The 72,089-nt window shown below is 43.2% G+C and overlaps 1 protein-coding gene across 3 annotated transcripts; it reads left to right on the top strand.

Moving 5' to 3' along the window:
• Positions 1-37,650: 37,650 nt before the first annotated feature.
• On the top strand, positions 37,651-58,773 carry LOC147641517 (uncharacterized). 3 transcript variants are annotated; one of them, XM_086785025.1, is made up of 7 exons: positions 37,651-38,080; positions 38,357-38,437; positions 38,521-38,586; positions 38,782-38,844; positions 38,941-39,007; positions 39,105-39,217; positions 58,423-58,773. In XM_086785025.1, the coding sequence occupies exons 1-7, from the start codon at positions 37,664-37,666 to the stop codon at positions 58,537-58,539; spliced, it is 924 nt and encodes a 307-aa protein (XP_086641151.1). In that variant the 5' UTR covers positions 37,651-37,663; the 3' UTR covers positions 58,540-58,773. The 3 variants fall into 3 exon arrangements, with proteins under 3 accessions (XP_086641151.1, XP_086641202.1, XP_086641091.1); XM_086785076.1 differs by lacking the exon at positions 58,423-58,773 and adding an exon at positions 58,099-58,420; XM_086784965.1 differs by lacking the exon at positions 58,423-58,773 and adding an exon at positions 58,068-58,420 and having other exon boundaries at positions 37,652-38,080.
• Positions 58,774-72,089: the final 13,316 nt, after the last annotated feature.

The following is a 72,089-nucleotide window of genomic DNA, read 5'->3' as shown; positions in this document are numbered from 1 at the left end:
GTGTGGGAGGAGAGAGTGTGCGTTTAGATTAGTGTATGTGCAGTGTGTACATGTGTGTGTGTGTGTGTGTGTGAGAGAGAGAGAGAGAGAGAGAGAGAGTATATGCATGCATATGCGTACATCTGCATCTATGTGTAGAATGTGCTTGAGAGAGAGAGTGAGATGGGGCAGACCTGGAGAGAGAGAGAGAGAGAGAGAGAGAGAGATGCAATGAGGGAGGGTGAAAAGAGAGAGAAAGACAGTGAGAGATAGAGAATAAAAAGTGTCTTTTAATAAAATATAAATTAAATAGAAAACATATATGTATATATGTGTATACATGTGTGTGTGTGTGTGTGTGTGTGTGTGTTTTTATTTACATTTATATATACATACATACATATGTGTATATATGTGTATACATGTGTGTGTGTGTGTGTTTTTATTTACATTTATATATACATACATACATATGTATATATATATATATATATGTTTGTGTGTGTGTGTGTGTTTAGATGTGTGTATGATATATCTATCTATATATTTAAAAGTGACCACAACTTATCTCACCCATCTCCGCACATTAAAATTTAATCAAAATTAATTAAATCATGTCGATGTTTGTATTTATATTTTTAAATACATGATTCTTTTTGTCCTTGATGCCCTTAACGTTCCACGTGCACCCTGTAAAATCTAGAGAATATCTCATGATAAAGCAATTTTCGGAACCATCTCAACTTCCTCATCATTCCTCAAACCACTCTGATCAATTTGAAATCCTTTCCTAGTTTCTCCCGTTAATAGATCAAAACTTTGCTCTGATGACGAGGGACGGCTATCTCTATCATTCAGTGGACTGAACGGATTTGAATAATAAATAGGACTCAGATTCCCACTAGACCCAAACCTTTTACTCTCAGTTCCACGCTTAGGTTGGGCCTTCCTGGCCTCAACCTTAGCATGCCTAACATTAGGTTTTCCTTTTACTTTAACCCATCCCCCTTCCACCATATCTTTCCTAGCCTCTTTCACTACTTCTTTTCCTTTCTCCTCTTTCTTCTGGTTTTCCCAAAAAAATTTATCTTTATCGATTCCTCCCACATTATCCATTTGAGAAGGTTTATTTATACATACCTTCATTTTACTCTTTACTTTATGCAATAATGGGCCTCTTTCACAAAGCTCTAAAATCACATGTTAGATATTTGCATGTGCCCCAATGTGTCCTCAAAGAAAGGGCTCCATCACATGCTTTTTACATGTGCACATTTTGTTTGTAGTTTTTTGTGTGTGTGTGTGTGTGTGTTATGGGGGAGGGTCATGAGAGTAATGTAGAGAGGTGTGCAAAACTAGAGATATGGATCATGGAAAGGTCGTAGCATGCTCAGTAAAAACTTTGTTTTTCAACCAATCAAAATAAGGGCATTTCCTCAATTCAGTTCCCAAAATGTAGACTAGTGTGCCAGTTTTATAACTTGTGCGTTTTATAAGTAAAATAAGGACAATGAAAATTCTTAGGCGTTTTTTCATAAATCTAGCGGATTAATAGTTTCAAATATGCGGTGCACAGACGTTCTTAAAAGCTTGCGGTAGGAAGCGTCACAACTGACGTGGTATGCTCCCTCCAGCCCACGCGCCGAACTCGAAGCTCTAAAGAGCGAGGGCTCAGAAGGTGGGTGGCACTGGGTGCACGCATACTGTATTTAGAAAAAATACAAGAGAAACCGAGTGCTGTTCTGAGGCTTTGCGTCACAGAGAATGGTGGCCAAATCAGCCAATGCGAGCGAGCCATCTTTGCCTGCTGCTGGAGGCAGTAAGCGCTTTAAAGGGGTGCGCATGAGGTCGTGGGGGAAGTGGGTGTCCGAGATCCGCCTGCCCAACACGCGGGCTAGACTATGGCTGGGCTCCTACGCGACGGTCGAGCAGGCGGCGCGAGCCTTCGATGTTGCGGTTACCTGCCTGCGCGGCGGCTCCGCCTCGCTCAATTTCCCGGAATCGCCGCCCTCCTACGCCCCTCCCGGCCTTCTCCACCACCAGATCCAGGAGCTCGCCGCTGCCGCGGCCGCCGCCGCCACGCTAGCAACTCCCCCTGCACCTTCACCTGCTGCCTGTCACTCTTCCACCAAAGAAAAGAGCGATACAGGCAGCCAACTGGACTCAGCACTCGCATCCCCCCCCAGGTCTACGTTCACGGAGGAAGCAGACGCTTTTACGCTTGAAATCAACGCCAGCAGCCAATGCTCGTCGCCAGTCTCCACCCCTCACTCCTCAGCCTTTGATAATTTACTATCCGAGGATCTCCCCTTGTCGTTCGCCCTGCAGAGCTACCTTCTCGAATTCATCAATTCTGAGTGGGACAAGGTCTTGGCCGATGAGCTCGGCTACCCGCATTGGGAGCACATGACGCTGTGTAACGCCGTCACGCCTCTCGTCGATGACGAATATCCCGCACTCGCCGAACCTTGCCTTTGGAACCTTTGATCTTGCTCAACTGCTTTCATTTCATATTATGTGCAGTCAACAAGTGATCGAGTGGAGTAATGGTGGTCGAAAAAAGTATTTTTCTAAAAAGTGGAAAACTTTTATCTAAAAATTGTGAAATTATTTATGCAAGAAAATCTTGAAATCTGAAGGTTTTTGTTCTATAACTTCTCAAAATCTGGAAGTATTTGTACCTTTAAGTTTAAAATTTAAAAATATTTTTTCAAAATATGCAGGTGTAAACTACACTAAACTCAAGTTTTTTTTGAACATTTCTTAAGAGGTGTTGTTTGTGTGAATAGAATTTTGAAAATTGAAATGGTATTTGTTTGCTTGGAAAAAAGAGGGGTTTTTTCCAACAATCAAAATAAAGGTAATGCTCAAAAAGCTCTTACTATTATTAGAAAAATGCCATATTTGCTTATAAGCTATCTCTATATCTCGCGCGAGTCCCCCCTATCCGGTCGTACTTGTTGATCTCGCCCAAGCTATCGAACATCTATTGTCACCCCCAGTTGTCGTCGTATTTGTCCTGAGGTGTGGAGGGTCCCTCATGCGAAAGACTGATCCTATTATCCAGGTGCCCCACCCTATTACCTTTCCTTTTTTAAATTTAGAGAGAGAAATAAAGAAATGCTAGAGAGAGAGAGCGAGAGCGAGAGAGAGAGAAATGCTAGAGAGAGAGAGCGAGAGAGAAAGAGAGAGAGAGAGAGAGAGAGAGAGCGAGAGAGAGCTCAACTAGTGCTACTGGCAGACATTGATGACCCGCTTGGGTGACAACTTCCGCACTTATGCCACTCGCATGGTTGGTGAGATTATGGTCGATATGTTGTCAGTAAATGACAGGCTGTGTGACAGCCACTTTGGAGTACTAGATGTTGAGATATTGAGCTTCTGTAGGAGGAAGACGAACAAACTATCTACTACAAGAGATGTTCAATTGGTTTTATCGCACAACCTTTGGAAGGGTATTGGTGGTTAGGGAGCGGGCCCAACAAACTAAGCTTGCGCAAGAGGCACGCAAGGCTGCAAAAAGTCATGCTCGGCTTGAATGGTTGTAGACCAATGCTCCCCATAGGCATGGTGCTTGGCGTGCGCACGAATGAGGAGACAAGGGAGGCATTGGGTTGTACATGCACCAGCATAAATCTAGATGTAATAAGGCTAAGAAAATAAGTTTAGTTAGGTTTTTTTTTGCCCTTAAAAAAAACTATTAATAGTTCCTTCTCTCACTTCATTTTCATTTCACTTTTTTAGAGAGCTTGAGCTCAAGATCTACATAGACACCCACGTAAGGACAACAGCACATCACCACGTTAGCATAGTCATACATGGATATTGCACGCACCAAGAGAACACCGCACGTGTTACCATGCCTTCACAAAACACAGTAGTGCAAGGCACCCAATGACCACATACTTGCAACACCACGGAAGAGAGTGACCCCTTGGATTCTAAGACACACCTAATGGGATCACCAGAGTCCAACCCTCCTCCCACAGCAACACCAACGCACACACATGCAGGCCCTTCTAGTGGGAGCAAGCGTGTGAACAAGACCCCACAATGCAGCCACCCCAGAGATCAAGACAGAGAGGCCGATGATGAGAGCAGTTCGACTGGGTTGGTAAAAACATTCCTACATTGCGCAGCACCATAGGTGGCAAGACCCTACTACCAGGACAGGATCCCCTACCTACCCGGGAGGAACTTGATACACAGGTATCACAGCAAACAGGAGGAGGAGGATTTAGACTATGAAAGAGACCAAGAGGAGGTTCCTGTAAGTCTGCGCAAGCGTAGAAAGGTCAAGCTCTGCAAGCCAAGGAAGTCCCAAACTCGCCAACGCACTAACACAACACAGAGAGCTCCAAGGAGAAGGATGCGCCAAGGGCATGGGGCTCTACAAGAAATCAAGTTTTATCAGAGGAACACTGAGTTGCTGATAAGAAGAGCCCCTTTCGCTCGCACAGTGAAGGAGATTCTCCAACGATATAGAACAGAGTTCCGTGTGCAGGGGATTGCCCTTGAAAAGCATTGCAAGAAGCCTCCGAGGCTTACCTTGTTGGGCTTTTTGAAGACACCAACCTCCTTGTAATATAGCAAAGAGGATTACCATATCTGCCAAGGACATGCAACTAGCTCGGCGCATTCGAATCAGACACGATCTAGAGATCTTAGATGTTAACCTTTTTTTTGAAGCAACTCTTTTGTTTCAAACCCCCCTTTGTAACAAGCCTATCTGGCTTTCATTTGTAACCTTCTGTGATGATAATTAAAATTTTAAGTTTCTCTTACAATGTCTCAATGTCATCATGTTTGTTTAACATGGAGTGTCTATCATGTGCCAGTTTGTCACCCAAGGTATCAGAAATGCTCCTGGAGGACTGAGGAAGCTATGCCAGAACAGTGCGAATTTGGCCTCTGCAATGGCGATGTAGGCTCAAAATTCGCACTGTTCTGGCACTTCTCCCCTAGCCACTCAGGATCATTTCTGATGCATTTATAATGAAGTTGAGCATACTAATTGTGAGAAATAGTAGTTTATAAGATAAAAACACCTTTAATCATGTGTAAAAATATAGTGTTTATCATCGTGAGAAACATTAGTTTATAAAAATACCTTTAATCATGTGTAAAAATATAGTGTTTATCATCTAATGCATTAGAATTGCTCCTGGAGGACTGGGGAAGCTATGCCAGAACAGTGCGAATTTAAGCTCTGCAGCGACGATGCAGGCTCAAAATTCGCACTATTCTGGCACTGCTCTCCTAGCCACTCAGGATCATTTCTGATGCATTTATAATGAAATTGAGTACACTAATTGTAAGAAACAATAGTTTATAAGATAAAAATAGCTTTAATCATGTGTAAAATTACATTGTTTGTCATCCAATGCATCATAATTGCTCCTGGAGGACTGGGAAAGCTATGCCAGAATAGTGCGAATTTAGGCTCTATAGCACCGGTGTAGGCTCAAAATTCGCACTATTTTGGCACTGCTCCCCCAGCCACTCAAGATCATTTCTGATGCATTTATAATGAAGTTGAGTACATTAATTATGAAAATAGTAATTTACAAAATAAAAATACCTTTAATCATGTGTAAAAATACATTATTTGTCATCCAATGCATCAGAATTGCTCCTGGAGGGCTGGGGAAGCTATGCCAGAACAGTGCGAATTTGGGCTCTACAACAGCGGTGCCGGCTCAAAATTCGCATTGTTCTGGCACTGCTCCCCCAGCCACTCAGAATCATTTCTGATGCATTTATAATCAAGTTGAGTACATTGATTATGAGAAACAGTAATTTACAAGATAAAAATACCTTTAATCATGTGTAAAAATACATTATTTGTCATCCAATGCATCAGAATCGCTCCTAAAGGGCTAGGGAAGCTGTGCCAAAACAGTGCGAACTTAGGCTCTATAGCAGCAGTGCAGGCTCAAAATTCGCACTGTTCTTGCACTGCTCCCCCAGGCTCCCAGGGTCATTTCTGATGCATTCACAAAAACATTGATGGTACAAACTAGAAAAAACAATGATATACTTGATGAAAATAAGTTTACAAAAATTGTATTGTATTTATAATAAGAAGTGATACATCATCTTTACAAAAGCTTTCTTACAATATTGTTAACCTATGACAGACATTGAGACGTACTATGTTTTACGTCATTAATTTAAATATTTTGAGTCATAGGCTGGGCTTGTCGGCACCATATGTTAAGGATAAAGGGATTGGGTGATCGCCGATGAGAGGCGCACCTTGAATATCAACAGGGTAAGGGTTAGGATCGGCCGGCCATGTATGGACACCCATGTGTGAACGGCCAAGTCACCTATAAAAGTCAAATGTAACCCTAAAACTCTCATTCTCATGTGTTGAATACAAGAGTGCTCTTGCCTTATCCTCTTGGTTTCCTTCTCCTGCGTGTGTGCGAGAGAGAGAGAGAGAGAGAGAGAGAGAGAGAGAGGGAGCGATCGAGCACTGTGTAGCGGCACGGCGGCGGCGAGGCGGTAGAGCGGCGGCAGCGGCTCCTCCTTCACAACTGCGATGCGGGAATCCTTCACGGCGGTGCTTTGAGCAGTGAGTGACACACCTTTGCATTCTGTTTGAGCTTGCTTTCCTGGTTGTATGCTTGCAGCCATCCGTGGCTCACATACGGTGCTCGGCAAGTCCCCAGCTACGACCTGTGCGACAAAAGCGCACATTTTTGGCGTCGCTGTCGGGGAGATGCCCTGCACCAAGCTCCAGTTTGCAGCTCGGGCTGTTGCGTGGAGTGAAATTTACATTGTAGGAAAGGCGACTGTGTGTTTGTTGTTGAGGTGTTTCCGTGTTTTGCAATCTATTTCTTCAATTTGTCTTCTGCAATTCTATTTCTTTTGTTATTTTTTTCGCTCCGGTGCATTCTGTTCTCTGGTTTTCAGCGTGTGGGGGGATTTCTGAATCCCCAGGCCTGCGCTGTGTGCGAACTGCGCCGCGGCCAAGGCTGAACCCTAGAAAGAAACCCTAGAAAACTTATCCCAAAAAAAAGAAAAAATTAATTTTAAAAAAATAAAATAAATAAATGAATAAATAAATTTTATTTTTAAAGAAAAAAACCAAACGTGTGGAGAGGAAAGATTTTTTATTTGGAGAAAAAATTTTTGAAAAGAAAAACCCCCAATTGGCCCTGACCCCGGCCTCGGTCTTTTGATATGTATATATAGGAGAGTGAGCCTCCCCGTAGCTTTCTTTCAAGTGAGAGCTTATGGGAAGTTGAGCCCTATATGTAGCCCACTCCCCAAGGAGTGAAGTGAGCATGTGGGATAAAGCCTTCACCCTTTCCTCCACAAGCAAATAGGCCTTCACCCTTTCCCCACAAGGAAACAAAAAACGGGGTGTGAAACACCTAAGAAACCACTTGTGTGGACTTCAAGGGTAGTTACCAACGCCCGTAGGGTACCCACGTCACATGCATCTACGCTCTGGTCGGGTGCTAGAGTCTGAGCCACTAGAAAGCGTTTCAGATACGCAGGCTCACACCATCCCTCCACGTTAGCATCTTGGCCTTCCGCTGGAACCCAAGGAAGTAAAACCCAAGATCCACGAATAGCAGCTAGTGACTCGTCCTCTGACTCAGAAGCCATGGAAGGACACCCTACCAAGAACCCTGAGGAGACAAGCCAAAACATGCCAGTTTGGGCCCCACAACCCGGATCTAGCATGTTTAGTCGTCTAATAGAGACCTTTAGTAGAGCTACACGCTCTGAACATGCGACAAGCGAAGTAAATGAAGAAGGAGGGGTAGTGGATTTGCCATTCACATCTCATGTAGACCCTACCCTCCCAAAGAGTGTACCCACTTCATTTAATGAGGGCCCTATTGAGCTACCATCTTCCGATGCTCTTCCTAAAGTAGCGGTCCCTAGAAGCCAATCCATAAGAAGTGACATTGCGTCCACTTCAAGAGAACCGTTTGGCACACCAAGTCTAGATGGGATATTTCTCAATGAAAATTGGGAATATGATCTACACACAGAGACTCTAACTGACCTATACACGGGTTACACATACCATGTAGGTTGGTTAGAAGTCCTATGATCTACATCTAGTGCCACTAATCTAGAGGAGCAACAACAAATGATATGTGAGGTTATTCATAGAATTATCCAAATTGAGAGGCAAAATAGGGGAGTGAACTTAGTTTCCACTGGCCCTATGAGATTTTTGGATACGAGGAAGGCCAAACAACCAACCCTATCACAATTGGAGACTCCCTCGGTGAGTCCCATGGACCCTTCGTATGTTGTTTCGCCTGGAGTCTCAATGCAGGTTGAGCCCACGAAGTAGTAACTTTAGCTTTCCAACCTTGGCTCAACTTTCCATTAAGGAATCCACAATGCCTACCCCAATGATGAGAATAACGGAAAGTGCACCTGTTACTGCTGTAGTTATAGTACGACGCCGCTACCTAGTGGAACAGTACATACAACAGTGCGTGCCAATGCCTATCGACCATATGTACCTATCGCTACTCATGCTCATGTAGCTCCTACGCCTCTTAGTATGCCAATGGCGTATGCTCCACGACCGCCTTATCACAACAACCCTTATCCAAGAGGAGCTAGGCCTAGTCACATATCATATCCTACGTCAGCTGCCTACATACCCAGACCAACGCCAACTCCTATCAACCAGGCTATCCCAAAAGGGCCTCCACCAGCTATACTTGCTCACCTAGGTGATCTCGCTGCGTTTGCTCAAACGATCGGACGATCTATTGCGGAAAACATGCGGGGCATGCCTGAGAGAGAATCTAGAAGCAAGGCAGTACAAGTGGCTAAGCTCACTCAAAACTTCAGTGGTAACGAGGATGTGAGGAAGCACATTGAAGTCTTTGAACACGTGTGTGATTCCTTGGAAGAGGACAATGAGCTGCATAAGTGTAAAGCCTTAGGCTTAACCTTGAGTGGGAAGACCGGAGATTGGTATCGAACCTTAAGGGTTGAAGAGCGCACTCACTACCCCACTCTCAAGAGATTGTTCTTGAAAGAATACATACGTGAGGGTGTGCTTTGGGGAGTATATCTCAACTCCAAAAAGCTGAACGCGAGGAAGGGGAGTCAGTGAGAGACTTTATAAGTCGATTGAAGCATCTAAATTCTCGCTGCACTCCCGATGAGCGCTTCAATAATAACCAACTACTCGATAGATTCATCCGAGAATTACGCCACGAGGACATATACAATGGCCTTGTCATTAGAGGTCTTACAACGTGGGAAGCAGTCACTGCCAACGCAATCCAGTTGGAAGACAACTTGATGATTGTAGGTAAAAAGGTGTCTTCGGAGACAAAATCCGTTAGTTTGCAAGTATCTGGGCACGAGCTAATGACGGTAAAACCTATTGCCAAGGAGCCCAAGATATCCGAAATGTCTGGACCGACCTTACTAAGGCTCTCCAAGAATACTTTAGGGGTAATCGAGCTCCTCAAAATAGCCATATATACCCAAGAAGAGAGCAACAATGGTGTTCAGTTTGCTTAGGACCACATAGCACGAGTGAATGTCCCACATTCAGAGTCAAATTCAATGGGAATTGCAATGCATGTGGTAAGTATGGCCATCAATCTAAAGATTGCCTAGTACTTAAGCGAATGTTGGCAAATCAGGCACCATTAGCCTGGTCAAACACACCTCAAGTACCCGCGCTGATGCCTGCACAACCTGTCGAGCAACCGTCATAGCATATAGTTCCAAGGAACCCGAATGTAGTCCAGTCTGTGCCGTTACCACTGCCAGTGCTAGGACCACAACCTCCACATCCAAGGATTACCCCAATAAACCAGATGGGTTGTGAGTCACATAGTGCGTGTGGGGATTATGAAGAGGAGATAGACCCCACTGCTCCATACGGGATTGATACGTTTGAAATGACTCCCGAGTACTACATGGAGGATCATTTCGGGCAAGTCAAGCCTGTATATCAAGCGCTGCTCTCGCCACAAGAGAGCAAAACCTTAATACCTTGGCGAGGAGACCACCTCTTCAATGCTACGAGTGTGGTGGACCGCATCGTGTAGCGGAGTGCCCTAATAGGCTACAGAAGATCGCTACTCAGATGCAACCCAATCAAGGGAGCACATCGGGAATGCCGGTACTTACGTGTAATCGTTGTGGCATAGATCATTTGATTGCTTAATGTCCACATAATCCTAGTGCACCCAAGATTACGCCATTGAATTTGGTTGAGGTCACCAACCAGGCACGAGGAACCAAACCTGTTGTACCCGCAAATGTAGTTACATGATCAATGCTTCAAAATCAAAACTACATTCTCGAAGAGAGGGATACTGCATCAACTGCTCGAGCAAAGAAAAAGAAAATGCGGCGGAAGAGATCGCTTAATGCCACGAGCTCCAAGCCTAGTTCAAAGACTAACATAGGGACAAGAGACGACCCCGTGTATATGAATGATCCTGAAGATGAGTCCGATTCAATAGAAACCATGGGGACCAAAGCCACTACCTTAAGGGAGGATCCCACTCGGGAGCTCAACGAAGGAGAATCAAGCGAACACATAAATCAAGGGAAACGGAAGGAAACTTCCTCGGCCCCACAACCAAGTTAGTTAATGCCCTCTCGGCCACCCAAACTGACTGAGACTCCCCAAGACAAGCCACGTGGGCCAAAAACCCTCAAGAAAAAGATTGGAACTTACCCAAACCTAGTTGAGGAGATTGAACAAGTGCAACACTTAAGGGGTTTGGTGGAAGAAACACAAAGAGAATTGGAGCCAAACCCGAGAAAAATCAAAATTCCAGACACAGTGTTTCCTACGCAAGTTCAGCCTCACAGGAACCATAAACCGTTAGCTATACCTAGTATCGTTCGAGAAGAAAGTGAGGATAGGACATCAAGAAGTGGGCAAACACCCTTTTTGCTTGAAAGAATGTTTAGTGAGAGGGAATGCCTGACCCCATCGAAGAGGAAGTGATTCCATCTTCACCAGTCCCTAGTCAAGGGGCGATATCTCGAAAAGTACCGTTGAATGTGTCTAAGCTAATGGATTTCATGTCCTCTGAAATCAGAACCACGATCATATCCAAATTATACGGAGATCCCGAGCTATTCTTAGCTCTTCGGGCATTTCTCAATGGAGAACTAAAGGTGGGGCTACCACAATTTGCAAATATGGATAGACCCGACACGCTTCAAGATGAAGGGGAACATTGGGATCTACAACCCAACCTAGATGAAGACTCGTTGAAATACCTGTGAACAAGTTGGGACAGTACTTTGAAGGTGACGAATCTAATGCTACCCTCCCCATTACTTTGAAGGTGACGAATCTAATGCTACCCTCCCCATTACTACCAAGGGATTAACTCTAAAGGGAATCCTTGATGGTGGTGCTGGAGTGAGCATTGTGACTAAAAACTGTTGGGAATCTATGGGGAGACCTCACCTCGAAGTCACAAACATAGTGGTTAAGATGGCAACAAACGGAACCATAGCTAAGCCTATTGGAATGTTAAGGGACCTTAAGATCAAGGTTCTGGGATACAAGGTAAGACATACCTTCATTGTAATGGATTTCTCCAAGCATCCTATGTCATATCAAATGATCTTAGGATGTCCTTTCATGAGGGAAGCACAAATGGTGTATGACTGGTCGAAAAACCATGTCTACCTACAATTCCAGGACTCTGTCATTCAAGTTGATCTTGAGAATGGTCGCGCGCATCCTTTAGGAAGCAAAGTTATCATCGATAATTGATCGATACTACTATTCACTCCGCCCCATTAAGGTATTGCTATACATGCAAAAAAGAGACTGATGATGGAAAATATTCTCCTTATATGGATGTCCTACCGGGTATGACTGAGTCGGATAACGTGGATTGGGTACACCTAGCGGCAACCATAAACACATGGGGAAATAGAGGCACAAGTTGGGTAACACCTGAGGGGCAAGATATGCCACCGTTAGTGCCAATAAACATGATAGGTGTTATGCACTTGACTCCTAATGGCAAGAAAGTGGCAAACTCAACTGATAGTAGCGAAGACTCTGACCAATGTAACTCTGAGTATGAATCTCAAGAACAAACTGACTCTGAGACTGATGGGGGGGATGAATCAAATATTCACCCAAATGTGGAAGCAAGGTGCTCAAGGCCTAGGACAGTGACCTCCTACAGTTCATCCGAGAGTGAGGGGGACACAAGTGAAGATCGACCAAGTGAGTTCGAATCTGATAGAAACAAAAATCAAAAACTTGGTAAGAAGAAAACGAGACATAAGCGCCAACGCTATCGAGCTAATGTGCGAACCACAATAAACAAGGAGAGATCCACTGCAGAATGGCTTAGTTATGTAGGAGCTATTGACGCTCATCGGAAGTTAGCGGATAATTGGGGACAATACCTCCAAAGTGTCATGTGGTGTATTCCGCAACCTCATGACGTCGCCCATTTAGAGATCGAAGAGAAGCCGAAACTAAGTCGTACTGCAAGAAGGCGGCAAAACCAAGAGTTAGCTCCAGCAACAAAAGGAGGCGGAATCGAAAGAAAAAAGCTTGGCACAACAAGAACCAGTAGACTTACACCCCGCACTCGAGCATTTCAAATCATTCACCACAGGGGAACGTAAAGTGGTCTACACAAAAGCCCAACGAATGCCTACCAATGGGAGTAGCGGTGTCTACGATGGCCCTGCGGTAGTTAAGGAGATAGACTTAGCAGATCCGGGTGAGGAGTCTAAACCAGTTTTTATTGCTCAAGACCTCACCCAGTCAGAGGAAGCTGCACTTAAGAAGCTTCTTAAAGAATTCAAGGATATATTTGCTTGGACATATCATGATATGAATGGTGTTCCACCCTCGATGGTGCAACACACGATTCCAATGATTAGCACTGCTAAACCAGTCCAGCAACGTCCCTACCCAATGAATCCTAAGTACGCAAAGATTGTACAAGAGAAAATTGAAAAGCTTATAAAATATGGATTCATATACCCTATTGAGCACTCAAAATGGGTTTCTCCGATAGTCATCGTACCAAAGAAGAATGGGAAACTCAGAGTGTGTGTTGATCTCAAAAAGGTTAATGCAGCCACCAGAAGGGATCATTACCCCTTGCCATATTCTGAACATGTGCTTGAAAGAGTGGCAGGCAAGGAGGCATATAGCTTTTTAGATGGGTACTCGGGTTACAATCAGATCACAATTGCAGTCGAGGACCAAGCTAAAACAGCATTTATCACGGAGTTTGGAGTGTTTGCCTTTTGCGTCATGGCTTTTGGCTTGACCAATGCACCTGCAACATTCCAACGATTGATAAACACGGCCTTTAAGGAATATCTAAGGGACTTCTATGAAGCTTTCTTAGATGATCTTTGTATTCATTCCTCTTGGGACGAGCACTTGATGTGTTTACGAAAAATATTTGAAAGGTGTAGATTATATCACATCTCATTGAATTCTTTCAAATGCCAATTCTGGGTTAAACACGGAGTTATCTTAGGGCATATAGTGTCCAAAAATGGGATTTCCACTGACGAGAGTAAAATCAAGGTCATTCTGGAATTGCCCCCACCCACCAACTATAAGGGCCACGTTGGTTATTATCGAAGGTTTATTCTATTCTTCGCCGAGATAGCTTGACCATTGTATAAGCTTCTCATTGAGTTTATTTGGACCGAAGAATGTGACCGTGCCTATGAGCTATTAAAGAAGGCCTTAGCGAGTGCTCCAATCTTGCGAATGCCTAACTGGGATTTAATCTTCCAGGTGCATATTGATGCATCAAACTTTGCTATTGTGTGTGTGTTAACTCAACCTAGAGAACACAAATTAGACTACCCCATTAGCTTTGCCAGTCACCAGTTGAACGATGCTGAGATGAACTACACCACTACGGAGCGAGAAGGGTTGGCAATGATATATGTAGTAAGGAAATTTCGTTATTACCTCCTTTTGCCACCAAGTTTGTTTTCTATGTGGATCATCAAGCATTGTTGTATCTGGTAAACAAACCATGCTCCACAGTAAGAATCACACGATGGCTATTGATTCTTCTTGAGTTTGATTTCACTGTTGTTGTGAGACTTGGCAAGAAACATGTTATGGCTGATCATTTGTCTCGCATACCTAATGGTGAGGCTCCTACGAGGGTTGATGGATGACTTATCGGACACTTCCCTGTTCATGCTGAAGACAATGCCTGAATGGAGTGAGAAGATTGTTAACTTTTTGGTTAATGGCGTTCCACCCAAGGAGCTTCGTAAAAGATCTAGCTCGAAAGCTGATCAAAGAATGTGAACCCTATTGCTTGATAGCCGGGACTTTATAAAAGAGTAAAGGATGACGTTCTTAGGCGTTGTGCCCGAGAGGATGAGTATCTGTACATTTTGCAAGAGGCACATATGGGTGTAACCGGTGGTCACTTCTCAGGAGACTTAACTGCGCGAAAGATCTTACAATCGGGGTATTGGTGGCCCACTATGTTCCAAGATGCATCACTTTTTGTAAAGGGCTGCGATGAATACCAAAACGATACAAGAAACCCCAATGGAAAAATCAGATGCCCCTACATCCAATCAAAGTAAACCAACCATTTGAAAAGTGGGGTTTAGACTTTGTAGGTCCAATTAGCCCAGTGGCCCGAAACACACAATCTCGCTATATTATTGTGGCCACTGACTGCTCACAACAAATTTTATAATATCCCATCATAAATCTACTCCTTACTATCCGCAAGCGAATGGCCAAGCCGAGAGTACCAACAAGACCTTAATCTCTGTTTTGACAAAGACAATTGAAGCTCATCGCACGGATTGGGATCTAAAGCTTACAACAGCTTTATGGGCCTATCGTACCGCGTACAAAGAACGCCGTTCAAAATGGTATATGGCCAAGAAGCGGTCATGCCGTGGGAATTTGTCATTCCTAGTTTTCGTGTTGCTACTCAAGAGGGTTGGGATGGTAATCCCTTAGTAGAGCGTCTATATATCCTTGAGCGGCTAAACAAAGAAAGACAATTGGCTGTATACAATGCCCTTGTGGAGAAGGATAGAAGGAAAAAATGGTTTGATCGCCACCTGAAGGACAAGGACATCAAGGTTGGGGATAAAGTCCTAATGATTGGAGTGCGTAACGAAAAGAAGAAGCTCAAATATGCTGGTAAGGGACCGTATAGAGTATATGAAATTACCCCGCAAGGTACCATCCGAGTGGAGACTCTCAATGGAGTTGAAACCATTGGATTCCTTAATGGGAATAAATTCAAAAGGTACTATGATCCCCTGAGCCAAGAGGAGTTACATGCAATCCATCAAAAGAAGGCAGCTAAAGAACAAGCTGAGCTTAAAAAGATACAAGCAAGAATTGAAGCCAAAGAACGTCAACAGCGTGCTAGGCACCAACAAGAAGCCAACTTGGGGATTACACAAGCATTTTTCAAGGAGGCAGACGAGGATTCCTTGGAATCTGACCCGTCGCTAAGATACCCAATTGAGTTACAGAGTCCTTATGGGGAGGTGCTGTATAATGCATTATTGGATACAGGAGCTCAACACAATTTGCTATCATATGGCGTGTGGTGTCAACTTGGAAAGCCACCTTTATCCAAGAGTGCTATCCAAGTTCAAGGAATCAACAAGAAGAAAACCCCTGTCTCAGGAATTCTACACACTTTGGTTGCCTATGACAAGGGGACCGTAATTCAAAGTTTTTTGGTTATGCCTGCGGGTACCATGGAAGGGACTATAAACTTAGGGCGCAAATGGATGATGGCCACCAAGTGCAATATCGATTAGGCAACCAGACGAGTCACAATGGAAGAACCAACACTAGGTCTGACTGCTCAAAATCCCGCACCTAAGTCATCCACTCAAATGTTAGATAATGAAAAATCACAAAGTCCAGTGGCAAAACCATCTTTGATTATTTGCCACCCCTCTAATGCTTCAATGCCAAGAGTGGAAACATGCAGGGTGGTCTCTAAAGCTCCGCTTACTATGCCAAAAAATACATACAAATGGGTCCCAAAAGCTTCGTTAATAGCTACTTCCCCTACTCAATCTCGTTCAGACAAGAAATCTCGTAGGAAGAAAACAACTACCCACCTGAGAAAGGGCAATGTAACAGAAAACAGACCGATGAGTCTACGTATCCCCTTGTAATAGTATCGTCGGAAACCATTTCCTCCATTCATCAATGGGAGCGTACACTAACATCTCTGCAATTGGATGTGGCCACAAGGGTCATAAAAAGCTATCTGCCCACATCACAACCTATGATCCGCTGGACAAATTGGTTCCAAGAGGCTGCAACATCATTGCAAAAAATATGATCTACCCAAGGAAAGGGGGAGCATGTACTTACGCTCGACATTCTAATGCTTCCTCCTTAACCTTCTGCCCTGACCATGTAATTGCCAAATTCAAGGGGATGTATATATATAGCTTCATACACAGAAAAGAAAAGAAAGAAAAGCAAAAAATAGTAAAAAAAGCAAGAGCATGTTAAGAGCAGAAATATCCATATATACAATCAAGAACTAGATTGACCTGTCATAAACCTACTGATGCTATATCTGTGTTTGCAGATATGGCAGATGCACGATCATCATACACTTCATCCACTCCCACCTTTGGTGAGAGGTATCATCTGTACCTTTCTCAGATATTTCACATGTGCTATCCTGTAATTGAAACTGAATGGGATCATATAGATGTACTAGCCAGAGAGGAAAATATTGAGGAATTAGAATGGCTAATTTGCCTATTGACCATGACTGACCCCTACTCCGTAGAGGACATATCCTCGATAGCCCAATGCTTTCCTTTTCCACAAGATGACTATCCTCGCATGGTTACATTCTTGATGAGTTTATGTGGATGGGAAAATGAAAAGGAAATATCTGACAATGATGAATGGACGGATGAAACTCATGGCACTACTAAGGTTGACTTTATTTATTTGGATGATGCGGATAGAGGCTTAGCCTTAGGGCTAGAGCCAGGACTCTACAACATCCTCTTACCATATCCTCAGTAGTAGTGTGGTGACTGGTAGGTAGGTTAGTGTTTTCAAGTTTTTTCTAGCTTGGATTCCTTAAACGAGTCTTTAATTTTTCACACTGATGTGCCTCTCGAGGTATAGTGCTTGTTAGTTGGTTGTACAGGTGGAAAAGTTTGAGGTGGGTTCGCTTTCAAGTCCTGAGATAGCCGCAACACTCATACATAAATATCTCATCAAATTGCAGGCATTTTTCTCATCAAATCAAGGAGATCTCCAAAATACAGGCGTAATTCTTCCATACCCACTCTCTTTCGTTTTTACTGTTCAATTAATTGCATGAACTATAATGCATGACCACATGAAAATTGTCAATGTACTACTTAGTTTTTGAAGTTGCTTGGCGTGCTAGTGTAAATCATTAATGAGCTTAACTTTATTGGATATATTCCTAGGCAGCATAACGTCTTTAGTTAACCTTAGAATACGATTGTCTTAGGTCTAGGGTCAAACCATCTTAATGTTTGACACCTGGCCATGTGTGTGTTGACCTCTAGGACATAGCTTTTACCCCTTTGTCGAAAGGATGCAAGACAAATTATAGTTCAGGAGCGAAGATCAAAAGAAATAATTTTTTTTTTAAAAGCCTACAATAAATGGCAATACAAGTCTATGATGTGCTTTAATGTTGGCCTATCGCCTTATTGATACTTGGTAGGCGAGGAGTATTCTACTCCAGACCGATGCCTTGGTTGGTAGGGAGTAGCCTTGCCTAAAGTGAACTAATAGATTCCTGGATAATGCCTTGTGTTAAACACGGTACCAGGATCAATGTTAGTTTTGCCTTAGGAAGGTTGCCATTGTGTGTAAAAATTGTCACGTGCATAAAACAATAAAGGCAAAAGGCTCCTGTAACTCTGATGTTTCTTGTGGCTCGTCATATTAACTTGTTCTTAGAGTAGACACAGTGTGGTCATCTGTTTATTTATTAAGCTTGGTTATTTTCCTTGACTTAGGCCAGTTATAAACCTTGATTAACCTTTGACACCTTGCTAACTCTTGATTTACTTTCAATAATTTTAAACTCGTGTTAATTTGCTACACTAGCTCATTCATATGACCCCTTAAACTAAGTCTCATAGCAACATCCATTGTGGTCTAACATGCTTGAATTTATACACTTTATATCTTTTGAATTCCAGCATACTTTCACTCTACTTCCTTGTTTTGCAGACGGTCTACCACAATAACCCTATCGAGCTTACCATACCATAGCTACCGAGGACGGAATCTACATTAGGAAGGGGGCATGTTAACCTATGACGGACATTGAGACGTACTATGTTTTACGTCATTAATTTAAATATTCTGAGTCATAGGCCAGGCTTGTCGGCACCATATGTTAAGGATAAAGGGATTGGGTGATCGCCCGATGAGAGGCGCACCTTGAATATCAGCAGGGTAAGGGTTAGGATCAGCCGGCCATGTATGGACGCCCATGTGTGAACGGCCAAGTCACCTATAAGAGTCAAATGTTACCCTAAAACTCTCATTCTCGTGTGTTGAATACAAGAGTGCTCTTGCCTTATCCTCTTGGTTTCCTTCTCCTGCGTGTGTGCGAGAGAGAGAGAGAGAGAGAGAGTGAGAGAGCGATCGAGCACTGTGTAGCGGCACGGCGGCGGCGAGGTGGTAGAGCGGCGAACGGAGGCTCCTCCTTCACGACTGCGACGCGGGAATCCTTCACGACGGCGCTTTGAGTGGTGAGTGACACACCTTTGCATTCTGTTTGAGCTTACTTTCCTGGTTGTATGCTTGCAGCCGTCTATGGCTCGCATACGGTGCTCGGCAAGTCCCCAACTACGACCTGTGTGGCAAAAGCGCACAAATATTGAGCTTCCTTCTCTTGTTATTGGCGACGGGCAAAGTGTGCTCAAGGAGTGATTGGGCTATTTCTTGAGGATCCTCTATGCCTATGCTTTTGGCTATACCTATACGAGCAAGAAGCTTACTCCTAAATCCAGAACCAAAAACATCGAAGGCAAGGGATTTTTTAACCAGAACTATACATTTGGTGCTCTGTGCCATAGAGGCTACACAGAGCACCTTAGAGAGGGCTTTCAAAAGAAGAGTGAAGGTAGATTGAGGGGTGTAGTCCCTGTGGTGGATAGCCAACGCAGCATCATGTCCATGGACCTTGGCCAACGCAGCATCATGTCCATGGACCTTGGCCTAGTCTCTGCTATCACCGCCTCTCCCAGCAAATGCGTCAATTTCAACCACCCTCTGCAATCAAAAGGAAAAATCAAAATATTTTCCTATACATAATTACAAATGTTTCTAGGTTGTAAAAGGTCAATTATTACCTCTTGCTCAATGTCTTCTTTTTCCAAAGTGCTGGTGGGGATGGAGAGGTCAATCGAGGACTTAGCCTCATCCTTTTTTGGTGCTTTGGTCTCCTCCATCACTCCAGCAGCAAGGGTATCCTTTTTAGCCTCTAGCTTGTCTTGTAAGGTTGTGAATTCCTCCTCTAGAACTAGGGCTTGCTCCGCGGTCTCCACCACAGTTTCCTTGACCAAAGCAACTATCTCTGCGATAGATTCTCCAAGGGGTAATATAGCACGATCTAGGTGAGGATCGAGGTTAGACGTATCAAGGTCCACCTCACATCGCGTGCATATAATGCCCAAGCATTCATCCATTCTCAAGCCAGCTGCCTTTTCAAGGTCATGAAGAAATAAGTATTCTTCACCTTCCATCACACAATGGTGCTCAAGAGATTGATCTCAAGCTCTGGCAGCACCTTGCTCTCCTCGTGTGGGGAAGATGGCCCCGCATCTCCTATAGTGGGCTGTTCAACTGCAGATTGTGCACCCTCTGGAAAGTGCTCTAATGCAAGCTGCTCTTCCACACCAGCACTCGTTCAACTGCAGATTGTGCACCCTCTGGAAAGTGCTCTGATGCAAGCTGCTCTTCCACACCAGCACTCGTTCCTACTGCCTTCACTTCCTTGTCATCCCTCAAATACCCTGCCAACTGCAATGCAGGCATCTCTACCTCCTCATCCAAATCCTCATCTCGCTGATGAGGAACGCAAAGATGGCGAGCCATGAGAGGAACCTAGTTCCTAAATTGCCCTTCCCCAACCTCTTCACCTCTTGCTTATTGAAGGTACAGTAAGCTCCTGCGGGGATGCAGATGTCGATGAAGTGTTCAAGGCGCTGGATGTAGGGGCGGGCATATTGTTGAATGTACTTAAGCAGCTCAACAGGCACCCATCGATCATTGGGGCATTGGGGAAAGGAGATGGAGTGGGAGCCAAGTATTGCTCCATGTATGCAATCTGCATCTCATAATGTTGGGACGCAAGGGCGAACGACTTTTCAAAGTCAACTTCACAAGAGAACATGACAAAGAGCTCGCTCTTGCCCGCCCACGGGGTGGTGGAGAGGAACTCACAGAAGTTGTCAAAGTGGGTAGCCATGTGAATGCAAAGAGATAGTGTGAGCTCGTGCTTGGTTTCTATCGCGTGAAAATGAGAAAGAAGACACCTTTGGCTATTTATAGTTAAAATTTAAAATTTGGCCTTTTCACACTAGATCGCTAGACAACAAAATTACACTTTGTAAAAATATTAAGATTTCAGTTAAATAAAGATTGGTTAAAAAAGAGCCTGCTACAAAATTACAAGCATGTCATCTAATCTAAAATTGTTATAATGTCTTCATTTTTTGCCCCTCTTGTGACATTTACTTCATGTTGATCTCCATCTCCTTGTTGACTTGAAAGCTTGTCATTCCCTTTACCTCGATCATCCTCCTGAAACTCTTGCCCCTCACGTGCATCAAAACAAAGGCTATTTTCCCATATACTCAGTTCATCTTCAAGCTCTTCCACATACCTTGCTGCTGCTGAAAATTCAAGGTCTCCCATTTGCCATGATTCTGAGACCATGGTTGTCCCCTCCTTACGCTTCCCAATCTGTAAAAATATAGAAAGTGGCACAATAACCAAAAAGTGTAAGGGTTAATTATAGACATGTAGTGGAATCATATATACCTTTCTTCTCATCAACTTGAAACTTAACTCTTCCACATTGTCAAAGCCCATGATGCTAAAGTGTTGATGCAGGTCTGCTAGGCTCCAATGCTTGCTGCTGCCACTCACTCAATCCATCCATTTTGCATCATCACAGCTACCTCAATAGGCATAATTTCTTCTTCTGAGACTTGAAGTGGGATCCATGTCTCGTGCTTTTGCATCCATCTTTGGTAGTGCAGACGCATGTACAAAATAGAGCGTGCCTTCAAGAACTTGAAAGACACTGTAGAATCTACTACATTGCACTTGTACACATCACCTTGATGTGACCCCTCATTAACCTCCCAACCCTCTCCTAGTAATCCTTGAATGAGGTCAGACCGTACCTCCTTACAAATATACATTGTTTTTGTTTGGTGCATTGGCATGGAATTGAACATGTGCACAAAAACATGTAAAGGACAAAACCAATTCAGCACTACTGACCTAGATGCCTTTGAAAACTTGAGTGATGTTACTTACCATCTTAAACTTTAAGCATAAGATGGTCCAAGAATCAGGTTTGGGCCATTCGGGATTGTTAAGAGGGGGGTTGGGGATCTCTTCTAGCTTGCCAAATAAACCTGGTTTTTTATCTACAAAATATGAGTGAGAAAAGAAAAAGATATTGTTCTGTATAAGATCACTTGGGCTTTGAGATACAAACATTGCCTCTCCAATGGATGCATGCATAGCATAAAAAACTCCAGTGAGGCTTTGGAGTGGTTGTTCCTCAACATAATTAGAGGGGAAAATATCTGCAAACATAAGAAAATGGAGAATCTATGAAAATTTGAAACAAAAAATCCAATATTAGCATGTTGTTATGCTGTGTTTATGTTACACTGATAATTTGAAGGAAACCTTGGCCGTCGTTGGCCTTGAATATACAGGTCTCCAAGGGTATACACATGTTGCACTATGGGAACCAGTCCTTCCTTCTTAGTATGCTTGAAGCCTTGTAGCCGCCCCTTCCAATGATGTAGCATATTCCCCAGTTGATGCACTCGATGTGGTCCCTTAGAGCTTGGCTGCATGTAGACCCAAGCCCCAACCCTAAATCTTGTTGGAGCCCAAACTCCATTCTCATCTCTTGTGTTATGCAGCAAAAGCTCTTCCACCTTCTCCCTAGGTCTTCTCACATTATTGGAAGAGGCCATGGTGGTAAGAAAAGAGAAGAAGGGAAAAGAAAAGCTTGTTTTACAACAGAGGAGTGGAGAGGAGAGAAAGTTCAGGGTTTTTAGTGCAGCAATGGAAAGCTTAAAAGAGGGTTAGAGTTTGAGAATAGGCTTCCTGAACCTAGAGTAGACTAAAGAGGGATAGAGTTTCTGTAGCAATGGAGAGGGAGGGAGCTTGAGAGAGAGAGAGAGAGAGAGAGAGAGGGAGGGAGATTGAGAGGGAGGGAGCTTAAGAAGGAGGGAGAGCTTGAGAGGGATGGAGTTTCTACAGCAATGGAGAGCTTAGAAAAGGAAGAAAGAGGGAGAGGGAGCTTGAGATTGAGATTGAGGGAGAGGGAGCTTGAGATTGAGGGAGCAGGGAGAGCTTGAGAGGTATGGAATTTCTGCAGCAATGGAGAGCTTAGAAGAGGAAGAAAGAGGTTCAAAATGAGCTTTCCAAACCTAGAGTATGTTGGGGGGAAGTTTGAGAGGGAAAACACACTTTTGGGAAAATTTTAAAAATTTTTAATTTTTAGGGTTTTTAATCTGTGCGATTCTAGGTGGGGGGACCTCTAAGTTTGGGCCCAAGAGGTAGGGGGACAAGAGTAGTAATTAGGCCCCATTAGCAAACCAAAGCCTAGGCCTCCTAGGGTCAAAGAAGTCAAAAATGTGCACCCAGCCCTTTTCCTATTGGTCCATTCCTAATCAAAAGTTAATCCAAGAGGCCCTCTTTGGGTCCAAAAAATTCCTAATGCTTTTCTCTCTTGCGCATACCCAATGGAAACACATTTTTCAACCTTTGGATCCAATTTCCTTCTTCTCTCATCTGGTACACGAACATATGCAACACATCCAAAGACTTTCAAGTGACCAATATCCAGCCTAAATCCTGTCATCCTCATAATAGGTGTACTCTCATGTATAACTGTGGTAGGAGTCATGTTTAACAAGTACACTGTAGTAGCACATGCTTCTACCCAAAAATAATTTGGCATAGACTTCTCATTAAGCATAGCTCTTGCAATCTCACCAATGATCCTGTTTTTCCTCTTAAAAACACCATTCTACTGAGGTGTGTACCTACATGTAATTTGTCTTCTTATCCTATGCTCTCTTAAAGAAGGCATCAAATGCATGTGTTGTGTACTCACACCACCACTATCTGTCCTCAAACACTTGATCAATTGACCATACTATTTTTTCACCAATGCTTTGAAGTCAATGAACTTCCCAATTGCTTCTCTTCTGTTTCAAGAAGTAAATCCAAGTCATCCTGCTGTAATCATCAATAAATGTGACATAATACCTACAACCATTGATAGTTGGAGTTTGTGCTGGACCCCATATGTTACTGTGAATGATTTCCAATGATCTTCTGCTAATTCGACCATCTTTTGGAAATGGCAACCTTGCCTGCTTCCCAAATCTACATGCTTCACATATATGATTACTACCATCATATTTGAACTTGGGTAAACCACCAACTATACCTTTTGTTTGCATAGATTTTAGCTTTTGAATATTCACATGCCCAACTCTCTTATGCCAAATATCAATGTCTGCGGCACAACCCCCCTTGACTTTTTGAAAACATGGCATACTTCAACTTTGGAATGCCTGCACTCAATTTGAACAATCTACCTTCTTTCTCCCCCTTTGCAATTAACATGCAACCATTTTTTAAGTCCTCAACAAAACAACCATGTTGATTGAACCTGACTTGCATTCCTTGATCCACCATTTGACCAACCGATGCAAGACTCTTTGTAATTGTTGGCAAACTACCAATATGCATATGCAATGGCACACTACCAACATGTGTAATAGGATGTTGAGTATCATCCCCAGTAGCAACATAGCCCTGATGTGTAGGCATCATCCTGTCAAACCACTCACCATGGCATGTCATGTGGTTTCACGCTCCAAAATCCATATACCAAATATCATCACTCTCCCTCTGTGATGTCATAGTACCTATGTGGCAAACAAGTGTTTCTCATGTTCTCCATTACTAGATGATGCATAATTGCCATGCTACACTCTTCGAGCACGGAAGTCATTCTGCTTTTTATTAGCAGTCTCTAGCCATATGTCCCATTTTACCACAATAGTGACACTCAATGCTACTAGCATTCTGTTGCGGTGGTTGCCATCTCCCCCTGCCTCTAGATACAGATCTTCCTCTAGCATGAGGGTGAAAACCACGACCACCTCTAGCACCGAATGATAGCTGAAAATTTTGTTGAGACTGTGGTGATCGATCTTGCCAACCACGGCCACCTGCACGTCCTCTTGGGCTGAATCTCCCTTGCCTCTAGCACCATGATGAGTGTAAAATGCTTGATCTCTTGAATTTTCATTTGTGTTAGATGAGGCACCTATTCCAAGTTTCATCTCTTCCACAATAAGCAATGAAATCAGCTCATCAAAGTCTGGGGAGTCTCCACATCTAACCCTGATAGAGGTTTCAAATGCCTTGTACTCTTTACCTAAGCCATTCAATATAAAGGCTACCAAGTCATCATCATCCATAGGAGCACCAATAGATGCTAGTGCATCAACACATTCTTTGATCTCTTGCACATAATCATTTACACTTCTATTGCTTCAAGTCACACCATGAATCTTCTACTTCAATTGCATCTTCTTTGGAGCTGTACTCATATCATACAACTTTACCAAAGTATCCCATGCATCCGTGGGATTTTGTGTCTTGTATATGGCATAACATGATGTTTGTAACATATATCGAGAAGTAATGCAACACTTCGAAGGCTCTCTCTATCCAATTTCAATGTGCTGTAAGCTGGGCAGGTGTTACATTTATTTGGGGAATACTTGGCTCCGTCTCATCGCCTGTCACCAAGTTCCATAGGCCTTTGTCTTTGAGAAAATTTGTCATACGATACTTCTAAATGCGGAAGATGTACCTGTCAAGCTTCTCACCAACAATTTTATCACGACTGTCACTCATTTTGTTTACCACAATGTTCATTGAGGATTTCCAATAATCAACTCAGACATGCACATACACACATAAACCTTGGCACCAATGCTGTCCACACAACCCAAAATGTTTATGGCGATAACTTCTTGGACTGAAAAAAAGTGTTTGCAAATGCTGAAAACAACCTAGTGCCACTCACAAATTCTGAGAAATGCGTCTAAAGCAGTCCTCCACTTTCCAGAAACCTTTAATTTGCTCGTATTATATGCATACAAGATCATCCACATAGCATTTCAGCTCAATTATGTACAAACAGTCCACTTTGCTTTGTTGTGTGACGGGTTTTTCCGCGCCTTCCAATCTTTCAAAACACTGGGAAATGATCAAATCAAGTTTGGACGATATGCATTAACATCCATACATCCTCCATGTAGCATATAAACATCATTCGAGGTCATTACATGCCAAACACATGCCAAATGTTGTACTTTGTTTTGATAAAAACCTGTAAACAATGATTTATAGTCACTAATCCCACTCTAATTGCTTCAAATGAGATCCAAATTCAAGGCCCATGCATTCATTAGCTCCATATTTTTTCTCCACATCCGTGTAAGAGGAATTAATCATATTTTGAGTAGTGAGTGAGTAATTGACAAATTAGTAAGCTCTATTCTCCTAATTACAAGCTTAATCCTTTGTTAATCTACTCCAAATCAGCTCCAATCTTGTTGTTTCGCACAAATGAACGCTCGGAAGGCTTCTGCAATCTCACATGTACACAATTGCTAAGTTTCATATGCATCCAACCACATTATATAGCTTTGGGAGGCATCAAACAAGTGTAAAATGGTTAAAATCTGCTCCAAGAGGCTGTATTTCCAACACCACCTGCTCCTATGGGGGTTTGGAGAGTTTCTAATCACTAATGAGCTCATATATGGCTTAGCAATAGTCCTAGATATGCTCCCCACACATTAATTCTTGCAATTTGCATATAAATGGGCTGGATTCATCTAGTGAGTACAATGATTCACTCATCCAAGGTCCACCAAAGATGACATCATACTCAAGGGATTCTAGGGTAACATGGAATGTAAATTCCATATCGCCATCGATTGTTTGAGTAGTGTATCTAAAAGAACTTGCAACTTCAATGTTTTATCCATTAGCTCCTCTTGCAAGACTATTGCTTGTAGGGATGAGTTTAGGTTGTCCCAATGACACCCAAGTGTATATTGTCACGATGTTATGACTAGCTCGAGGGCTAATCAATGCGTGTTTGCGTTGAACATCATTGCCTATAAGGAAATCCAACCATACCATGATAGAATCTTCCAAAGGAACCATGGGTGTTTCGGTTATTGTTTCAGATTCAGATCTTGTTTCTGTTTCATATTCCCATTCACTTTCATCCTCTGTTTGGGTCTCAACTTTTTCAAGAGTATCCAATACGTACACTGGCACACTCGGCCCTTTGACAATTCTTAATGAGGGATTTTTGGAAACTTGCGAATCCTCATAGTCCTATTTTATGGAGTTCATTATGTCCTTGTATAACTCAAGTTGAGCCATTAAAGGTGTAAGTGTTGATGTGATGTTGGCTTTATTATGAGAGAATAGCATTCCTCTGAATGAGGTTTTGAGAGATTGTTTTAATCTTGTAAGGGAATTATCGAATTCCTTATGTGCTTTCTCAAGCCTATAGTTCGTACACAGTCTGTCTCAAATGACTCTTTTGTAGAGAGTATGTCTTTCTCTTGAAAGGGAAAGTGGTACTCTTCTAGGCTTTGAATCTTGGTTGTTCTTTTAGGATTGGCATTATGAGGCTCAATCACAACTGGTGACCCTGTAAGACATTCAACCAAGCTAAGCATGCTCTCCTGAGCTTGATTTTTGCGTTCTGTATATGTTATGTGATTATCATTACCCATTTGGAGTGGTTGGGTGGATTCTAGTTTCTTGATTGGTCTATGTGGTGCACTGAGCGAAGAGTAAGAACTTGTTTCATCCTCACTTAATGATGTACTAGAACTTGTTTCATTCTCTGACTTTCTTTGATTTGCCAGTTTTCATTATGTTTACCCATGCAACGAGATCAAATTTTCTTTTGGGTTTTTGTATTCTGTGTCGCACATATGGGTGTTGAGGTTTGTGTGGTGGTCTTTGATGTCTGCATCCTGTATAGCTTTTGGCTCCTTCATGTTTATGTCCCCTTTTGGGTTTATGTCCTATATAGACTCCTTTTCCCTGTCTTTTAATTTAACCTTGGTTTTGATAGTTTTTTGTCCCTTGTCTTTCTTCGGTTTTTAGAAGGTTTTGCTCCTTCTTTTGGGTTCTGTTTTAAAGCATGTTCTTCTACCCATGTTGAGGTGTCTTTTACATTCTTTGGTTTTTAGAAGATTTTGCTCCTTCTTTTGGGTTCTATTTTAAAGCATGTTCTTCTACCCATTTGAGGTGTTGTCTTTTACATTCTTTTTTACTATTTTTCGTGCCTTGGCTTGTAAGCGTGTAAGCATATTCAAGGGTACCATGGACAATTGCCCGTTTTGTACACTTAAGATGTTAAGAGTTGTATTTTGTGAGACAAGTTGCATTGAAGCAACTCGTCTTGGGCAATCTTGGAACATGTGATCAATGCCACATCGTTCACACATTGGTCGCAAAGGTGTCAGTGACTATGGGCATGGAAGTATTCCAAATTGTGCAGTCTGCCACCTTGTGAGGTCCACGACAATAAAAACACTGAAGTGTCCGATTAACTGCTTCCTGAGCAATTTCTACACTTTTGGATTGTTTCTGTTTGGTGCATGGGAGATGGAGGTTTTGAGTCCATTGTGGATGAAGCGGGATACTTTTTAGTATCATGATCAAAGGTTTTACAATATATGCAGTATAGAAGAACAGGTGCCTTGTATGCACAATGAGGATTGGGATGGTCATAGTGATTACATTCAACACAAGGCATTTTGCTCCTCACTTTTAGAGGCATTAAGAATGTCTGGTTTTGAAGGTTTTCATCCTGTCTTATAGATGTCTGCTGTAATGTTTTAAGCAAGGCTGCATAAAATTCAGGGAATGTTAATTCCAAGATCGATTTTTATTTTGCCATTGCTTCACTTTGTTTAAATGAGGAACACCTCGTAGCATGCTCATCTTCTCGCATGTTGTCATCTAAACGTATTGCTTCTTTGCAATGTTGATCGGATGTTTTCGGATTGGATACAATGATCAAGTTGTGTAAGCTGTTATTCTTCAAGCCCATCATGAAACATCTCCTCAATTGAACATCATTTAATTTTTCCCATGACTCACAACGTGAGTCCAAGAGTTTTATCCTAAGGATAAAATCTCTAATGGATTCATTTGGTTGACACTCAATTAAATAGAGTTCTGTTGTTGCACTCACTTTATCTGAAAAAGCCATGTATAAAGGTTGATTTCAAGGTTTTGAAGTTGGTCTTGATCGCCAACATCAATGCGATGAACCATCGACTAGCTTTTCCCTCTAAGCAGCATAAGTTCAACGCATGTACCTTAGTGGGGCAGTTGGGATTTCCAAAGGCTTCACATCTTTATTCAAACATTTAAATGAATTTAACAGGGTCTGTTGTTCCGTCATATTTGCCCATAGTTTTGGAAATTTGTACGGCCGTATTTCTATATGAATCACTGAGGCCGTATATGAGTGCTCTTGTGTTGGAAGAGACTCAGTGAGTCCTTGGGCCACCCCCCTTCCTAGACTAGTCAGTATGTCTAAAGTGTGGGCATCCAAGAAAGGGTTGGTACTTATAGGATTTGTAGGAATGTTAGGCAAGGGGCCAAAGCCCGATGGAATCGAAGTGACAGGGGGTGTAAAACCCGATGATGCGCTTGTTATAGGCATGGCCAACGGCATTGGGAGGTGAATTTGCGGCATAGATCTACATGGCTCAAAGATGTCAGCCATTGGGGTGTGATCCATGGCAATCCCTCTATCGTGGCCATGTCAGAGTGCCTAAATGCTCCTAAACGAGTAATCACAGTTTTTTTTTGTGCTTTTTATACTTTCCCACCGCTCGTTTACAGCCTCAAGAGGCTCGGCGTACTCTTCGTTGGATCAAATGAGTGTCTGTTTACCCTAATTAGCTTAGGCGCTATACGCACGTAAACGACCTTAGAGATATTTTTCCAAAAAAAGCGTATGCTAGGAATTTCCCAGATGGAAGAGGAGGTTCCAAGCCATTCACGTCCCAAGCCATTCACGTCCAAGTCATTCTCACGTGCCAAGCCATTCACGTCCCAAGTCATTCACGTCCAAGTCATTCTCACGTGCCAAGCCGTTCACGTCCTACACTTTCACATTCTAAGCCGTTCACGTCCTGCACTTTCACCTCCCAGCCGTTCACATCCCAAGCATTCACACCCCAGCCGTTCACGTGCCACGCCATTCACGGCCTTACACTTTCACGCCGGACCTTTTCAACCTGGTCTTTCACAGCCTGGCTCTTCACATTTTTTTTAAAAGTCCAGTGGGAAATATAAATTTTCCTTTTTGGGGGGAAATATTTTTGAATTTAAATTGAAAAGGGTATGGGCATTTTCCCAAAAAGATAAGTGGGAATAAAAAAAGTCAACCTTTTAATGACACACCTTACACCCTTCATAAATGACCCCCAAAATGGACAAATTTGACAACTCATGAGCATCTACTCATGCTCATTAGCCTTAATAAGTTATGTAAAAAAAGTGATTAAAGATTAATCTAAAATTAATCTTTTCACTAATCTTTCTCTCTTTTACACTAATCAAGAACTCTAATTAACCATTAATTCCTAATTAATTCACACAATTGAGCACATCATTGGATAGAGCAAGGAAAAACTAATCTTTGTGCATCAACAATTGTGTAAATTAATCTTAATTAGGAGATTAATTAGACTCTTAATTATAGTCTCCTCTTTAAGATAAAATTAAGCAAAGACAGTCAATTTTTCCAATTGATCAAAAAATTGATATGATTAGGTGTTTTGATGCATTTGGATGCTCTCAAAACACTCAAAAACTACAATTTCGACTACTCATATGATTAATTTAGATCCTAATTAACATATTTTCTAATTTTTTAGCCTCTTGAACAAGATTAATCACCCTTAATGACAAAAACCAGTCCATTAAGAGAATTTAGTCAAATTCAAGGGTTTTTTTATGGTTTTAAGAAAATTTTTAGAAGATTAAGCTACTCCTAATGCTTACTAACACTCTAATCCAAACAATTTCAACAAAAAACACACAATTAAACTAGAATTAATGATCTTAGATCTATGTTTAAATTAAAGAGAGCTAACATTCACTAAAAATTGCATTGTTTAATGCAATGGATGTAAACTAAGCCTAATACAAACTATGTGCAAGCCCTAAGAACATGAAAAACCACTAAAACAACAAATTAATCAAAAAATTAAGCAAAAAGCATTCTTTTCAAAAACAAAAAAGAGAGCTATTCTACACCAAATCTTACATAAATCACCATCAAATCCACATCTTTTTCATGGGAAACCATTAATCAAGATAATGGGCAATGGGTTATGCGTAGATTAGAGGCCAAACGATGGAAAAAGCTAAGGGATGGTTCCCCGGCAGCAGCGGTGCCAAAAATGTTAAGGCTCACCATAACCCTCCTTGAAACACATCCAAAAAGAGATTACCTGGTGAACTGTAACTGTCGTGAGGATATTCCAATGGCCGAGCTCGTAACCCTTGAGGTCTCCAAGCTCTACAACTCCTTGAGAAGCAATTCCACCGCGTTTGTGAGCGTTGTCACACCGTCGCGTTGTACTATGGATCCTCGTCTCTCCTCTCACCTCACTTCACTCACACACACTCACTAGCATGCATTAGGTAGAGAGATTAGCAAGAGGATTAGCAAGAGCAAGACTCAATTGCACAATGGGAGAGTATGTTGTATTATGAGAGAAATTCACTTATATACATGGCCATAAGTGTTCACACTCACTTAAACTATGGTGTGCTGACCGAGCACTTTAGGCTCATAAGAGGCCTAATGCTACAATGACTACTCTCATAATATATCCATGAAGTACATCACATAGGACTTCATCCTAACTTACTACAACATGCTGCCATAAATACTCCGTCACACCATTACAGACGCTCGTCCAAGTTGTAGCTTTGGACACCATTGCTGAGACGCTGTTGAGCCTTGCATGCCACTATGGAATCATTTGCTAATGGCACAAGTATGCCTGCCCATCCTGACTCCCCATCATTTGAATCTTGAATGTATGACCCTTTGGTGTATCTACCGTGACTCCTTGATGTAAGATAATGGCGGTAGCTCTTGTTAATCCTAGAATTGGATTAACAACCCTTAAATCTTAGAATAAACAAAGTTTTTAGAGAGACAAGATATATCAATAATAATTGTATTCGAGTTAGCAAATCTAAGACTATGGTAAGATTAATCCACGAATGAAGAGTCATATGGGATTAAAAGTGACAAGTCTTATATGTTTTGGATTGGTAAAAGTCATATGATAATGGAACTTACAAACCAAAGAATATTGGATTTAGTATTGATATTACCTTATGAGTGGGGACCTAAAGATGAACCCGAGAAAGTTAAACAAACTAAAGAACTCCAATGCAAAGAAAGGAATACCATGCTAAAATTTTAGAGTGTGATGTATTGCTTATATTTGTTTTTCATTATTTTCATACTTGTTTTTTGAAATAGTTAAATTTTTTGAATTGGTGCAGAGGCACGGGGTGAACCCCAAAGTAAAGAGTGTGGAGCACATGGAGGTATTACACATGAGCTATTATTCCATGTGAGTTTCACCCACGGGATGGCTCATGTGATGGCATGGAGGCGACGTCAACTGCAAGACCCCTCACAGTCGAGCATGGGTGAGCTTCTGAGGAACAAGGTAGGTAGCCTCTATAGAAAAGGTAGGGAGTGTCACAAGATTAGGAATATCACCAAATGGTGTAAGTACTACCCTCACCTTCTCCCGTAACTAACTGTACATATCCACGTGGAACCCAAAAATATTGATGGATCTTTTGAAAAGATAATAAGCAGCCTCTATGTGGCAACAAAGCATCCAAAATTCTCACTAGTCCCAATCGAGCCATTCTATTGAACTTTGGCCGCTCAACAAGTTTGTTAGGCCACTCCAGAAGTTGTGAAGTAGCCAACACCTCACCTGCCATAGAATTCAACTGCAACCACTGATATGAAGGCTTCCATTTAGTGTGTGCCAACATCTCCTTCCATGAGATCATCAAATGAGAAAGGAGAGGTGAAGCCACCACTTGAACCTGTTGGGAACCATTCACTACATCCCACCATGTACCATCAATCTTGGTATTACCATGTACAAGTGCGACCTCCTCTATAAGGGCCTTACCCATTACCACCCACGGCTCTTGAGATACACACATATCTTGCAATAAAGTCCATTGCCTAGCGACCATATGTAATCTGACTTCTAATAGGGCTACCCCTCTACTCCTCTTCGGAGTAGTAACATGTTCCCAAGAAATTCACGTATGCCCTGGCTTATTTCCTGCTCTTTTTCATAGCATAAATTGAATTGGCTATTGTATCTAATGCAAAGCTTTGCCCGTCCATGGCAATAAAAGGCAAGAAAAAGCTATCATGCTAATCATAATGGACTGTGCCACTTTGAGCTGAACATGTATAGGCCAACCCTGAGATTTCCAAAATACAAACTTATCATTTATCCGTGCAGAAATCTATGCCAACAAAGCATGTGAATCAACATAAACTTCAATCGGATAACCCAAGAGGCGAAAATTGAACCCCCTTTATATGACCTGCCCATTCCATCCCAAACCAAGCAAATCGCTCTTAGTACAACTTATTAGAGCAGATTTATGCATATTAATGTATAACCCTAAAGCAAGACCAAAAGTATCCCAAATAGCCATAGCATTTTGAACATTATCTCTTTGAGCCTTAAGAAACATGAAAGAATCATCTGCCAATGCATGGCTGACCATCAGCTCTCTGGTTGGAAGTGTAAGCCCTACAACTTCACCGTCTTCCACTAGCTTATCCGGTTGAGATAAGATTGGATGTGTAACAATTGCAAACAAGAGAGGGCTAAGTGGGCATTCCTGCTTGATCGATCTCGTCAAATGAATGGACTCAATCACTCCACCATTAATCATAAGTCTAGCCACTGCATGTTGGCTAATAGTACAAATCAAAGAAGACATGCGAGGGCCAAATCCCATAGCCTGCATAAGCTGTGAAAGAAAAGGCCAACTAACATGATCATAAGCCTTTTCAATATCCAGTTGAATCATAACCACCTCTTACCTCAAAGCCCTTGCATAATCAATTCCAATTTGTATATTTAGTATATTATACAAAATATTCTTACCTTTAATCAATCCATATTACCTTGAATCATAACCACCTCTTACCTCAAAGCCCTTGCATAATCAATTCCAATTTGTATATTTAGTATATTATGCAAAATATTCTGACCTTTAATCAATCCAGTTGAATCATAAGCCTTTTCAATATCCAGTTGAATCATAACCACCTCTTACCTTCAAAGCCCTTGCATAATCAATCCAGTTGAATCATAACCACCTCTTTAATCAATCCAGTTGAATCATAACCACCTCTTATCTTCAAAGCCCTTGCATAATCAATTTCAATTTGTATATTTAGTATATTATGCAAAATATTCTGACCTTTAATCAATCCATATTACCTTGGATGAATCAAAGTAGGAAGAAAACATTGCAACCTACTGGCCAAGACCTTTGCAAATATCTTATACATGGCTCCCGTCAATGTGATTGGTCTCCATTGACGTAGATTAATTGGGGGTGGAACTTTAGGCAGTAAATGTATAAGCCTAATCTTCCAACTTGCAAGCATGATACTTGTATTCCACACCTCCTGAAAATAAGAAGCGAGAGGGGCCTTCAACTCATCAACATACTTCCTGAAAAGCTCATTGGGGAGCCCATCCCATCTTGGACTTTTCCCTTTAGGCAAATGCTTTAACATAGCTTCCACCTCATCCTTAAAAATATCTCTTTCCAATTCATTTGGAGAAACATCTGATACTTGGTGACAAACCAAGTGAAACAAAGACTCTCTACTAGTTGCAATGACATTAGGAGATATAACCTCTTGCGGACCCAACAAATGGTGATAAAAGTCCATACACATATGTAGAACACAAACATCAATACTCCTTGCCTATCTTGCGTCCTGACAATATTCTCACATGCATGATTTTGCTCTGCAAATAAGCATTAGAATCCATTAGGGCATCCATTTGAGCCATAATCTTATATCTCACATATTGATTCTCATGCAATGCTGCAACGTAATGGGACAACCAATCAATAGCTATCTCAATGTCAGGGCAAGAACTATCCTCTTGAACCACCTGGTTCAAGAACCATCCTCTTGAATCACCTGGTTCAAATTAACGAATAATGATTTTAGGTTCCGCAACTTCTCCCTAAAATATGATGCATTATAAATCCCATACTGACGAGTAAGCTTTTGAATATTGAACATACAACACTCCCAAGCTGACACCGCCAACAAAGATTACATGGCCTTTAAAGTTTTATAACACCTGCAACATAAACTGATGGAAAACAGTATGCTCCAAGAAAGTCTGTTAACCTTAAGAGGAGCCTTTCCCAATAATGGCCTATAAGCATCCACAAAATGGCTATGCATCTCCGATACCAAATGGAAATGATCTGACAAAATATTATTATATTCCACCTGCATGGACAATATCTCTGGCAGGAACAAATCATGCTGGCAAATATACATTCAGCCGAGATGAGCTCTTGTACCCACGCATTGTTGAGAGGCATATACAAATCCTCTCTCATGTAGGTGTAGCCATGGCCACATATCTTGTTTCAAAACTTGATCGGCAAACACATTCCAGCTGAGCCTCGTTGGCCCATCTATAATAGTGTGAGGTGTAGAAGCATGCTCTGGGAATTCACATACATTAAAATTGCCCAACACAAAGCCAAACTTAGGGTTGCACAAACACAATAAATCGTCCAATAATTGACGATGTTGTGCAACACCATTAAGCACATAAAGCCCCCCCACAAGCCATAATGTTTCATCCATTAACTCCACTTCCACATCAATGAACCGCCCCCAAACATCCTGCATAACCAATGTGGCTTAAATTGAGATTTCATTGCAATCATAACCCCTGATTGTGTAGTGGGGTGCCCACTATAAAACACACGAAATTCCTTGTAATCATATACTTGTCTAGCCATGGAATGTTGTTTATGCTTCACAGCACAAAACATATCCCATTGACCTTGAAACATAGTATGCCACATGTGACGGTGAACACACACCTTTTACATTCCAAAGAACAATCTTCATAATCCATCAAAACAGAAAGCCAATCATGCTGGCAAATATACATTTTATATTCCACCTACATGGACAATATCTCAGGCAGAAACAAATCATGCTCACAAATATACATTTAGTCGAGACGAGCTCTTGTACCCACGTACTATTGAGAGGCATATGTAAATCCTCTTTGATGTGGGTGTAGCCATGACCATATATATTGTTTCAAAACTTGATTGGCAAACACATTCCAGCCGAGCCTCTTTAGCCCATCCATAATAGAGTGAGGTGTAGAAGCATGCTCCGACAATTCACATATATTAAAATTTCCCAACACAAAACCAGGCTTAGCGTTGCACAAACACAATAAATCGTCCTATAACTAATGATGTTGTGTAACACCATTCGGCGCATATAGCCCCCCCACAAGCCATAATGTTTCATCCATAAACTCCACTTCCAACAATGAACCGCCCCAAGACATCCTGCATAACCAATGATGGCTTAAACTGAGATTTCACTGCAATCATGACCCCTAATTATGTAGTGGGGTGCCCACTATAAAACACACAAAATTCCTTGTAATCATATACTTGTCCAACCATGGAACGTTGTTTATGCTCCACAGCACAAAACATATCCCATTGACCTTGAAACATAGTACGCCATATGCGATAATTCTTGGACGGTGAACACACACCTTTTACATTCCAAAGAGAAATCTTCATAATCTATTAAAACAGAAAGCCAATCAATGAGAGGTACCACCATCATCGGCCTCTCTCTCTCTCTCTCTCTCTCTCTCTCTCTCTCTCTCTCTCTCTCTTCCCACCATATATAGCTTGTTGCCACACGATTTCGAATGGATGATGTCGAGGCATAAGGTGGGTGCAAGGGGCAACTTAACTGTACAGCTTAGCCACTATAGGTGGCCCCTTCAACACAGGAATTACCATAAGTATTTTGTTAGGGAGACCATTTTTGGGCACCCATCCAAGTTATAGATTTGGACACCATTGCTTCATAGTGTGATCATACATGCTTTTGGTGTCTCTGTCTTTGCTATTTGATATAGAATTATAGTGGCAGATCAAGTGACACTTGATTTGGCAAAGGCTAAGGTAAGATGTTGACTTGAATAGTTGCATCAATTATAATTAGTTTATTCCACGAATGGAATACCTCTTTTGATGTATGCCTTTGAGGCTTCTTTCTTTCTCTATGAGACCACCTTCTATCTATTGGGTTGCATGTTACCTTACACCACCTTCAAGTTGTTTATTTTCTTCTTCATTAACTTTATCGTCCTATCTTTCTTCCCTTTAGGCATCTATGATTTTTCCAATGGTTGACCTACACATTTCCATTCACCCAAATGGAAATGGAGTTGTTTATTTTCTTCTTCATTAACTTTATCGTCCTATCTTTCTTCCCTTTAGGCATCTATGATTTTTCCAATGGTTGACCTACACTCCATTTCCATTCACCCACCTTCAAGTTGTTTATTTTCTTCTTCATTAACTTTATCGTCCTATCTTTCTTCCCTTTAGGCATCTATGATTTTTCCAATGGTTGACCTACACTCCATTTCCATTCACCCAAATGGTAGCAACATGACCATAACCTATTCTTTCAAAGATTCTAAAATGTCTAATTTTGGGTATAAGATTTGTAAATGCTTCGTAAGGTGTTTGACATGAAGCAACCAATTTAGTGATTGGCTAAGCAAGAGTTGCATTTCTAAAGTGAAAACCATTCCTAAGAGGGGGCACTTTTCCAATCTACAGCAAGATATGTGGGTGTTTGAACATACTCTAACATGATGATGTACCATTCATTGATTGATTTTATTTATCCTTATGCAAATAAGGTGTACGCTCTTATATCACTAGGAAGGTGGGTTGTTGTGAGCCTCCTTTGTATGCATACATATGCATCTTTATACGTATGCATATATGCATACATGCATAGTAATTTACACACAAGGCTTACAACAAGCAAGGCCCTCAGTTATATAAGTATGCTAGGTCTATTTACACACAAGGCTTAAAGGCCCTGCAACTTATATATGTCATGTCATTTTATAAGCACCTCACATTCACATGAGCCAACCCTCGGCACTTTTCTCACCTTCATGTCCGTGGGCGCAGCTAAGTGTGAAATTCCCCACGCGTTGGGTATTGATGCAGGGTAAAGCTTGCAAGGGCAGCTTGAGGACTGATTCCGAGTTCCTTCACCACTTTGAAAGAGTAACTCGTCATTTATCAGTGCGGGCAGCTATGGAGGCAAGTGCTGCTGCTACTGCGGCAACACACGCACAAGAGAGCGCTACCCACATGGTGGAAGCTGTCTTTTTCGACTTGGACGACACCCTGGTGCTCACCCACGCTGCCGACAAGAGCGCCCATCAGGTTGTCAATCGCCTCCTTGCCATCCACCTGCCTCATCTGGACCACCAAGCTGTGATCGACCACTTTGTGCAGGATTTCATTTCTCAGCCGTGGGATCCCCACCAGAAGGTTTCTCCCATTTACTGATATTGCAAGGTTGGGGTTAGGGTTAAGGGTTTTTTAATTTATGATTTTTTCCCTTTGCAAGGGCAAGATTAGGAGGGAGGTTTATGGAAAGATCAGGGTTAGGGTTTTCTCCTTGCAATATCAGGGTTAGGTTTCTCTGATGGACCAGGAATGGGCTTTTGTTGGAAAATTCAGAGTTGGGATTTATCAATGGCAAAAACTACGGTGGTGTAAAATTAGGGTTAGAGCTTCCACTCATATCATAATCTTTGAATCCAGGTTGATGTCACAGAATGGAGAGCCCAGCTTTGGAACAGGGGCTTATTATGCCAGGGTGTTGATGACATGCACCTCGCAAGGGTATTACTAATTAAGTTTCTATGCAGACCCATTTTCAGCTTGTCTTGCCCAGGCGCCCTCACCCTTGTGGCTTTTGTGACCAGGATCTGCAGAGCTGTTTTGATACTGAACGATTACTTGCTTTTCAATGGGCTGAAGGAGTTGAAGTGGTACATTCCGATAGGTAGTTTGTTGGTGGTCAAAGTGTGTGATGTTAGGGGTACATTACTTTCATGAAGGGCTTACAGACATATGCTCACCTATTGGATGGGGAGGTCCCCCTGCCCGTCGGACCCAGCAAGGGTTGGCATGGAGAGATTTGGCGCCCATGAGGCTTTCTTAATATTTGCCTTGTGGATTTGCAGTTAGTTAGAAATTTACAATCACAAGGTGTTAAAGTGGGAATCATCACAAATGGGCATCCCAAGGTTCGGCAGCTATACCTTGGCCATTTCTTGTTTTTTACTTACAATCATGATTTCAGCCTTGGTTATGTGGTTGCCCATGCATTGGGACAAATGTAGGTCCAAAGAGCCAAGCTTAAAGCTTGCAGAGCAGAGGATATTTTCAATACCATACTTGTTGGAGGAGGTACCTGTATTCTGGGGCATTGTTTTTTAAGATCTTTTCAGCAACAAGTGCACACTTAAGGAAACATTTTGCTTAGCTCTTATGCCTTTATATGCAGAGGAACCTAATGAGAAACCGCACAAGGACATTTTCTTGAAGGCATGTAAGATTGCTGGCTGCAAACCAGAAAAAGCTGTTATGGTGGGAGACAACCTAAAAACAGATATACAGGTCAGATGCTGTGCGTGTGATTATAGTAAGTGTGTAATCTATCCCCGTACAGGGTTGAGCACTTTCCGCACACCATGCGGATTAATACCCTTAACCACTTAAAGAAAAAGCACACTGCACAACACAAGTTTGCAATGCTGAAAAATGAAAGGACACTGGCAATGAGCTGGAACGGCCGGCTCCTCCTCCTTTATTATCTGGGGAGAAATGATTATAAACTTCTTGGGCTTCCAAAGCCAGATGTCCAAATACAAGGATACCATTTGGCCACTCAAATGGTCCTCTCTAGTCTTGTGCCATTTTATGGGGCCATGCAACTTTCGTACCACCTGTGTTGAGGCCGGCGGGTGGATCCGAGTGTCTAGGATCCTAGTTTTCGTGTTTGTTTTGTGGCCCGTGTGTGGATCCGAGTGTGCAAGATCCTAGTTTTCATGCTCTTTTTGTGGCCAATGCATGGATTTGAGTGTCCGGGATTTTAGTTCCTGTTAGAAGTCATCTCTTGTCTTTATGTAGACACTAGGGCCTTTGTTGTGGGTGTGCCCGCCCTTGTAGGTGTTTTCTCATTTTTCCTCACTCCCCGGACCCCATATTTTTTTCCATTTTTCCTCTGGCTTGGGTGGCATTTCTGTGGTGGCAAGAGGTCTTGGTAGGTGGCCGACTGTAGCTGTGAGCCTATTGGTATTGGCCGACTGGGTGCTACAGGTCGTGGACACCTTTCTCCATGCTGGCCAACTGGACACCATTGGCTGACTGGTGTTTATGCTAGTCGTGGTGGACATGCCCCTGTCGGCTGTCATTTAGTTGGCCGACTGCTGTATGGGGGCCATATAAAATGACCCCACAGCCCCTTGCCAATCTTGTATCATATTCGGGATCTTGTGTATATATAGTAGAGTTACATGCCTCTCTCCATTGCTGTTTTTTCTGCACTTGCTCTTGTGTTCCCAGATTTGGTCATCCTCTCCGCTGCGTATTGTGACATGGTATCAGAGCCCTAGGCTCGTGATAGTTCTTGGTATTTGTGTGAGCAAGAAGGGGACTGTTGTGTTGCTGATTAGTGGACTGTACGAGACTGTTCGGGAAGAGGAGAAGCAAGAGAACGGCGGACTGATTTGTTGGACAGCCACTTGCAGGTGTAAGTTCTTCTTTGTTCCCAGCCACCCACCCTTTTTCAAAGTACATCCCCGCAATGGTAGATTTGTTAGAGATGGCCGAGAGGCATGTGAAGATCCCCCTACGTTCCCGGTGGACCTTTAGTTGGACAGGAACAACTACGGCATATGGAAGGTTATGATGGAATCTGTTCTGGAGTCTTACGACCTTGCTGATTTTATCGTTGTTGGGGTTCCACGGTCGGAAGTAGAGGAAGGAGAGTTACCGTCGATTCGTAAGGAGCGGTAGGCACATGCACAGTTGTGGGATCGTGTCAATGCCAAGGTCCGTTCATTTATCTTCCTCAACTGCTCACTGCAGGTAATCAATCATATCAAGCATATGACGCTGGCTGGAGGTATATGGCAGCATTTGGCTTCTCTTTACAATAGGGTATCGCCCATGACGAGGATTTCCTTGGAAGTACAGATGCGGGTTATGAGCCCTGCAAAGTCGTCGACGATGCGGGAGCATATTAACAAGCTGCAGGCTCTTCAGTAGGAAGTTCTCCAGGCTGGGAAGGAGATATCATCGGAGGACATGGCCATAACGTTGCTGTTGCATTTGCTCTTTCAGTACTCAGCATTCTACTCGTCTTTGATTACTAGGGGCAGGCTCAGCATCATTACTTGGGAGGAGCTTGTGTCCATGGTCTTGGACCAGGAGGAAAGATTCTCGAACCCTCCTCAGGGTGGAGGTTCGGAGGCCTTAATTGGCCAACGGTCGAAAGGCCGTAACACGGGCAAAGGGAAGGCTTTATCGGAGAAGTCTTTTGAGAAGAAGTCCGACGCGACGCTGACTACGAGAAACTAAAGGCAGAGAGGACTTGTAATGATTGTGGCGAGAAAGGCCACTATTGGAGGCAGTGTTCCAAGCGAAAGACGGAGAAGAGTGAAGATTCCTCAGTAGCAATCATGAAGACTCCGGCTTTTGTGCCCTGGAGGTGATGGACACCGATGCTTCATTTACTTCAAGCAGGGAGGAGGTTGGAGGACTCGCTGCAACGGATACTCGGGAGTGGATTCTAGATAGTGGTGCTTCCAGGCACATGACTCCTTCCCGTTCAGATTTACAGGATCTTTGCAGGTAGTCTAGTCGCATTCTTACCGGGGATACATCCACTATCCCAGTTCACAGTGAGGGCAGGTTGGAGATAGTTCCCGATGGCAGAGGGGGAAGCATTCCTCCCAGGTGTTGTATGTTCCGACTCTGCTCTCTACGTTTCTGTTTGCAGTACCTCCAAACCCTAACCCTAACTGCTGAAAGCCTTCACTCCCATCCTCTAATGAGGCCTGTCCTCCTCATCTCTGTGAAGATCCACCGAATCTCTGGTGCCCAAGTGCCCCCTGCTGGGGGAGCTCCAGCTTGTAGGCCGCTGCAGAAAAAGAAGCTCCTTCCAAGGCTCATCGCCTGGAAGCAGCCCCCGAACAGCTAGCTTCCCCAACAAGGCTCTACTCTGATCAGCTGGATCTATAATGCCCAAGCCTCCCTGGGCCAGCGGAAGAGTAATAACTGCCCAAGAAACCTTAGACCGGGCCGGTTGACCATCCCGCCCAGACCAAACAAAGTTCCTGATTTGCCTCTGTACCTGGCTGATGCAAGAGCTCGAGAAAATCCAGCAAGACGTGATATACCACATAGTCGCTAAAAGCACCTGATTTGTCACCACCACCCTCCCAGCCAAGGATAGCCGAGCTGTACTCCAATATAAAAGCTTCTTCCGAATGCTCAGAAGAAGCGAGGCGATCTGCTGCTCAGGTGACAAATCAAATCCAATCTGGCATCCCAGATACCGCACTACTGTGCCAGGAGGAATCCATCTAAAACCCGGGTCTGGGCTCCATGCTGGAGCGGGAGCGCTATTGATCCAAAAAGCTAGTCTTGCGCTAATTGATCAATGCTCCCGAAGCCACACCAAAAACCTGTAGCGACTGCTCTGTCCTCTGTAGAGTGGCCTCCTGGCCATGCAGAAACAATCCCGTGTCATTAGCAAACTCAGAATCGAGCAGGTCCTCTCCCAGGACTGGAAGTTGGAGTCCTCTCAAACCAACCTCCTCTGCTGTCAGATACATCCTAATAGCCTTTGCAAAGAAAAGAAAAAGGAACGGGGCGAGAGGGCATCCCTGACGGACTGATTTGGTCAACTCAAAACTCGGCCCCTGTCCTCCTGCCATCAACACCTGGCTACGAGCTGTGGAATATAGAGCCGCCGCTCCTCGAATCCAGTCTGGCTCAAAACCCAAGCGAAGCATACTGTCCTCTAGAAAACCCCAATCGACTCTATCGTATGCCTTCTCAAAATCGAGAAGCATAATGACCAAGTCCTCACCGAGAAATCTAGCTCGGGCCGTCGCCTCCCAGAAGGTGAAAATGTTGTCAAGGATACTGTGCTCCTTGACGAATCCTGTTTGAGTAGCATGAATCAAATCCCCAAGGAAGGGCTGGATCCTCAAACTCAAGGCCTTTGCTAGGACCTTGTAGACAGTATTGAGGATCGTAATAGGCCTCCAATGCTGAATATCATCTGACACTCTGTCTCCCTTGGGGATAAGAAAGATCAAGCTCTCTGAAAAACTCTGTGGCATCACCCCAGTGTCCAAAACATATTGAAAACCCCTGCGGAGGTCTGGCCCCAAAAGGTCCCAATAGCGCATAAAAAAGGCAGGCGTCAATCCGTCCTCCCCAGGGCAACTATGACGCGGAAGGACCCTCAAAGCCTCAACAAGCTCATCCTCTGAAAGGGGCTCACCCAAAACTGTGCGCATACGATCTGTGACCCTCCTCTGCACATGGGCCCACACAGTCTGTTTGCAAGCATCACGTGCCTCCGTGGTTGGCTCCGTTGAAAGCAGGTCTCTATAGAACTTAGTGGCAATAGCTCTAATCTCCTCGGGCTCAGTGGCTAACGATCCGTCCTGCCTCCTAAGCTGGTGTACTCCTGCTCGAGCATGGCGGGGTCCGGTGATCTCAAAAAACTCCCAGTCACTCTATCACCAAGTTGCGTCCACTGAGAGGCCTGGCGATGATAGTAGAACTCGTGTCTCTGCTTCTCTGTCTCTCTAACCTCCTGACATGCCTGGCTCAGCTGGGACGCCTCCCACTCACATGTAGGCTGCTGCTCTGAAGACGCTGGAGCGAAGCAAGGCTATGTCTCAAGCGACGCTCCCGCTCTCGTGTCTATCCTAGCCGTGTCAAGGCTGTAGCATGCAAAAAAGAGCTAAGCTCGATGAGTCCCTAGGCACATTGACCTGCTGCATCCAGGTCAGAGCTCTGGCTATCATGCCATATCCTCTCAATGTCCTCAAAAAGACTGGGGTCTGTAAGTATCCTCTCTGGGATCCTCAACTGCAAGCTGGTCTCCCGTGTCCTCTCCTCTAGTGTCAAAATAACTGGCGCATGGTCTGAAAAAGAGGTGCCAGCAAGAATGTGGATTCCGGCCATGCACACATGGTGTGTTATGATGGGAGGCGGAATATTTTCAAGTACAAGAATGATGATAGGTGGTTCTCCAAGTTTACATGTGCACAATGCATAAATGATGCATGTCATAACTTTATTTTACTTTGTGTGACATTGTCTTGTTGCCTGGACAATGCTTGTTATTTTGGCTTGTGAAGTCCGAGGGACCGGGGACGCCCGGGCACCTTGTGGACGCGTGTGTGCACTCCTGTTTGGGCCTAAAACTGTGGGCTTATGGGTTTTGCAGGTGGTAAGTGCGTCCACACTCAATTTACAGCTTATTTCATTTACTACTAAAGTTTATTGATTTGCAGGTCCACACTCATTAATAAGTGGCTGGACAACTTATAATGCGTTCGCATTTGGTTGGACCAAAATTAATGAAGTCCGGACAACTTATGGCCATTTCCCATTTGGTTGGACCTAAACTTATACAAACAGGACAAATGGAGCACTATGGGCTGGACACCTACCTGGACACCTTATGGGGACACTTGTCAGCCTGTATGTGTACCCACCAAGCCCCTTAGGTGGCACTGGAGAAAGGTGCCTCCTTCAAGAGGCCTTTTGGGCTGTTTTATTCATTATTCAACACATTGGAGAGCTGGTTGAAGCTTTGGGAGTTGCTACAGGGCTGGTTGCTTGCTTCCCGGACTCACACAAGCTTGGATAATGATCCCCACACTCTTCTAAAGGGCTGGTTGGTAAATTTCAGACCTGTAATTTCTGGTTATTGCGAGTTTTGGGTTGGTTAGAGGTGTCCAAAGTCAACTTGGACAGTACAGGACAGCTCTAGGGACCTCCACAGGGCTGTAGGACCCCTTACAGGTGGATTTCTCGCGATAGAAAGTTGCTGTTTTGGACTGGTTATTGCACAAAACAGGCCGGACAGCAATGGAATATGTGAGCATGGATGTGTCTCAAGGATTCCTGGTATAACAGGTGCTTAGGGCAAGCATTGGGGACACTTGCTCGCGGAGAACACAGGTTTCTGGATCAGTTTCTCGCGTGGAAACAGGGCCTAAAGATCCAATTACATCCTGTGCAGGGCGGAGTACCTGTGAGGATTGTGATACTCTTGTGCAGGGCGGATGTACCTGTGAAGAGGCTTGTGCAGGGCGGATGTACCTGTGTGTAGGGCGGATGTACCTACAGATTCTCTTGTTTGAAATGTATTCATTCATGATGTATTTGGAAGAATCAGGTGCAGGCTGGTGGTGAATCCCCAGGCACCTGTAATCTTGTACTTTGCAGACTCTTTTGGTAATATAACCTAAAGGGGGGAGGTCAGCCTATCATCGGCCCCTTTATGTGGTGTACTGTCATTTTCAGCTTTGTGGTTGTGATGCTCAAGTGTTAAGTGCTCAGAGTCTTGTTCACATTTATACGATTCCAATACACGCGTCCGCCTCCCGTTACATTGGTATCAGAGCTCAGTTTTTCCCCTCATTGGAAAACGGTCTGAGGCTTGGAATCGTAAGTGGTGACCTGATTTGAGTGTCATGGATAGCCACATTTCTGACAGTGTGGAGAACACACAGGACCCTGAATTTCATGGTACAAAGGATGCAAGAGATGCTGCAGGCAATGATGTCTATGGAGATGCAGGTACTCATGACACTATGCATTCTGATTTGGAATCTTTGAGGCGTCAAGTGCAACGCTATAGGGCTGAAACCGAAGAGCTTAGGTCATTGAAAAATGACCCGGATGTACAAAGGGTGTTGGCTGCGAAGGCAAAGGCTTCGGTCCATGAAGTCACTTTTGAAGCAATTGCAAAGGAAATGGATGTTGAGAAACCCCGAGAGCTTGCACTTGCATACCTAATGGTTAAGGGTGATGTATACACTGAAGCAGATGGTAGTTTGGCTTTCAAGAAGCCACCCCTCATGGCTGCCCGTGGTGAAGCACAACAAGCAGAAAGAGCACAGCAAGTGCCAAATGTTGAAAGGACAAGAGTCCCTGGTGCTAGGCTTGATGCAGGTCAAGAGAAGAGTAAGGATGAGGGATCCTCTACTCATTCCCGCTTTACTCCAAGAAGACATATCCGTTCTCATGTTGAGCTTTCCACTCATTTGGAGAGTGTGGCTCAAGAGAGAACGAAGAGGGATCGTGAATCTTCATCGCGGCTCTCAAAACAGCAATTGGAAGAGTACAGGAAGGCTGGAAAATGCTTTAAGTGTGGCAGTAAAGATCATATATATCCTAAATGCCCATAGAATCCTAAGAATGCTGAGCATAATGTGGAAAAGCCTCTTGTGAATGTTGTACCCGATGTGCAGGGTAATACAGGGCATGAGCCCAAGAGTAGAGTCATATGCAAGGCTTGGGGCAAATTGAAGGATCAGCCCGCTTTGTTTCTTTTTGATGATGCTTCCACAGATAACTTTATATCCGTACAGATGGCTGCCGCCATAGGTCTCAATGTGGAAGACATGGGAATGCAAATGAATGCAGATGCCGCCTTTGAGGGCAAACAGGTTGATGTAACTCTGGTCATTGGTAAACTCCGTGTACAAATACAGGACTACCTCGACTATGAGAGCTTTCTAGTGGCTCCTCTTACAGGTTGTGATGTTTTGTTGGGGATGCCCTGGCATCACCGTTTAGAGCCTATTAAGGCTTACAAAGAGAAGAAAATCAGCTTTGTACATAGAGGTCGTGAGCACTCTATAGATGCTGGTACTACTGGAAGTACCATACCTCTTGTAACTTGTAAGCCATGTACAAATTAATAAGGCAATAAAGAAATCAGCTTGTTCTTACTTGGTTTTTGTACGTGATACCATTGAACATTCTAGTGTTGATGTTAGTACATTAGATCAAGACAAGCTTAACTTTTTGAATGAGTTCAAAGATTGTTTTGCGAATGCTTTGCCAGCAAGGTTGCCACCAGAGAGGCCGGAAGATCATTGCATAGATCTAATTCCCGGTAGCTCTCCACCTAATAGGCCACCATACAGGGTGAGTGCTAGTCAACAAGAAGAGATTATGGCACAGGTGAATGAACTTTTGGAAAAGGGTTTGATTCGACCTAGTTCCTCGCCATATTGCTCGCCGGTACTTCTTGTTCAAAAGAAGGATGGTACTTACAGGATGTGTGTTGATTACCGTGCCCTCAATAAGATAACCATCAAGAATCGGTTTCCCATTCCGCGTATTGATGACATCTTGGACAAGCTTGAAGGTTCGGCATGTTTCAGCCGAATAGACCTCAAGAGTGGGTATCATCAAGTGAGGGTGGCACCTCAAGATGTACACAAGATTGCATTTAGGATAGCCTTTGGTCTTTATGAGTTTTTGGTGGTGCCTTTTGGCCTTACAAATGCACCCGCTACCTTCAACAGGATGATGGACAGGGTGTTCAGAAAGCATAGAAAGTTCACAGGTATATCCTTTGATGACATTATTGTATTCTCAAAGAATGAAGCCCAACATCGTGAGCACCTGGCTATTGTGTTTAAAGAGCTTAAGGAAAATCAGCTCTACATAAATGCAAAAAAGAGTGAATTCTTCCTCCCAGAGATTCACTATCTTGGTCACATTGTATCAAAGGATGGTGTGCGCATGGATCCCGCAAAGATACAAGCCATGCAAGAATGGCCAGAGCTGAAATCAGTCCATGAAGTGAGGAGCTTCCTTGGTTTATGTACTTACTACAGGAGGTTCGTCAAGCATTTTGCTTTCATTGCCGCTCCGTTACATGATTTAACGAAGAAGAAAGCAATCTTTAAATGGACACAGAAGAGAGAGATGCCTTTCAAAAGTTGAAGAGTGCAATCATCTCGGGACCAGTACTCATTATTCCGGATTTGCACAAACCTTTTGTGGTGGACTGTGATGCAAGTGGGGACTGCATAGGGGCTGTTTTGAACCAAGAAGGACATGCCATTGCCTATGAGAGCAGACGCTTGCAACATGCAGAGCTTCACTTACAGGTTTATGAGAAGGAGTTGTTGGTTGTAATTCATGCCCTTACTATTTGGAAACACTATCTTTTAGGGGCTGATTTTATGGTCAAAACTGATCACCAAAGTTTGAGATACTTTTTGACTCAAAGTAAGCTCTCAGAGAAGCATATGAGATGGGCAAATTTCCTCTCAATGTTTCATTTTCAGATTTTACACACTCCAGGGAAAAAGAATGTGGTGGCGGATGCCTTATCTAGACGACCACAGGTTCATGCTATTACAGTTGCATACCATGAGGACTTATCGGATATGCGTAATACTTATCATCTGGATGAGGATTTTGCACATGTATGGGCTGATTTGCAAGAGGGTATTGCTGTCCCATCTTATGTCATAAGAGATGGATATCTCATGATGCAAAATCGTATGTGTGTGGTAAAGAACCTTCGCCATAAGGTTATGGATGAGTGTCATGCTCCTCCATATGCAGGTCATAGAGGCATTTTGGCCACAGCACAAGCTTTGGAGAGGTATTTCTTTTGGCCACATATTCGCAAGGATATTGAAGCATATGTACGTGAATGTATGGTGTGTCAAAAGGTCAAGTTTGATCGACATAAAGCACCTGGATTGCTTCAGCCTTTGCCTATACCAAATGAACCATGGGAAAGCATTGCTATGGATTTCATTATGGATTTGCCAAGGACGCCACAGGGAAATGATGCTATTTGGACCATTATTGATAGGTTTACCAAGCAGGCACATTTCATTCCCGTGCGCAAGACAATAAAGCCAGATCATATGGCTAGGATGTTTTTGGCACAGATATTTAAACACCATGGCATGCCTAAATCTATTGTGGGGGATAGAGATCCTAGAACCACAAGCTTATTTTGGCGCGCATTATTTGACAATATGGGTACAAAGCTGAACTTCTCATCAGCTTACCATCCACAGACAGATGGGCAAAGTGAAATAGCAAATTTAGCCGTCCTCGACTTGCTGAAATCTTATGTATCCGACCGCAAATCGGATTGGGAGAAGTATTTACCACTTGTGGAGTTTGCCTACAACAATACGGTACATACTTCTACGGGCAAGGCGCCCTTTGAGATTATCTATGCCAAGGTGGTGCTACCACCCATCCTTCGTACAAAGGATGAGATTTTTGCAGCAGATGAGTATGTCAGAGACTTGGATACTGCATTTGCACAGGTACGGACAGCCATAGAGAGGTCTCAAACCAAGATTAAAAAGGCAGCTGATAAGCATAGAAGGGATGTACAATTCAAACAAGGTGATTGGGTCTTGCTGAAATTTGAAAAGGCACGCCTTCGGAAGAGGCCAGGGAAAGAGGGAAAGTACCCTAAACTTTCCAACAGGTATTATGGACCTTTTCAGATCTTGGAGAAGATCAATGATGTTGCATTTCGGCTTGTACTCCCAGATCATTGGAACATGCATAATGCTTTTCATGTGAGCCTATTGAGGCCTTATGTAGGACCGACACCGTTTGAGCCGGTTTTGGAAGACCCACACGAGGTGGATGAGCTGGAAGAGATTCTTCAACCTGAACAGATTGTTTTTCACAAGGAACGAAAGCTTGCGGGAGGCAAACTTGTTCGTAGGTATCTTGTGAAGTTCAAGAATTATTCAGCTTTGGATGCGAAATGGATGGATGAGGCCTACTTCGAGGATTACCCAGATCTTTTGAAGGCCTATCTGGAGGCTTTTCAGTTGCGGTCAACTGATTAGAAGCCGGGGGGATGTCACAAATCCCTATATTCTAGGGACATGCGGATGCGTGTCAGGCCTAGAAACATGCGGATGCATGTATGTATTATACCTGGGCATGTGTATGGATCATATGAGTGGATGCATATGAGTCCAAGGACATGGCAGGACATTTGTGGACTTTCGGGCGGTGCCCGTGTGGATTCCGGCCATGCACACATGGTGTGTTATGATGGTAGGCGGAATATTTTCAAGTACAAGAATGATGATAGGTGGTTCTCCAAGTTTACATGTGCACAATGCATAAATGATGCATGTCATAACTTTATTTTACTTTGTGTGACATTGTCTTGTTGCTTGGACAATGCTTGTTATTTTGGCTTGTGAAGTCCGAGGGACCGGGGACGCCCGGGCACCTTGTGGACGCGTGTGTGCACTCTTGTTTGGGCCTAAAACTGTGGGCTTATGGGTTTTGCAGGTGGTAAGTGCGTCCACACTCAATTTACAGCTTATTTCATTTACTACTAAAGTTTATTGATTTGTAGGTCCACACTCATTAATAAGTGGCTGGACAACTTATAATGCGTTCGCATTTGGTTGGACCAAAATTAATGAAGTCCGGACAACTTATGGCCATTTCCCATTTGGTTGGACCTAAACTTATACAAACAGGACAAATGGAGCACTATGGGCTGGACACCTACCTGGACACCTTATGGGGACACTTGTCAGCCTGTATGTGTACCCACCAAGCCCCTTAGGTGGCACTGGAGAAAGGCGCCTCCTTCAAGAGGCCTTTTGGGCTGTTTTATTCATTATTCAACACATTGGAGAGCTGGTTGAAGCTTTGGGAGTTGCTACAGGGCTGGTTGCTTGCTTCCCGGACTCACACAAGCTTGGATAATGATCCCCACACTCTTCTAAAGGGCTGGTTGGTAAATTTCAGACCTGTAAGTTCTGATTATTGCGAGTTTTGGGCTGGTTACAGGTGTCCAAAGTCAACTTGGACAGTACAGGACAGCTCTAGGGACCTCCACAGGGCTGTAGGACCCCTTACAGGTGGATTTCTCGCGATAGAAAGTTGCTGTTTTGGACTGGTTATTGCACAAAACAGGCCGGACAGCAATGGAATATGTGAGCATGGATGTGTCTCAAGGATTCCTGGTATAACAGGTGCTTAGGGCAAGCATTGGGGACACTTGCTCGCGGAGAACACAGGTTTCTGGATCAGTTTCTCGCGTGGAAACAGGGCCTAAAGATCCAATTACATCCTGTGCAGGGCGGAGTACCTGTGAGGATTGTGATACTCTTGTGCAGGGCGGATGTACCTGTGAAGAGGCTTGTGCAGGGCGGATGTACCTGTGTGTAGGGCGGATGTACCTACAGATTCTCTTGTTTGAAATGTATTCATTCATGATGTATTTGGAAGAATCAGGTGCAGGCTGGTGGTGAATCCCCAGGCACCTGTAATCTTGTACTTTGCAGACTCTTTTGGTAATATAACCTAAAGGGGGGGGGTCAGCCTATCATCGGCCCCTTTATGTGGTGTACTGTCATTTTCAGCTTTGTGGTTGTGATGCTCAAGTGTTAAGTGCTCAGAGTCTTGTTCACATTTATACGATTCCAATACACGCGTCCGCCTCCCGTTATAGCTGCTGTGGCTGTCTCCCTCTACGGCGCCCCTGTCCAGGCTGCCAACTATACGACAAATGGTGGAATGTGCCTGGAGGCGTTCCACCTCTGCGACGAGGCTCGCTTCCTCTTCTGGCGAAAGAGAAAGCCTGATGGGGGTATCCTGAGGGGCGGGCGAGGGGGCTGCGGAAGAGTCCCTCTGAGGTGGGGCGGGAGGAACCTCCATCAGAGTCTGAAGCTGAGTCGAGGGCGAAGCGAAGACAGAGGGTCCTGCAAGAACCAAGCTGCACGAAAAAGCGGAGTGGGGAGGGGAAGAGAGGGAGGGGCGGGAGACAGAGGCGGGAAAACGGGGAGCGAAAGGGGGGCGGGGGCAGGCAGGGGGCGGGACGCGGAGGAAGGGGGGAGCGGGGGGCGTGAAGGAGACGGGGGCAGGCGGGCAGGGGCGATGGGCGCGAAAGGGGGGCGGGGGGTGCAAAGAGCACAGGGGCGCGGAGGGGGGGTGCGAGTAGGCGGGGAGAGGCGAAGGCTCGAAGGCGGGGAGGGGGGGTGCGAGCAGGCGGGGAAGGGCGAAGGCAGCTTGAGCAGGGGGGGCGAAAGCTTCAGCGAGCCGACGTCAGGTATTGTAGCTTTATCTTGATGCCTTTGAGTTGGAGCCGACTCTTGCTACGGCTCATTTATGTTCAGCAGAGCATAGGTTTGGAGCATTAAGCCTACAACCAGCAGCACAGAACCCCTTCTGTAGCTGTTTTCCAAAAGCCAGAATCCAATGCTGCCCGCCGCTAGCAACCCTTCAAATATGTATATCTTTAAATAAATATATCTTGCTCACCGACCACCATGCTCACACTTATGTTGCATCAATTTCACAGGGTCATCACATACCCCTCTTGAAAAATGGCAAGCGTCCTCGATTGCATTCCGGTGATACACCAAGATATCCAAAGCAGAACAACACTGATAACGAAGGCTGCCCGGTGAAATGTACAATATGGAAAGATCAGTGTCTCAATCTCTCTAAGCCATGCATATGTAACAACATTCACTGCAAACCAATGGTGTAGCAATAGTCCAAATTGTATACCACTGTGAACCATACACAACCACAACATCCAATGTGACTAGTATACATATATCATAGAAGTCCCATAGGCAGATGTACTGTCATCTGTCAGTACCTTCGGGTGACAAAAGCTGCACCAAGCGACCTCTAGATGACATTTGAGCCTATTTGAATCAAGGGACCGGAGGTGCTACCCCCCTCTTGAGCATCAGGTTGCTTTTTGGAAGGGGATATAGGTGGGCTGTGCTGCAGAGTGTAAAGGCGCGGCCTAATACTTCTTTACGCATGTTTCTTGCGTTATAAAAGTTGGGTGTTGTGCTGCGTTACAGGGCAGAGACGCATGCCTTCTTTTCTCTTCGCTTCTCTGCGCCCATTTCTCTTCGCTTCTCTCTTCCCACCCGCCTTCTCTCTCTTCGCCCCCTTTCTCTTCGCTTCTCTCTCTCTCTGCCTGCATTTCGCCCCCTTTCCTCTTCCCACCCGCCTTCTCTCTCTTCGCCCCCCTTTCTCTTCGCTTCTCTCTCTCTCTCTCTCTGCCTGCATTTCGCCCCCTTCCCTTTCTCTTCGCTTCTCTCTTCCCACCCGCCTTCTCTCTCTTCGCCCCCTTTCTCTTCGCTTCTCTGCGCCCATTTCTCTTCGCTTCTCTCTTCCCACCCGCCTTCTCTCTCTTCGCCCCCTTTCTCTTCGCTTCTCTCTCTCTCTCTTTGCCTGCATTTCGCCCCCTTTCTCTTCCCAACCGCCTTCTCTCTCTTCGCCCCCTTTCTCTTCGCTTCTCTCTCTCTTTGCCTGCATTTCGCCCCCTTCCCTTTCTCTTCGCTTCTCTCTCCCCACCTGCCTTCTCTCTCTTCGCCCCCTTTCTCTTCGCTTCTCTGTGCCCATTTCTCTTCGCTTCTCTCTTCCCACCCACCTTCTCTCTCTTCGCCCCCTTTCTCTTCACTTCTCTCTCTCTCTCTCTGCCTGCATTTCGCCCCCTTTCCCCACCCACCCTTGCTCAGGCCCCCAAGGTAGCAACATAACTCTCCCCTGCACTTGTAGCTGAGCATCTTGTAGGTCGCATTTTCTGAGTCTCCCCCAAAGGGGAGAGGGTACCCTTGAGGGGGGGCTCGTTCCACCAACAGCCCTCTCCTTTATTAGCAGCAACACATGGAAAGTAAGAAGTCTTTTGCCTCAGTCACCGCTTCACGATTACCGCCCATTCTTCCACCCGTGAGCAAGCCGACACCATGGGAAGCCTACCTCCTGCAAGAACTGAAGAAACTTCAGGGAGAATTAGCAGCACTGAAACACGAGACTATCAAGAAAGCCATGAAGACGAAGCAAGAGGAAGCACGAGAAGGACCCATACCTACAACACTACAAACAGAAACGACAAACCATGTTTCAAAGGTAAATTCAGTTAACTCACAAGATTTTGTTAAAGAAGTCATATCAGCGGTCAAAGAAAAGGAACGAATGGAAAGTAACAAAAAGGTAATCAGAGTCGGTGGTCTTCCTCAAGGCTGGGATAGGGCAGACATAGCTCAAGAGCTTCGAGAAGACTACATATTAGATACAGATGCACTTACAGTACAATTGAGCAAAGTAGTCCCCTTCGTGGACTTAGGAGACCCTATCTCTATGATAGTAAAGGGTACACAGGCAAAAGTCTCCTATATGGACAACAATGAGAAAATAGCAGTGATGAAGCAAACAAGGTCTCTCCAAGGGACAAAGGTATGGATAGTTGATGAACTCACCCCGCTACAACTCAAGAACAAATCGGTAGAGCTGAATAAAGTTAAAGAAGCAAGAAAGAATGGCAAATGGGCAATATACAGAGGAGGACAAGCAATCATTAAAGAATTCCGTACCCCATCCCCCTCAAGAGCAAATCCATCCATGGATGAAATATAGCTATTTTTATTTTGAACCTCAATTTCGAACTAGATGCAATAGAACCCATTGTAACTTAAACTCTTAAGAGTCTTAAGAGTTCATTTTGAGTTATTTTTTTTTCAGTTTTATGGGCTCGTGACTGTTAAAGAGTTGTTCTCTCTAGCCCTTTGTGAGAGGAAGGGTTTGACAGTTCAGAGGGTGGAAATAGGGCAGACTGATTTGGAAGAGTTTGTGGATTGTTTTCATGGCTGAGTTTTTGGCTATGTGCATGGTTCAATCAGATGCATATTCAAGGCCTTAATGGATGCACTGACTTAGCAGAGGAGAGGAGATAACAGTGTGGGGTTCTTGGGACACAAAGCTGTGTGTAACCTCGATGCTAAGAGGTCCAGAGGATTGGCATATTGGACTTACAGACATACGAGTACGAGCCATGAATGGCCATGTTGTAATTATTTAAACTTTTCCATTGAAATTGAATAAAGAGATACCGAAAGGGGTGCCAAGCTTTGGGACCAACAGGTGTCGTTCTCTTTCATGTGTTGGAGCACCCTAGCTCCTATTTATTTGTTTTATTGGTTGGACTACAATTGGATTGGGTGACTGCTAGTCTACCGCACTTTGGTTTCTACCAGAGGCCGGTTTCAGAGAACATTCATGCAGGGGGGGATCACATTATCTTACTGCTCTACACAGGACAATGTTGCAGATTTGTTCATGAAGGCTTTGTCTCGAGAGAAGTTTGAAGCTTTCTGCAAAGCTTTAGGCTTACTCTCCTACATAGAGTGATCTGCTATCGACCTTGTACAGGTTCACATTGCCACTAAGGGGGGTTTATTGGCATATATGCTATGAGTTATGCCACATATGCTATGAGTAGTGCCACATGTGAACATGGGCTAACCAAGGGCACTCTTCTCTCTTTGGGTTTTTCTCCTTGGATATTAGGTGTAAAAGGACACCACAATTATTTAATTGTATTATGATATTGTGGGGTCAACTCGCTTACTCCACACATCTTGTATCTATCTACTTTGAGTAGCAATCACCATCTCTCACACTCTTGAGAGCTTGCTGCTGTGTACCATCTTGATGTGGGTGTGTGTGTGTCTTTGTTTCTCTGAAACCCTAATCCCCAAAAATTCTATGGTCCTCCGGTCTAGACGGGCGGGCCATGGATTTGGGGAGGGAGATTGTCCCGAAGAAATATCTTCTGGAACTTCTCATGGAGAGCTTGGTACTTCTCGGAAGCACTGGCTACCGTCGGGGCAGTCTGGATGTATATCATCACACACTGTGCGCCTTTCTTGATTTCTCGTTTAGCCTGTAAATGGCTTATGAGAGGAAAGTTTGGGATTCCTGGCTCACACTTAATGGTCATTTGGGCTTTGGACACATTCCGGCTAATCTTGAAAGTGTGCCTGTCCCAATCAATATTTGGTTGGAACTTGTGAAACCACTGAATTCCTAAAATTATGTTTGCCCCTCCTACAAGAGGGGCAACCATAAAATCGCGCACAAACTGGAAGCCCAACGGAGTGTGCAGTGACAGAATAAACCACGTGTACAAGAGATGGAGAGAGAGAATGGGGAGAGAGATGGGAAATAGCCTATAGGTGTTTCACACAGTACACCACCACGTTGAGCGGGGAACAAGCCCCCCCCGCCCCGCCCCCCCCCAAAGTTAGAAAATATCTTAAACTTTGATGATCCATCTTGATAGTAAATTCAGCCTCGAAAAGATAACCCTTTCACACTTTTAAGGCGTGAATTACAGCCATGAGCTCTCCGCACCTTGCAATCTCCTGCTTCCCTTCCAAAATGCCTGGATGCATCACATTCCACCGAGAAGGGCTTGTGGAGATTAGATATAATGAGTATTGCTTGTGTGATGATGGCATCCTTCAAAGCAAGGAAGGCGTAATTTTCAGTTTTTTCCCATTGGTAGACAGCCATATAAACCTCCTATAGTATGAAGATAATCCAAGAAAAGTACGTACTTCATGTATGTTCTTGGTTTGAATCCATATTGCTTTTACTCTAGTAGGATCCATACGCTTTCCTTCCTATGAAAAACTGTGTCCTAGGATCTCAGAGAGGAAGAACTCACTTTTCTTTCTATTGATGTACATTTGATGCTTACGAAGCTCCTCAAAAGACAAGAATATCATCAAAGAATGTGCGTGTAAACTTCCTATGCTCTTCAAAGATGGGATCCATGAACCTGATAAAAGTGGCTAGACATTTGTAAGGCCAAAGGCATGCCCATATATTTGTAAAGCACAAAAGATGTGTGGTGATAGGCACTTTTCACATCAATCTTACTGAAGCATGCAACACTGTGCAGGCGATCCAAAATGTCATCAATCCTTGGTATTCTTAATGGTGGTCTTGTTCAAGATCCTGTAGTCAACACACATCTTGAGTGACCCATCCCTCTTTTGGGTGAGGAGGATTGGTGAACAGTATGGTGAAGTCTGAAGAACTTGGTCTAATGAGCTCTTTTTCCAAAGGCTCATTACATGTGCCATAATCTCTTCTTGCTGACTTGTGCTAACTTGATAGGTGCGTCTGTTAGGCGGTGAGCTGCTAGGAATCAAGTCAATGTTATATGATCCGCTGGCCTAACTGGAGGCATACTAGCCGGCAATGACTGCAAAACAATCACTGAATTGAGGAAGAAAATTCAGCCGCTTAGCTTCCAAGGGATCCACATGTACATTAGCATGTTCAAGCACATCTTTAACAAAAATCGAGTACGAGGAAACACTCCTCTTTGCTTTATTAATCCAGATGTGAGAGGATAGTGTCCTCAGCAATAACAACATCAAGGACATGCTCTTTACGCTTATGCGTAGTCATCGTCTTCTTTGTCTTTTAATTTATTCTTGGATTGAGGCATGCATGCCACAGCATTCCTAACAATACATCACAATCATGCATTCCTTGAATATGCATACGAAGCTTGCCTAGGACGGGAGTGACCCTCATGGTCTTATCAACAAAGGCAGCACATGCATCAATGTCAACCCCCATATCATCAATACGAAGACCCATGGCGGCAGCTACGTTGATAGATATAAAGCTGTTAGTGGATCCATTGTCAAACTTAAACAAAACAGGTTGATCCTTGAGCTGCCCCCGAACTTTAAAGAGTTGCCTTACACATCCGGTACGGTGTTGGATTGGGTATTCTCTTCCTGTTCTTTCAGCCACTGCTGGCAATGTCTAAGCACATGGTCCTTGTTCCCACAACGGAAGCGTTTCCCCCCCTCCATATACTCTTGTCCTGCCTTGTAAGATCCAAGTTGTCCCGCTTTTCCCCATGAGACGTGGGCTGTTTTGCATCAGATTTTTCAGCTTTTTTTGGCTCTTTGGCATCATGTACATCACACTTTCTTGGCTGTCCTGACTTGGGCTGAAACAGATCAGCCTTCTTTTCATTTCCCAAACATGCATGGATCTACTCTGTGTGACGTGTTTCCCATACACCTTTTACACCGCTATGGCTGAAGCAACAAGCTTTTGAAAGGTAGCATGTGGGTAAAGATCCAATCCATCTTGGTAAATGGAATGTAAACCTGCTTTGAATTTCCTCAACTTTTGTAATTTGGTGATATGCATGAAGAAAGCGGGCATGGTAAACTTCCACTTTCTCATGCTCCTTTTGGCCAAACACATCCCACTTTTTGATGATGTTCCTATCAAAGTAAGGGGGCAAGAATTGCTTACGAAATGCAACTAGCGATGCCTTTTAGATGGTGGCCAATGCATCTCATCATTCAACTTTGACAAGAAAGTTTTCTTGTGCACATGTGGAGAACATACGTCCTGCATGTCCTCACCCTGCAAGAGGGCATCAAAGAGACCATGCACGCGTGTGCGTGCGAGCGCACGCATGCTCGCACATGTATGTGTGCGTGCGTGCGTAAAAAGAGAGAGAGAGAGACTCAGAGAGAGAGAGAGAGAGAGAGAGAGAGAGAGAGAGTCAAGATTTTTCTCTCTCAAGATTTTGTATTGTTAAAATCAGGGTGGATTGAATGCTGGATTTTTGGCAACAGTCTGGGTGAATGTCCACGAGCTAGGAGAAATAACAGGAGGAGCAAGGCCTCACCATACTGTTACAAACATTTGGGATCTAGGAAGAGTCTTAAAGCAATATGGAGTTCAAGGATGAGAGCTTTTGAGTGGCTTAGTTTGCACTCATGTTTTGTAGTGCAAATGCTTTGTTGTTACCCAATTTTGCCATTATGATAATGTTATTTTTATTTATGGAAGACCTCATTAATAATAAAGGCAAAGGTTTTATCAGGCCAATTCTGTATTTATAGCAGGCCCCGCTAATTTTTCTGTACTTATTACAAAATTGAAGTTTGGCTGGTCAGGTACTGTTTCTTTCTTATTTTGTTGGGTCTTCATGGTTGGATGAACGCTTCAATTCCTCGATAAAAACCATTTTTCTCAAGTGCATTAATTGGAGAATGATGACCCGGGAAACATAATACAATCAAAAGCACTGCTAGGGACATCTGAAAACAACATTTCCACAGTTTCAAGAGCTAAATGTGAACGCCTTCAAATCTTATTTGTTAGCATCTCATTATGGGCTTAACTTTGCAGCTGTATAAACTCATGATGACATGTGAAGCTGACGCGGTGCTTATAGTGGTTACCTTTTCCTTTGTTGCAAACTTGCCTGTATGCAAAAGTTTGGTTAGTGAGCCACTTATGTTTTTGCTCAGTCTCACATTTTTTTCACTATGAAGGTTATGGGTTGCTAGTTCAAAGGTTAGTAGCACTGAAGAAGAACTTTAGTGTTGATTAAGTTCTCTCTGACGTTGGAGGCAACATCTTGTATTTAGTCAATACTGGGTGTTGCTCTTCATGGCTCAGCAAGAGCAATTGAAATTGACTGGCCATTTGCGGCCTGCAAGCATGCTTTGGACTTGGGATTTTATGTCCTGTCGAGGCATTAAAGGGGGTAATGCAAGTGCCATAGGGGTTACTTGACTTGATGGATAGCCATTTCATCAAAGGGGGTACTGCAAGTGGAAAAGGAACTTTGAGTAGTTGAAATTGCACCTAGCTTGTGGCATGCCAATGGGAATTGTACAGCTTGGCTTCACACTTGGTTGAAAGATGCATCAAAGCTGGAGCATTACTAGAGTATTGACCAACGAATGAGAGTATCGAGATCTAGAGGCTAACAAGTGGCACACCTATAAGTAGTCAGGATCGGCCAGGCAAGCATGAGACAATGGTGGGCAGCATTCGGGCTGGTTGGGTATTTCCACGTGGCAATCAGGCTGGACAGGTACAGTTGGCCAGGTGTGGACAGTAGTCGTGGGCATTTTCTACAGGCTAACAGCCCCTTATGCTGTCCGACTGGAAAATCTGGGCACTATACAAGCGTGGGCTGATCACAGGTCTACATTTTCAGTATCATATTGTACTTTGGAGAGTACTAGAGTATCTTATTTTCTTGTGCATAAATATACATTAGTTTGGGTGGGTGTGTGTTGTGCATGTGTTTGTCTATGTTCTATGTCGCTGCTCTTATCTTCCTTGTTATTCACTTGCACATTAGGCAAAAGCCTACCACATTTGGTATCATTCAGCTACATTTTCAGGCTGGTAGCTTCGGAGGGCAAGCTGGGTATACGCGGACACTCTATAGTTGGACACCATTGCTACTTGATCTTGAGAGCTTAGTTAGGGCTAGCCTAGGGGACTTGCAATGTTTTTTTTTTGGGCATGCGTTGGATAGAGTAGAGCCCGTAGAGTCCAAGAGTAACAAGGTCGGGTTTGGGGAAAAATAACATTTGGGTTCTCTCATTGATCACCAGTTCTAGCTACTCAACATGGATGTAGAAGCATTCATGGTGGCATTTTCTCATGTGGAGAAGCGGTTTGCTACTACACTGACGAGCGGTTTGATGCCCATATTGACAAGCAACTCGTTGCCTTGACTAGTCTTGACTACATGATCGTGCCAACTTTCTTTCTAGATTTGTTGTCCACCTTGGCTCGTGTTTGAGCAAGAGAGTTCCGAAAATGTCGTCACACACATCACACACATCACACTCCAAGGTGGAGTTGTCTGCCCCCGTGGATGCATGCCTGGAGCAACCAGTTGAGCCTAGCTCCCAATCCAGTAGTTGTCATTTAGGATCTCCAGTTGGCTGACAGGTACACCGTTTGATTCGACGATGGTGTACAGCACAGAGCCCCTCCCTCAACATTTCTCGCTCACCTTGATTGGCTGGATGTTGGTGCCCTAGCAGTTTTCCAAGTTCTTTCTTGGTCTCCTTTACGGAGCCCCTCCCCCTGATTCTCTCAACAGTTTTCGTTCACCTTGACTGGCTAGATGTTGGGGTCCTATCAGTTTACTAAGTTCTTTCTTGGTCTCCTTTACGGAACCCCTCTCCCCCACATTCTCCTAGTAGTTCATTCAATTTTGAATGGACTGTTGGGGTAAAGGCATAATGCCCACCCTTATAGTGTGTACAAGCCCATAAGTTATAGTACATAGTACACTTAGTACTTTTAATGTACTAAGTGCACTATGTGTACTAGTGCAATATACATGTGTGATAGGGGAGTCACACACTCATTCCCATGAGTTGAGAAGAATTAGGGTTAGAGTGTGGGAGACATACACAGAGAAGCAAGAGAGAGAGAGAGAGTTGTGGGGATAAGTCAACTCATGGGAATGAGTGTGTGACTCCCCTATCACACATGTATATTGCACTAGTACACACAGTGCACTTAGTACATTAAAAGTACTAAGTGTACTATGTACTATAACTTATGGGCTTGTACACACTATAAGGGTGGGCATTATGCCTTTACCCCAACAACCTCCCACTTAAAGGCAAAGTGCCCTTAAGGAAAGGAAAAGAAAAATCAGCATGTACATGATAATATACAAGGCCATATCAAGGCTGAAACTGGCCTCATCCAATGCCCATCAAGTGTCTGCAATGAGCAAACCGCTCCAGAGGCAAACTCTTTGTCAATAGATCAGCCGGGTTGTCATCCGTATGAATCTTAACAAGCTGAATTTGCTTGTTCTCTATCACCTCTCTGATGAAGTGATACTTCACATCCACATGCTTCGTCTTTGCATGAAAGACAGGGTTCTTTGCCAACTGGATGGCACTCTGACTGTCACAATGCAACAATGGAATATCCCCTGTATAAGCCAAATCAACCACTAACCGAGATAGCCATAATGCCTCCTTGCAAGCCTCTGTGGCTGCAATATACTCGGCCTCTGTAGTAGATAAGGTTGTGCACTTCTGCATCCTGGATATCCATGACACAGCACCTCCTGTGAATGTGTTTCACCTCCTGTGAATGTAAACACATAACCGGTAGTAGACTTCCGGTTATCTGGATGATCGGCATAATCCGAATCCGTGTAACCATGCACTAATGCATCCTGTTTGCCAAAACAAATGCACATATCCTGTGTGCCCTTCAGGTATCTCATGACACCTTTCACTGCTTCCCAATGCTTCTTGCCAAGGTTGGCCATGTATCTAGAAACCACTCCCACTGCAAATGCAATGTCCGGCCTAGTAGCAACCATGGCATACATAGACTGCCACAAGCTGAAGCATACGGAATCTTGGCCATATCAGCCGTGCCACTATCTGACTGCGGGCTGTCCATAGCAGTGAGTTTCACATATGGAGGCAAAGGAGTACTAGTCTTCTTCCCCCCCGTCCATATTGAACCTCTGCAAAACTTTGCCAATGTATTCCTTCTGAGACAAATACAACACATGCTGATTTCTGTCCCGAAGTATCCGCATACTCAAAATGTGATTTGCATCACCCAAATCCTTCATATCAAAGGTTTGATGCAGTCTCTTCTTCAAGGCATCCATCTCTTTATGAGATTTCCCGGCAATCAACATATCATCAACATACAAGATGAGGATCAATAGACTGCCATCCAAAGCTTTCTTGGTGTATAAGCAGTGATCTATGTCACTTCTCTTGAATTTCTGGGATTTCATGAATGTATCAAATTTGTGATACCATTCCCTTGGTGCCTGTTTGAGCCCATAAAGACTCTTTTTCAGCTTGCATACAAGCTTCTCCTTTCCACTCACTGCATAACCCTCTGGTTGTTGCATATATATCTCCTCATGGAGATCACCGTGAAGAAAAGCAGTCTTCACATCCATCTGAATCAAGTCCAGATCATCATGCGCAACCAAAGCTAACACAGCTCCAAGTGTGGTCATTTTGACCACTGGAGAGAAGATCTCAAAGTCCACACCATATTCCTGCTTGAAGCCCTTAGCCACTAACTTGGCTTTGTACCTTGGCTTTGCATCAGGTGCAACTTTGAGCCTGTAAACCCACTTGCATGGCAAAACCTTCTTGCCTGCAGGCAAATGCACCAACTTCCATGTTCTATTTTTGTGCAGAGAATCCATCTCTGACTTCATGTCACGCTCCCAAAGAGCCTTGTCTGCCCTCTGTAAAGCCTCCTTATAACATGAGGGCTCCCCACAGTTAGTGAGCATCAAGTAGTCAACCCCTGGAACAAACCTGTCAGGGGCTCTGGAGGGTCTTGTAGACCTCCGTACCCAATGACCATCATTTGCAGGTTGCTGTCCAGCCTGCATATCACCCATTGGTGGCTCCTGTTCCATGCCATAAGGCTGAAAAATCATGCCCGGTATCTCCTCTAACTGTGGCATATCCATAGGGATATCTTCTGCCATCTCTGGCTGTCCATTTGGACCATTTTCAGCACCATTTAAGGGCTGGTTTTGCTGCTGTAATGGCTGATTTACAGCCCTTGGTTGTTGTCCATGACGTCCATCATCATCAAAGATGACTCTGCCAGGCTCCTGTTGCCTTGCAGGCTCCTTATACATGCATGTTTCATAAAAAATGACATCATTGCTGCGTATAATATTTCTATTCACGGGATCCCAAAGTCTATATCCCATTTCACCTTTGTCACCATATCCTAGGAATATGCATTTGTGAGACTTAGGATCAAGTTTGGTGCGCATTTCCCTGCGTATGTGCACGTACGCAACGCAACCAAACACTCTCAAGTGCTTGTATGACGGAGGCTTCCCTGTCCATACTTCCTCTGGCACTTTCCCACCAAGCCTCGTGTTAGGTGACCTGTATATAAGATGAACGGCTGTCATAACAGCTTCAGCCCAAAAACCATGAGGTAATGCAGCATGTGACAACATAGAACGGACCTTCTCCTGAATGGTCCTATTCATCCTCTCTGCTGTCCCGTTTTGTGGAGGATCATAAGGAGTAGAGAGCTCCCTCTTGATGCCTTTAGCATCACAAAAGTCCTGAAACTGTTTGGACATATACTCTCCACCATTGTCGGAACGCAAAGCCTTCAGTGTTTTGCCAGTTTGATTCTCAACATGAGCAACAAACTTCTGAAACACTGAGAATGTATCACTCTTCAAACGAAGAGGATAAACCCACACCTTGCGTGTGGCATCATCAATAAAAGACACAAAGTATTTTGCCCCTCCCAAAGAAAGCTGAGGCATCTCACATACATCTGTATGCACAAGCTCTAACTGAGCATCTTTCTGTCCAAGAGCTTTCTTGTGGGGGCACTGTAGTTGCCTACGATATATACAATGCTCACAAAACTGAAAACTTGAAAACTTTAGAGAAGGCAAGTAACCCAAACGAGACAATTGCTCCATTCCTTTGACACTCATGTGTCCCAACCGGCTATGCCACATAGAGATTTCCGGCAGCTCGGTTGCATTTCCATAAGCATGGTGACAAACACCTGCATGCATGAAATAAAGAGTGTCCACCTTAGAGCCTCTGGCAACAACCAGTGAGCCCTTACTAATTTTCCACTTTCCACGACCAAATGTGGTAACATAATCAGCATCATCAAGCTGTCCAGTAGAAAGCAGGTTCTTCTTCTCAGGCACATGCCTGCATCATGGAGCATAAGCTGTGAGCCATCTGAAAACACAAGCCTCACATCACCTCTGCCAAGAATCTTGCATGCATGGTTATCACCCAAATAAACCACTCCTTCATTGCCAGCAGTATACCTGACAAACAAGTCTCTGCAACCTGTGACATGAAAGGAGGCACCTGAATCAATGATCCATGAGTGCATACCATGACCACCTGTAAGAAGTGAATGGGCATCAAGTGAAGACGTAAATAGGACCTCATCCTCACTGTCACCTGCATGTGACACATTGATTTCTTCAATTTTGACTCCACTTTTGCCCTTTGGCTTTACATCTTTGGCTTCATCTTTGTCTTTGTCTTTGCCTTTTCCCTTTTCCTTTTGATCATTTTTCCATTTGTAGCATTGCTTTTTGATGTGTCCCTTCTTGCCACAATAATGGCATTCCAAGTCCATCCCCGTTCTTGGCTTTTTCCCCTTTGCTGGGATCTCCCACGTGCATTCATTGCATTGGACTTTCCAACAGAGTTGTTTTTCCTGTTCATCTCTTCTTGAAGAAGAGCACCCTCAACATCTGCATATGACAGCATAGCATTCGAATTGCTAGTGGCTGTCCTGAATGTGTCCCAACTCTCTGGCAAAGTGCATAAGAGAAAAGTGGCTTTGAACTCATCGTCCATTGCCAACTTTTGATTTATAACTTGGTTGACAATACCATTAAACTCATTTAGATGGGCTGTCATAGACGCCCCTTCCTTCATCTGAAGACCTATGAGTTTCTTCAACCAATACACTTTGCTTGAGGCACTTTGCTGGGCATACAAGTCCTGCAATCTCTGCCACATTCCCCAAGCTGTCTTCTCTTCACGAATGCTGAAAAGTAAAGAGTCTGACACAGACAACATGATAGTAGATCTTGCCAGCTCATCCATATCTTCCCACTCTTCAGCAGTAAGAGAAGCGGGCATTACGCCCCTTTCTTTGATAGGCTTGTGCTGCTTCTTGTGGAGCAACACATTATAGCACTGGGTTTGCCAAATATCATAGTTATGTGAGCCTTCAAGATTCTTGATGTGAAGCAATGAAGAGCTCTCACCTGTGGTTGCCATAGCAATATGCAACCTGTCAATGCTTGACTCCCTGTAAAATGTGCAAACACTGCACCAAAAGCACACAAAGTGCTCACAGTTATTCTCCCAAAGTTTATCTCCCACTGCGGAAGCACGAATGCAACTTTTCTCCCACTGTATGTGATGAAATCACCAAAATCTGGTTGCTGCAGATTTAGGACAGCACTTTAAATGTGCTCTGTTGCCCTTCCAAAGTACTGTACAACAGTACCAAGTGCTCACCAATGATGTACCAAACCTGTACCGACAAGTACAGCAGCTGAAATTGAACCTTTTGCTCACTCAAATCAATGTGCAACCATGCCAAAACTTGTACAAAGCTGTACCAGCAGGTACAGTAGCAATAAATGCTCTCCTGGCTGTCCAAATGAGTGAAAATCAGACTTTTACAGTCACGACCACTGCATATAACAGTCCCGAACAGAAATTAGGCAAAAGTCCCTTGACTGCAAGCTGATTTTTGAGGATTTAAGGCATAAAAGTCTTGCCTGCTGCTTTGCCAAGCTTAACAAGCATAAAATCTTGAAAAACTCCTTGATTTGAGATCAATTTCTGATCATACATGGTACATTAACGCACATGAAGGCATCCAGAGTCTTCACGATGCTTTCCCCTGGCCACATATACATCCAATACATGAAAGCCCCTTGATTTACAGGCACATTGAGTGCTTGACAGGCATCAACACATTGCCCAAAGCATCAAATGCAATTGCCTGCATGCAAATCAACCCAATCGGCACAAAAGTCCCTTGATTTGCACTGCAATTTTGCTCGAATGTGCGATTTCTCACATCATACAGCATGTATGAATGCTTAATTGCACAATTACATCAAAAGCCCCAAATTTTGACATCCAATTTCCTGCAAATTGATCCTGATTGTGACCAATGTCACCCAGTTTTGCCAATTTTGCTCAAAAATTGAGCAATTCGGCACCTGTACCTGCTCAATTGATGATTGTACTTGCTCAATTGCAAATCCCAAAAAAATTGAAGCAGAATACCTTGTAATTTTTGATTTTTTGTTGCAGGAAAGGGGGGTGTGCTGAATTTGGTGCTGCTGCAGAAATCTGATGCCTTGTTCAGCCTCGAAAACCTTAGACCTTGCAGAGATAGAAGGCGGAGAAGCTCTAGCACCCAACATCAAGCTTTGGAAAACAACGGAGCCCAAGAAGCTCCTGCGGGGCTGATGAAGCGGTAGTGCGAAGGAGAGCAAGACAACCCAAATTCTGTGGAGCCCTTCCTCCTCCTGCTGCTGCTGCTGTTACTGTTGTAGAAAGTGAGGCCAGAAGGTGCAAGGCGATGGCACAGATGGACAAATTGGCAGACCGATTCAATGCAGGGAGCGTTGGATACGTGGAACGGCGGGACCACTGGCCAGTCTTACGTAGCGCATAAGCGCCATGGTGCAGTGCTGCTGGTTACCATCAAAGGCTCGCTTGCCTAGTATTCGATGGACGCCCGCCTGCTGTGCGCTGACTGATAGACGTATTCGCTCGCTTAGTATGGACGCCCAGCGTTCAACGCTCACACAGACAGCACACGCCTGCGTTGCTGCCTTCGCCTATCCGCCACCTAGTAGCGCTACGCTTTTTTTGGACCAACGCCTCGTTTGCTGCAAGCGATGCTGTAGATAAAGCGATGTAGCTCTGCCCTGTGCTTTGCTCACGCCAAATTCCAGCTCTTCGCCTTCTTCTCCACCTGCGCCTTCCTGCTAACTGGCTTCTTCGTGGAGCTTTGCCATTAGCCCACACACTGTACTTTGTTGCCTAGCAGCTGGGCAAAGAAGTGAAGAAGCGAATCTCTACAGTTCAAGAGAAAAACAGGGTGCAGCCATCATAAGAAGAGGGAGGGGATCAAGAATGCTCATGTTGAGAATCAAACTGGCAAAACACTGAAGGCTTTGCGTTCCGACAATGGTGGAGAGTATATGTCCAAACATGGACTGTTATTAGTTAATTGAATTCTTCGTTCATGCCTCGTAAAGGATGAACTTAGTTGTTAAAGTTTCTAAAGCCTCCCAAGTTCAGTGTGAAGATGGACAGGGACATCGTCATCAACTGGACCCATGAGATTGTAGAGCGACATTGTTGATAGTAGGTAGTTTTGGTGTGAAGACCATCTACGGCACAATGGTGTCACCTACTGTGAGGATTGCCGATAGTAGGTAGTTTTGGTGTGAAGACCATCTACGGCAAGGTTGTCTTGAAGAAATATCTCCTTGTGGATTATCAATCGGATTTGAAGAGGCACACTCCACTTAGAAGCAAGGAAAATTTATAACAACTATCTAGCATGATTTCAAAAGCTTTTACTCATGCTCTAGGAGATTGTTTAGTACTTGGAGTAGGTTTAACATTTTATGTATGGTTTGAAATCGTCCTCACATGTAGTAGCGTGTGTATTTTCTCCCCATGATCTCTCAAACGCGATATGAATGCTGGAGAGTTCCAAGTTTGAGACCTATTCCATCAAAAGACAGAGATTTTTATGGAGGATTATAAAATTTCTAGTGGGGGATGTTTATGAACACAACTCTCGAGTTTCGAGACAAGCCATTGGTGACTTCTATTAAAATATAATCACCAAGGTTATTATATGCTAGATGACCCAATCATAGATTGATCATCATAATCCTCAAAATCTCCAATTGAATCCTTATTTCCAATCATTCCTTCATTCCTTATTTCCAATCATTCCTTCATCGGTGTATCTATGGCATCATTCGCAACCAGAACACTCACCACCTGACCACCACTGAGGGGCCTTTTCGATAGTTCCTAGCTCATAGTAATCGGTAATATATTCACATATCAAAATGGAATCTCCGTTGAAGATCAGCAAGATCAACCAACATATCCATATAAAAGAGCCATGGACTCATCCGTTGAGGACCAGCAAGGTCAATCAACCAGATCCATGCCCGAATCCAGAAAACAACTCATTACTCCTTATTCAATATCTTCCCCGACGTACTTGTGGGTATCTTCGGTGACCTAGAGCCCGAGCACCGTATGGTCATCACCCTGTAGGATCCTTCGCAGGTCACCTAGCGCTTCACTCATAGGCCGCTTCCTTGGTCCCTCATCCACTGTACCAGAAGTTCACCATTTAAATCGAACCGAGGCTGGTCAAGACCTCGGCTGACCTTGCTACGTGAGGCGTCCTTCGTTGACTCTCCGTCAGCTATTGCAACTTTACCAGCTAGGTCTCCAACGACCTCATTCACAAGACGGTCAAAATGCTTCCCCAACATTCTTGACATAAAACAGTCATTTAAAAACAGGTCATAAATACAATTTCTATAATGAACTCTCCACTTTCCACATTAATCAACATTACTTAAACCACATTCATTTCATATAAATTCCCATTCTCATCCAATCACATCATTTTTCATCTTATCACTTCTTCCCTCAAATATCCTCATCAGATCTCATCCTCTCGCATTTACCCATATGTACATCTCATCACATCACATTCATTCACATCTCATCCATTCAGACCACATCACATTCACTCACATCACATCTCATTCAGACCACATCACATTCACTCACATCACATCTCATTCAGACCACATCACAATTACTCACATCACATCTCATTCAGACTACATCACATTCATTCATATCTATCTCGATTCAGATCCCATCACATCCATTCACATTCCATATTATTTATTCATATCTTGATGACATCACATCCATTCACATCCCTTATCATTCATTCACATCCAATTTACATCACATCTCATTGCCTCTATTCTCGTTCATATTCATCACATTCACATCCACATATATTCTTCCACATACATCGACATCCATACTTATCACTTACACATCCACATCCATCCTTTCACCTACATCTACATCCATCCTTTCACATACATACATCCACATCCATTCTTTCACATACATCCACTCTTCACACATCCACATCCATTCTTCACATACATCCACATCCATCCCATATCATTCATTTACATCCTGATTCACATGACATCTCATCACATCTATTCACATCACATCCATCCATCCATTCATTCACATTTATCTGATTCACATGACATCCATCCATGTATTCATTCACATTTATCTGATTACATCACATCTATCTATCCATGCATTCATTCACATTTATCTGATTACATCACATCTATCCATCCATTTATTCCCATCTATCTGATTCACCTCACATCTATCCATCCATTCATTCTCATCTATCTGATTCACATCGCATCTATCCATAAATTCATTCCCATCTATCTGATTCACATCACATCTCACTCATCACATCTATCTACATCACATTCTCATCACACTTCTATTCATATCACATCCATCCATCCATTCATTCACATTTATCTAATTCTCATCACATCTCATCACATCTATCTACATCACATTCTCATCACACTTCTATTCATATCACATCCATCCATCCATTCATTCACATTTATCTAATTCTCATCACATCTATTCACATCACATTCGTTTAAACATAGAATTTAAGAGAATTTTTAATTTTTTTATATAAAGATTCTTTACGCATCTATTTATGCATAAAATCAACTTCAGTGGAAATAACACTTTTAACAAAATTCTTTTATGCATCTATTTATGCATAAATTTAATTTTAATGAATAACTCTTTTGAAATAAAAATAAATTTCTTTATGCATCTTTCTATGCATAAAATCAAAATTAATGAGTAACTTTTTGAAATAAAAATAAATTCTTTTATGCATCTTTCTATGCATAAAATCAAAATTAATGAGAATAAATCTTTTGAAATAAAAATAAAATTTTTATGCATATTTCTATACATAAAATAAAAAATAATGAGAATAACTCTTTTGAAATAAAAATAAATTCATTTATGCATCTTTCTATGCATAAAATCAAAATTAATGAGAATAACTCTTTTGATTTAAAAATAAATTTCTTTGTGCATCTTTCTATGCATAAAATTAAAATTAATGAGAATAACTCTTTTGAAATACAAATTTTTTTATGTATCTTTCTATGCATAAAAATTAATTCTAATGAAAATAACGCTTTTACAATAAAAATATTTTCAATATGCATCTTTCTATGCATAGAAATTAGTTCTAATGAAAATAACACTTATAGAATACACAAACGGAGGGGATTACTCTTTTTGAATAACATAAAGATAAAACTTATTTTTACAAAATTTAAGAAATTTTTACCATAACCTCCTTTGTATGGCTGATCATTTTTTAATTTTTATACTCTAAATCTACTTAGAATTTACCTCAAAATGAATTTAGCACTCTAATTTAATCAATTCTCATTTAAAAAAAGAGAGAAAATAATACGAAAAATTTAACTCTATTTATTTAATTACACATCTTTGATAAAGAAGGACTGAATTCAATGAAGATAAGGGAGAAGCCTTTCCATCAAGGCATAACATCCAATTTCAATTTAAAAGAAGCAAGAAATCATAAAACCATAGAATAGAATTAGAAAAAAGTAGAATTTCTAACTTACATGGAGTTTTGTGAGCTATCCTTTGGCTTGAGGGATTGAGGGTTCTACTCTTGCTTGGATCAAGAGTGGCCATCAATTCTTTGTAGAGGAAAAAGTCAAAAACAAGTGAACTATCAATGAATTCAATGTTTTTGGCTCTGGGGAAGGAGTAGAGTAACAGTGCATAAAACACTATCAACCTTTACAAAGGGGGAGGCTTCTCTTTATAGGAAAAAGTGAGCCTCTAACCAAGCAAACTGATTCTAAAATTTTTCAGATCAGTTTGGTCACTTTTTGACCATTTTTAGGTCAGTTTAGCTTACTTTTTAGTTCTAGTCGAAACAGGAGAGACGAGAGATGAAAATATCTCATTATTTGTGAGTTTAAAACTCATCCACACATGTGAAATAGGCACCTCCTTCATGAGAAAAATTTCTCACACCGAGGTGTCAAAAATGCATCATTTCCTCTAAATATCTCTTCTTTTTTTTAACTAATAACCTTGTCCTTAGTCAACGCTTCATCTTATGTGAGTATTTACTCATTTTTGAGAGATTTTTCTTTTATTCTTCAATTTATCTTCTCCATACATTTGGATAATCTTATTGGTCCATAGGAATCTTAATCTAAAATTTTTAGAAAATCTGGACCCTCTCAAGCTAAGGTCCTTTTTACCTATTTTCAATTTATTCCAATTGCACACTGGAAAGTTCTTTTTGAATTTCTGTTTTAGAAAAAATCATTTTAATAAGAAGGGATATTTTTTCATCAGGATATCTAGAAATTGAATTACCTCTCTAGAACATTTTCTCTCTCTAGGGTCAAAACATATAGAAACAAGATCTGTTATTATTTTGAAAAGGGGATTGATTATAGGAGAAGAAATTAGACATCTTGAGGGGCTGGGGGAGGAATCTTACAAAAAGCCTTAACTAACTGAACTGATCTGACAGAACCCGTAAGTCCCATAGTCAGATCAGGGAAAGAAATTAGACATCTTGAGGGGCTGGGGGAGGAATCTTACAAAAAGCCTTAACTAACTGAACTGATCTGACAGAACCCGTAAGTCCCATAGTCAGATCAGGGAAAGATTGCACTTGGATCATAGAGACCAACACTTTTTTCCTCACATTGAGAGGCAGAGCCATTGATTCTTTTCCATAGAATAATTTTTATCCGAGATTAACTTCATCTAGCTTACCGTAGTAGAAATGAGTCTCAATTTAGGGATCCATCAGTCCAGCCTAACCCTATCCAATCCCATGGGTTAGCCAACCGCCCACCAACCATTGTAGTGATGGGATCCAATTAGGAATTTGGTTAGGTTTTGTCCCGGGTACCAGGGAAAAGAATTCCCAGGCTCCCTAGCCGGATATTCATGCAAACTTAAAACTAGTCACACCACTTACACACCACTTACACACCCAATATGAAATTGCCTTTTTCACAGATTTAGTTGTCTTTAAAACAATCATTTGA

The sequence above is a fragment of the Cibotium barometz genome, chromosome 1 (genome assembly GCF_041138505.1).
Source record: "Cibotium barometz isolate CiBa-2024 chromosome 1, ASM4113850v1, whole genome shotgun sequence".
Lineage (NCBI taxonomy): Eukaryota > Viridiplantae > Streptophyta > Polypodiopsida > Cyatheales > Cibotiaceae > Cibotium > Cibotium barometz.
This window is presented reverse-complemented; position numbering and strand designations above follow the sequence as displayed.

Coding starts and splice junctions, on each gene's coding strand:
- LOC147641517 (XM_086784965.1), top strand. CDS start 37,664: ATGAGCCAACCCTCGGCACTTTTCTCACCTTCATGTCCGTGGGCGCAG. Junction 38,587..38,781: donor GGGCTGAAGGAGTTGAAGTG/GTACATTCCGAT, acceptor GTGGATTTGCAG/TTAGTTAGAAATTTACAATC. Junction 38,845..38,940: donor TCACAAATGGGCATCCCAAG/GTTCGGCAGCTA, acceptor GGACAAATGTAG/GTCCAAAGAGCCAAGCTTAA.